The following is a 72,089-nucleotide window of genomic DNA, read 5'->3' as shown; positions in this document are numbered from 1 at the left end:
CCCCTATGTACAAGAATATAACTACTATAATACTGCCCCATGTACAAGAATATAACTAGTATAATACTGCCCCCTATGTACCAGAATATAACTACTATAATACTGCCCCCTATGTACAAGAGTGTAACTACTATAATACTGCCCCTATGTACAAGAATATAACTACTATAATACTGTCCCCTATGTACAAGAATATAACTACTTTAATACTGCTCCTTATGTACAAGAATATAACTACTATAATACTGCCCCCTATGTACAAGAATATAACTACTATAATACTGCTCCCTATGTACAGGAATATAACTACTATAATACTGCCCCCTATGTACAAGAATATAACTACTATAATACTGCCCCCTATGTACAAGAATATAACTACTATAATACTGCTCCCTATGTACAAGAGTGTAACTGCTATAATACTGCCCACTATGTACAAGAATATAACTACTATAATACTGCCCCCTATGTACAAGAATATAACTACTATAATACTGCCCCCTATGTACAGGAATATAACTACTATAATACTACCCCTATGTACAGGAATACAACTACTATAATACTGCCCCCTATGTACAAGAATATAAATACTATAATACTGCCCCATATGTACAAGAATATAAGTACTGTAATACTGCCCCCATATGTACAAGAATATAACTGCTTTAATACTGCCCCCTATGTACAGGAATATAGCTACTATAATACTGCCCCCTGTGTACAAGAATATAAATACTATAATACTGCCCCCTATGTACAGGAATATAACTACTATAATACTGCCCCCTATGTACAGGAATATAACTACTATAATACTGCCGCCTATGTACAAGAACATAACTACTATAATACTGCCTCCTAGAAGTCAGGTGATAGTTGTTCTCCTGAACTCTCTCAGGCCGTAATGACACATACCGCTAGGCGTCCATTCATAATGCGACGCTAGCGCACAGGGGTCGGTCCTCGGGCCGGACGCACATGCTATTGATAAGCCGATGCCATGCGTTTGAGCCGAGGACCGCCCCCTGTGCGCTAGCGTAGCGTAATGAACGGACGCCTAGCAGTACGTGTGACTGCGGCCTCAATATCTGGAGCTGGCCCAGGGCGGGGCCACCCTGGGTGGGGAAGCTCCCCAAGCAAGACCCAGGCTTCTAGGCCTAATCTGTTGAATAATACCCAGCCAGCACAAGCAAAGGATGTGAATCCCAAAGACTCTGTGAAAGGAACAAATGTCAGCAGTTCGAGTTTTACAAAGAAAGTTGATGTAGAAAAACCAGCAGTTTCAGGTCAAAAACTTGGTGAAACAACCTGCAAGTATGACTGTAGTACCTGTGAGTAAAGCTAAAGAGCTGGAAAGTCCAAAAGTAAGGAACATGCAGAGTGTGCAGCAATATCCATCCCAGGCCTCATGTGGATAATCTACCTCCACCCCGGGCAGGCAGAGGAGGACATCACTGGAGAGGCAGACCATCCAGGAGAACCTGCAACAAAGTGTGGTGTTACCATACGAGCGCACCAGGTCTGGGGGCTGCAGGCTGTGAAAGAGACCAGAGGCAGCCAGGAGGTAAGACCCAAAGGTGCTACCAGTGTTGTGTCTGCAAGACCTCTGGGACCCAGTCACCCATCAAGAGATTGTGCCCCACAAACAGTAACAGCAGCTGCCAAACACCAGAAGTCACAGGGTCTGTGGCCAGGAAAGAGCGGTGGTATCGTGGCTACAGGATCCAGGCCTGCAAGCAAGTCAGAACAAGTCCAAAGCAGCAGAGCCATCCCCTGAGCTCCAGCTGGCCGGTCAGATCCCTGAACTGGTCAAGAAGATGGAAGCATTACAAAAACAAAAGCTGTACCTGCAAAGACTGTAGGGATTAACAAACCCAAACCTTAAATTTGGTACTTGCCCCTGTACCTTGATAAACCATCCAACCGTTTGGTACTTGACCTTGTACCTTGATCAACCATCCAACCGTTTGGTACTTGACCTTGTGCCTTGATCAACCATCCAACCGTTTGGTACTTGACCTTGTACCTTGATAAACCATCCAACCATCCGGTACTTGACCTTGTACTTTGATAAATCATCCATCCGTCTGGTACTTGACCGTGTACCTAGACTAACCACCCAACCGTCTGGTACTTGACCGTGTACCTAGACTAACCACCCAACCGTCTGGTACTTGACCGTGTACCTAGACTAACCACCCAACCGTCTGGTACTTGACCGTGTACCTAGACTAACCACCCAACCGTCTGGTACCTGACCGTGTACCTAGACTAACCACCCAACCGTCTGGTACTTGACCGTGTACCTGGACTAACCACCCAACCGTCTGGTACCTGACCGTGTACCTAGATTAACCACCCATCAACAGACCGGGAAACTAAATGTTTGGGTAATGTGGGAAGGCCACAGCGTTTATTAACAACTAAGATAAATTATTAAATAATGTTATAAATTAAAACATTTCCCAACTTGCTAGGCCCGCTTGGCATCTTCAAAATCTTGAGAACCGACTTCGCCCGAAATGGCGGCTGCGTCCCTGCAGCCGGCATGTGGGCATCTTCCAGCGCCTTAGGGCCTGTGTAACTTCCGCCTTCGCTGTGACGTCTGTAGGAAAACAGAAGGAAACAGCCAGAACCAAGGAAAGAAAAGCTGAAAAGAAATAATTCTGAGGGCAGGGTGGGAGGGTGACTTCTCGCCTCTTCGGTCCAGGGGGCAGAAGGAAAGAGGCTCCCCCCACGTGCTCTCGGACTTTTTAAAACCACCGGGCGGGTCCTTACCCGCCCCCAAACACCGCCTCCTGTGACCTCACACAGGAGGAGTAAAGGGGCAAGCCCCACCAGCCTACCAGAAGGCTAGAAACCACCCCCTACAGTCCTCAGCCCCTTCGCTATTTGCTTTGGGGCTTGTTAGACTGTAGGGATTAACAAACCCAAACCTTAAATTTGGTACTTGCCCCTGTACCTTGATAAACCATCCAACCGTTTGGTACTTGACCTTGTACCTTGATCAACCATCCAACCGTTTGGTACTTGACCTTGTGCCTTGATCAACCATCCAACCGTTTGGTACTTGACCTTGTACCTTGATAAACCATCCAACCATCCGGTACTTGACCTTGTACTTTGATAAATCATCCATCCGTCTGGTACTTGACCGTGTACCTAGACTAACCACCCAACCGTCTGGTACTTGACCGTGTACCTAGACTAACCACCCAACCGTCTGGTACTTGACCGTGTACCTAGACTAACCACCCAACCGTCTGGTACTTGACCGTGTACCTAGACTAACCACCCAACCGTCTGGTACTTGACCGTGTACCTAGACTAACCACCCAACCGTCTGGTACCTGACCGTGTACCTAGACTAACCACCCAACCGTCTGGTACTTGACCGTGTACCTAGACTAACCACCCAACCGTCTGGTACCTGACCGTGTACCTAGATTAACCACCCATCAACAGACCGGGAAACTAAATGTTTGGGTAATGTGGGAAGGCCACAGCGTTTATTAACAACTAAGATAAATTATTAAATAATGTTATAAATTAAAACATTTCCCAACTTGCTAGGCCCGCTTGGCATCTTCAAAATCTTGAGAACCGACTTCGCCCGAAATGGCGGCTGCGTCCCTGCAGCCGGCATGTGGGCATCTTCCAGTGCCTTAGGGCCTGTGTAACTTCCGCCACGGAGCAGCCTCCTCCCTCCTACCACCGGCTGCGACCCCCCACACGGACCAAGGCCATGGACATCTCAGCCTGCTCCCGCAGGCCGAGAAGGAAAATATTCTAAAATATTAACCTCAATGGAATTGGGATGGACCCCGTCGCATTATAAGAGATGGTGGTTATCCTATACGCCAATCCTCCCAGGGACACCATGTATTGTGATAATCAGGACTTTCCTTGCTCTCTTTATAGCAGCTGTGAATAGGATGCCTGACCCATTAACTGCTCGAAGACATGCCTGCAAAACCCACAAGACTTCCTGCAAGGGTCTAGTTATCCGGGGTGAGATGTGCCTTTTGTGCTACCCAGGATTATCCTTTACCGACTTTAAGTTACTGCATTTACCCAAAACCAGGGACCGAAACCGCAAAAGCTCACAGCTAGTTATGGAGAGTTTTGGACAGTTCCATCTTTCTCTGCACTAAGTCGACCGCCCTGTTAAAGGAGACGTACGAAACCGCCACAACCACCTCCTATATAGCGTCATTAACCGATGGACCCTTGGGAAAAGACAGGTGAGCAATTAATCTGAACTTTCCGGGCTCCTTTTGGTAACTAAGCCTGGCGGTTCTATAAGGGGACCGGCCATCCTACCCGGGGAAACCTAAGCCTGGCGGTTCTATAAGGGACTGGCCATCCTACCCGGGGAAACCTAAGCCTGGCGGTTATATAAGGGACCGGCCATCCTACCGGGGAAACCTCTTCCCGACCTTCTCTAGTGCTAATACTGGATTGAAAGAAATTAAACTGCCGCATTTAACCAACATTATGGTGGGCTGGTGGCTAACCTGATGCAGTGGATGGGGGGAGAAGTGCCTTTTGTGCTGCCCAGGATTATCCTTCACTGACATTAACCCCTTAACGCCGAAGCCACTTTTCACCTTCCTGACACGGGGCAGTTTTTGAAATCTGCCCTGTGTCACTATAAGTGGTTATAACTTCGGAACGCTTAACCTATCCAAGTGATTTTAAAATTGTTTTCTCGTGACACTTTGAAATAACTAACATTCACCGAATGACTAATTTATGTGGACGTGATGCTTTATGCATATTAAATTTTTACAGGATGTTATGGGGCTTTGAACGTTACGTGCGATTTTCCATATTTTCATAAAAAACGCAAAAACCTGCTATTGAGGGACCTGCTCAGTTTCAGGTCACTTTGAGAGGTCTAAATAAAAGAAAACCCCATAAATTACCCCAATATAGAAAGGACCCCTTGAATGTATGTGAAACAACTTTTGTGAAGTTAATTGACCCTTTAACTGTTTCACAGGGGTTAAAACAAAAACGGATGCAATTGAAATTTTTTTTTTTTTTTTTTTTTTTTTTTTGACTAAATTAATGTGTTTTTCAAAATGTACAAATTCACAGTGGATAAAATGCCAAAACGCTCCACAAATTTTAATCCCCAATCCCTTCCGCGTATAACAATTCCCCATATGTGGTGGTATTCCGCTGTATGGGCACACGCCAGGGCATGGGGGGGGGGGGAGCTGCGCCATTCACCGCAGATTATGCATTGTCACTTTTTTTTTTTTTTTTTTGGACAATTAAGGGCTTATTCTTTGCGTCATGAGATGCACTTTACAAATACTTCATTTTAGTGGGTCATTAGCTTATTGATGACATTTGATTAACACTTGAATGTATGGGTGAAAGAAAAATTGTCAATTTTGGTTCCCTTTCTTTTCCTATTTATTGGAGGTCGTACACCGTACACTAAAAATACTATATTATCTTTATTCTATATGTCACTACGATTACGTTAATACCTCATGTATATAGTTTTTTTTTTTTTGTTTTTTTTTTTAAATATGTTTTTATTAAATGTATTAACTCTTATCACTTTTACAGGTACGCCTGATCAAGCGATCCACTGATCGCTTATTAAAGCTATTGTTCACCACACACAGTGTAATACAAATGTATTACTCTGCGCATGCACGGACCCGGCTCCTGGAAGGAGGATCGCACAGCCCCGGGCACTGGCATTCCCGGGGCTGCGATCCCTAAATGTGTTACCCTGTCCTGCGTTAGCTAAATTCCCTAAGCCCACAGGTGTATCCTGACTGGCTTGTAATTGTGTGATCAGTGATCTAATGGACGTGATGACCTCTGTTCTTGTGTGATGACCTCTGTGTTCTTGTGTGATGACCTCTGTGTTCTTGTGTGATGACCTCTGTGTTCTTGTGTGATGACCTCTGTGTTCTTGTGTGATGACCTCTGTGTTCTTGTGTGATGAGGTAATGGACGTGATGACCTCTGTGCTCTTGTGTGAGGAGGTAATGGCCGACCACGAGGGGAGGCCACTGAACTCACCGGATGAAGTCTTCGCTGGTGGAGCTGACGTGTCCTGATGAGAAGACTGTGCTTTGTCCTGTTCAGATGGTTGGTGATGTTCAGAAGCTGAAGTGATGCGTTGAGGTGGCTTGATGATGTCATAACTGCGAGGTGGAGCTTGAGAGCCTTGGCTGCCATGACGGGATGACCTCTGGGACTGCGGTGGCTGTAGATGAGCTGAGGATCTGTTTTCGGATTCCTGGCGAGTTGTTGGATGCTTTGATGTCCGCCTGGAGCGCTTGGTCAGGCGGTGAGGGAAGTCTCGGTGACGGGTGCGGGTGTGTGAGTGCGCCGCCTCGCGGCCACTGGAACCCGGTGACGATGGGCTGCTGTAGTGTCTGCGACGTCCTCCGTGATGATGATGGCGGCTGTGGCCTGGTGAGAGGAGCTCAGAGCCAGTATCGGCAGCCCGCCTGCGGTATGGCCTCTGGGAGTCCATTCTGCTGGGATGTTGCTGCTCCTAGGACGAGGATCTGTTGCTCCGGTCTCTGTGGTGCACCGTGGACATAGAGGTCTCTACCGCATCAAGAGTATGCAGAGAGGACTCGGGGGAGTAGGGAAGGGGAGCTGCTCAGGGGTCCAGAGCTGTGGTGTTGGCTGTGCCGGGGGAGAGGGGGGGAGAGCCTGGGGCTGGCTGGGGAGTAGGCCCGAGGTCTGAGATGGGGCCTGGGGCTGTCAGGGGAGTAGGCCCGAGGCCTGTGATGGGGCCTGGGGCTGTCAGGGGAGTAGGCCCGAGGCCTGGGATGGGGCCTGGGGCTGACAGGGGAGTAGGCCCGAGGCCTGGGATGGGGCCTGGGGCTGTCTGAGGAGTAGGCCCGAGGCCTGGGATGGGGCCTGGGGCTGTCTGAGGAGTAGGCCCGAGGCCTAGGGCTGTCTGGGGAGTAGGCCCGAGGCCTAGGGCTGTCTGGGGAGTAGGGCCGAGGCCTTCAGTCGGCTGTAGGGAAGGCCCGAGGCCTGGTGGGCAGCCCGGGGCTGGCTGGAGCACAGGCCCGAAGCCTGCCGGGAGGCCCTGGCTTGTGAGCCGAGTAGGCCTGAAGCCTGCCGCGTGGTGAAAGGGGGGCCTGCGCGCTGCCGGAATGGCAGGGGGGGAGCCGGACCCGCGACAGAGAGGAGCAGGAGGAGGATCGGTGTCGGGGAGGGCGCCTGGGCTCGCAGTAGGCCCGGACCATAGCGTGGCCGGGCATGGAGGCCGCAGGCATCGGATGATGCCGGGGTGAGCTGAACGGCAGGGGGAGCGGGATCGCGTGCGCCGCGGAGGTGGGGGGGGGGCGGCCGTTGCCGGCCGGGTGCTCAGGAAGCCGCGCCACGCGGCTGGAAGAAACTTCAGGCTGGGGCCTGGTCTGAAGGTAAGGGGACCGGAGCTGTGTGCAGGGGGTGGGGGAGCGCTGGCTGAGCGGGTCGCAGAGCTGGGGTGCGGGGCAGGTGAGCGGGCAGCGGAGATGGGGCGCGGGGCAGGTGAGCGGGCAGCAGCGCTGGGGTGCGGGGCAGGTGAGCGGGCAGCGGAGATGGGGTGCGGGGCAGGTGAGCGGGCAGCAGCGCTGGGGTGCGGGGCAGGTGAGCGGGCAGCAGCGCTGGGGTGCGGGGCAGGTGAGCGGGCAGCAGCGCTGGGGTGCGGGGCAGGTGAGCGGGCAGCAGCGCTGGGGTGCGGGGCAGGTGAGCGGGCAGCAGCGCTGGGGTGCAGGGCAGGGGATGCAAGGCGCTTACCCTTTGCATACTTCTCAGCAGGGCTCCCACGACGATCCTCCGGGGCAGTCGGTGTCCCACGTGGTCTGGGCGACGCCATCTTCTTCTGGCCCGGGCCGCGCTTCCTGGCTGGTGCAGGTGATGATCTTCCTCAGGGGACATCCTCCATCTTCTGCCAGCTGCTCCCGTGGAGGAGGTAAGGAGCACTGGGTGGGTGGTGGTGACAGGGTGGCGGGCCGCCGGGCGGGGGTGGTGGCTGTACCCTCCAGGGTGGAAGCCACTGCAGCGGGTTTCAATCCAGGGAGATGGGTGTCCTCTTCAGGGACGTCCGCTTCTTGAACCGACCCCGCAGCAGGGCGCTGCAGGAGGGTATCCAGCATGGCTGAACCCTGCATGGCCGCTTGCTGGATTACTTGTTCTTCCAGGGAAGCCATGCTGGGTATTTGCAGAGGGGTCTCTGACTTCTCGCCTCTTCGGTCCAGGGGGCAGAAGGAAAGAGGCCCCCCCCCCACGTGCTCTCGGACTTTTTAAAACCACCGGGCGGGTCCTTACCCGCCCCCAAACACCGCCTCCTGTGACCTCACACAGGAGGAGTAAAGGGGCAAGCCCCACCAGCCTACCAGAAGGCTAGAAACCACCCCCTACAGTCCTCAGCCCCTTCGCTATTTGCTTTGGGGCTTGTTAAGACCTACAGGAACCAGCAAAGATTTGAAAAAGACAAAATATCTGCGTCAACACCCAGGTCTGAGACCCAGAAGTCCTATGTAAGACCAGTACTACAACCGGCAACATCTCTTTTTGAAGAGGGAGAAGTCTACAAAAAAGGCAACAGCAACAAGGTCCAGCAACAGGTCCTGATGAGGCACTACAAGTCCCAGAAGCCTGTGGCGAGGCAGCACAAGTCCTATCAGTAAGTGGATCTGATGACAGCAGTGAAGTTGTTGTGCAAGTCCCAAGTGGAAGCCCACAGCGGGAGAACTACTCTGGACTCATACCTAAAGGTAACACCATAGCACCTCAGGGTGTCTATTCTCAGGACTTTGCTGTGCAGGAAGTTTCTGGGAAGGACATGCAAGACTGTGATCTGCAAGGGGTTAATGCTGATGCTAATGATACTGCTGATGTGCCTAATATTATAGTTGCTGTTTCTGATATGTCTGACGTCTCTGTGCATGATATTGTCCCAACTGAGGAGTCATCCCATGGCAGCTGGTGACACAGAGAGCCCTGATGTTGTTGTTGTGGAGAGTGAGGGACAATCTGCAGCTGAGGAGTTCCCCCCTCTAGTCAAACCACAGGCAGAAGAGGCCCTTGGTCTGGGTGGTCAGCAGCCCCATGGTCAGGGTGGTCAGCAGCCCCCTAGTACACATGGTCCACATTCCCCTCAGCAGGAAAGGGGTCAAACATCAGGCAATGCTTGGAGTCGTGGTTCCCCATTTTTTCTCCTCCAGCACCCATTACATTGGCCAGGCATTCAAGAGAAGAAATTTTGTCAGGTTTAGGCATAGAGGGGCTAAGGAAGATCTACCTGACAGGAGGCACGTGGTGAGGGACATGTTGTGTACCCAGATGGGTTTCCAACCAGGCAACATCCTGGCCGTAATAAACCTTCAAGCTAATGTCTAATCTGGACCAGTTCTGGGCTCTCTACCCCCGGGTCAGAGTTACTAAGGGGTGGAACAAGTTCAGCTTCATTATCATATCCAAGCCAGATACAGCAAATGTGACCATAATGTTATGGAATGAGCCTGCCCCCCCTCAGGACATCATTATCTGGCTGAGGAGACATTGAACGCTCTTGTCAGAGCTGACCAAGGCCAGGGATTAGGATGGAATCTGGACCGAGGGGTGGAGGGTCCTGGTTATGCTTAAAGTGTGGGAGATCGGGTCATGTGGCGAGTAACTGCACCTTAGTGAAGTGTAACCTGTGTGGGGACCTCGGCCATGTGAGCACAAACTGTCAGACCGTAAGATGTAACCTGTGTGGTCAGATCAGTCACCCCCATAGGGACTGTCCTGAAGCCTGGCACAACATCTGTAGAGATCTGATGGAAGGGGTAGATGTCCCAGAGGAGGCGTTATTATCTGGGTCATTTCAAACTGTGCCTTTAAATTAGTGGTTGTACCCCGGACCACTCAGAGACAGGTAACACTGAGGGGGACATGGAGGTAGTGGAGCAGTCTGTAGAGCAGCCAGCGCTCATCCCTTCCCCTGCCCCAGCACCTGCCACTGGGGAAAATAACAGTGTAAAAAAGAGGAAGAAGGATAAAAGAACCTGCAAACCTGAAAGTGCATGGACCACCATCCAAAACCCCTCTAAAATGAGAGTGGAGAGTCAGGTTCACTGTGACTACTAACAGGTACAGGACCATCCTTTTGGTCGCTGACTGTGGAGCCTTATGCCGGGGTCTCGATCTTGTTTAACACCCAACATGTCATAGTCCTTAGACTCACAGAGGTATCAATGGGACGTTGCCTGCTGCTAGAGGTCACCATCAGAGGTAGAAGACTCATTAACATCTATGGCCCACAGAGAGTGACTGAAAGTACTCAGCTTTTTAATGAAGTAAAGCCATATCTATTCACGTCTATTCCAGTCATCATGGCTGGGGACTTAAATGCCACCACTACCACCAGGGACAGGAACAGTAGGCCCCTTTCCAGGGACTGTAAGGTCCTCAATAGTATTATTCAGCAGGCTGGCCTGTCTGATGTTTTTGTACAGGGTGGTAGGAGTCCTAAGTTTACCTACACATGTGCAGAACGCAGCAGTAGGATAGATCTGGCTCTGGCTAGTCCTAATGAAGCCAGAACGGAAAAAATGTCCCATATTCAGATTATTTGGCTTTATACTTTTGTTTGAGTGCCACTAAGTATCCTGAGGCTGGTAGAGGACTGTGGGAACGAAATTGTAGTCTACTAGATGATATTTCTGTACAGGAATACATTTACTCTTTTTTCTAAAATCAACTTGATATTGACATAACTTGGATTTTTATAATAGCATGGCCGACTAGTGGGAGGACGTCAAGGAGGAGATCTGGTCCCTCTTACAGAGACTGTCAATTAAAAAAGGGAGAAGTAGGTACAGCCATGTCTGAGACTGCGTAAAGAATTGGAGTCACTCTATTCGGCGGGTGGGGATGACCAACAAAGGATTGACCGGCTGAAATCTGAGATAAGACAGTATCAGCACAGTAGATACACCTCCCTGGTAGTGGAAAGGGACTATGGCACCCGAGGTGCACCGGATCCATTTGAGAATTGCCGGGAGCATGTGGAGAAAAAACTAATCGCAGGTCTCACTGACTCCCAGGGTGTCTTACAAGAGTCTCGGCAGGAAATCCTGGGGGTGGTGAGATCTTACTATACTGACTGGTTTCAGAAGAAAGCTTTGGATAAGAAAATGTGGCTCGATTCTTGGAGGCAACTCCAGGTCCTGATACTAGAGAATTGGACTTTTCTCCTTTGACAGCAGAAATAACGGTGGAGGAGGTAAAAGAGGCAATTAATAAGTTAAATCTGAAGATGGAACCAGGTCCAGATGGTATAACAGCAGAATTTTATAACAAGTTTAGAGACCTCTTGTCTCCAATCCTCATGGATGTTTATAGAAATTGTCTAGAGAAACTCCTGATGCCTCCATCCATGAGGGTCTCATTGCTAATTCTGCTGTCTAAAGGGAAAGAGCCTAGCGACGTCAAGAACTGACTGGAGGCCGATCGCCCTCTTGATTGTTGACAGGAAGATTTTGGTAAATATTCTGTTTTCTAGGTTAGTCTGTTTGTCCCCGGCACTGTTGGCAGGCTCTCAGTACGGCACAGTAAGAGGGCGGAACATCTCTGGAGCAGTCCTCTCGATAAGGGAGATGTTTGAGAGATGTAAAGCTCTGAGGTGTGGGAGATATGTTGTAGGTCTGGACCAGGCTAAAGCCTTTGACAGGGTTGACCATGATAATCTATGGGGCACTTATTCTATGGGGTACGGTATTCCGGGAGAATTTGTGGATTGGCTCAGGACTTTGTATAGAGAGGCGAAGAGCTTTCCTCTGATCAATGGTTGGCAGGGGGACACTTTCAGAGTAGAGACAGGGGTGTGACAGGGCTGCTCCCTGAGTCCGCTGCTGTATGTGTTTGCTATCGACCCTTTCCGGAGATCACTGCAGCGGTGTAAATTTTAGGGGATGCCAATCCCTCATTGCTTGCCCCTGGATGTTGTTGCCTACACAGATGATGTGACTGTGGTGATATCTGAGCCTCATGAGGTGGAGATGTTATCTGCAGCCATCAGAAGTTACTCAGAGGCCTCCGGGTCTTTGGTCAACCTTGAGAAGAGTCAAGTTTTCTGGACATTGGATGCTACTCCTGGCTTTGATCTGCCAATGTTTGCAAAGGCCTCCACCCATATTAAAATTCTTGGGGTTAAATTCGGGAGGGAAGATGATTCCACACTAAATTGGGGAGATAAGTTGGAAACCGGAAATGTAAAGGTTCAGCGATGGAAAAACTGGGGGCTGACCAATAGAGAAAGGGTTACTCTGATGAAGACTTACCTGGTCCCTGTCTTCCTCTACGTCTCTGTCGTCTTTCCATTGCCAGAATCTTTCTCCGCTAGGCTCTTTAGCCTGTTCTTCCAGCTTTTATGGGGGAACCAATTGAAACCAGTAAAAAGAGGGATCACTTACCTGCAGAGGAGAGAGGGTGGGCTGGATATGTTAAATTCAAGGGTTTTCTTTGACTCCATGTTTCTGAAAGTAAATGTTGGTTGCCTGGACTCAAACAACAGTGCCCTGTGGGTAAATGGTTTCAGGGACTGGATATTGCCTTTTGCAGAGTCTTGGATGCGAGGCGGCAGTCTCAAGAGGGGCCGATGGACTCCTGGCTTCCTCCCTCAGTATCTGGTGTATGGGATACAATGTCTGAACAATTGGGGTATAGAAAAGTCTTTCATAAAGAGTAAGACCAAGAAAGACCTATCATCCAGAATATGTAGGACCTTCTACTGTTTACAGCTGGCACTCCCAGACTGTCCAAACACCACCATAAAGGACAGTCTGAGGTTTCTAAATGGTCGGAGGCTTCCCTTTAACCCTTTCAGGACCTGGCCCTTTTTTGTTTTTTCATTTTCATTTTTTACTCCCCATGATCAAAAATCCATAACTTTTTTATTTTTCCATGTACAGAGCTGTGTGACGGCTTATTTTCTGCGTAACAAATTGCACTTCATAGAGATGGTATTGAATATTCCATGCCGTGTACTAGGAAGCAGGAAAAAAATTCCAAATGCAGTGAAATTGGTAAAAAAACGCATTTGTGCCGCCTTCTTGTGGGCTTGGATGTTACGGATTTCACTGTGCGCCCCAAATGACATGTCTACTTTATTCTTTGGGTCGGTACGATTACGGGGATACCAAATTTGTATAGGTTTTATAATGTTTTCATACATTTAAAAAAATTAAAACCTCCTGTACAAAAATTTTTTTTGGGATTTTGCCATCTTCTGGCGCTAATAACTTTTTTATACTTTGGTGTACTGAGCTGTGAGTGGTGTCGTTTTTTGCGGATTTTGATGACGTTTACAATGTTATCAATTTTAGGACTGTACGACCTTGTGATCACTTTTTATAGAATTTTTTAATTTTTTTAAATGACAAAAAAAGTGCCATTTTCGAATTTGGGCGCGATTTTCCGTTACGGGATTAAACACAGTGAAAAACCGTTATCATATTTTGATAGATCGGGCATTTTCGGACGCGGCGATACCTAATGTGTTTATGATTTTTACTGTTTATTTATATTTATATCAGTTCTAGGGAAAGGGGGGTGATTTGAGTTTTTAGGGTTTTTTATTATAATTTTTTTTCTTTTAACTTTTTTTTATTTTTATTTTTAGTACTTTTCAGACTCCCTAGGGTACTTTAACCCTAGGGGGTCTGCACGATCCTATCATATACTGCCATACTACAGTATGGCAGTATATGGGGATTTTACTCCTCATACATTACAATGTGCTGATAGCACATTGTAATGCATGGGTTAACCAGAAGTAGCCTCGGGTCTTCGCGAGACCCGAGGTTACCATGGCGACGGATCGCCGCTCCCCGATGACGTCACGGGGAGCGGCGATCCTCGAAAAGATGGCGGCGCCCACGCGCCGCCATGCTTTTGAAGCCGCCGGCAGCATTGCCGACGGCGATCGAGGTGAAAACACCCGCGATCGGTGCTAGCACCGATCGCGGGTGTTACCGGTAAGCCTTTGCTGCAATATGCAGCAAAGACTTACCGGCTATGGAGAGGGCTCAGCGCGTGAGCCCTCTCCATGCACCCGCGGCCGACCCGTGACGTGCTATTACGTCACGGGTCGTGAAAGGGTTAAGTTCTGTGACATTGCCTGGCTCTCATTACAGGGGGGACCTTAAGTTCCTGAGTGTGACTGATCGCATGTGTCCCCTCGGGTGTCAGACAGAGGAAACTATGGTCCACTTTATATCAGAGTGCTGGGGTGGACGGAATATCTGTCGTGAAATATCCACCAAGTTAAGAATCCCATCACTGCAGTCCCTTAGGTACCCAGAGATCCTCTTTGGTGTGACACCTATGGTAAGTAACATCAACCAGGAGACCATGTATATAGTGATCCAGGTCATCAAGTACTATCACTGCCACTTGAGAACCAGAGTGTCCATCCATAGTGAGGACTTCCACCATCATAATAAAGCCATAAGCCTCATCATGTCCAAGCTCAGGTGGATCCAGTCACTAGAGGTCAGGAAAAAGGGGGAGAATATAAGACTCTGGAGGAACATTCATCTAGAATGAAATATGTCCGATTATATAATATGGATGCATTTGTTTTCTTATGGTTTTCTTTGTTTCTCTTTCAAACAAAATGGACTCCTAAGTTACATTTAACCCCTTAACGCTCTGCACCGTAGCTCTACGGCGCAGAGGTATAAGGGATGTATGAAGAGGGCTCACGGGCTGAGTCCTCTTCATACAAATTGGGGGTTTTTGCATTTTGCACAAAACCCCCACCGGCTATTAACCCTCTCAACGCCGGCGGCAAAGTCGCCGGCGGCGTTTAAAAGACGGCAGTACGCGGGCGCCGCCATCTTTTTTCCGATCGCCGCGCCCCCGAACGTCATCGGGGGGCGGCGATCGGTTGCCATGGTAGCCTCGGGGCTTCTTTTGACACGAGGCTACATGGCTTATGCAGGTTCGTTACAATGAGCCAGTGGCTCATTGTAATGTATGACCTGCAAAAATGCCATATATTGCAATACTGTAGTATTGCAGTATATGGTAGGAGCGATCTGACCATCTAGGGTTAATGTACCCTAGATGGTCTAAAAAATAGTGGGAAAAAAAAGAAAAAAAAAAGTTTAAAATATAAAAAAAAATTATAAAATATTAAAAGTTCAAATCACCCCCCTTTCCCTAGAACGGATATAAAACATAATAAACAGTAAAAATCACAAACATATTAGGTATCGCCGCGTCCCAAAATGCCCGATCTATCAAAATATAAAAACGGTTACGGGCGGCGGTGACCTCCGAGGCGGGAAATGGCGCCCAAATGTTTAAAATGCGACTTTTACACCTTTTTACATAACATAAAAAATGAAATAAAAAATGATCAAAATGTCGCACAGACCTCAAAATGGTAGAAATGAAAACGCCGCCTCATTTCGCAAAAAATGACCCCTCACACATCTCCGTGCGCCAAAGTATGAAAAAGTTATTAGCGTCAGAAGATGGCAAAAAAAAATTTTTCTTTTTTGTTTAATTTTTGAAAATGTATTAAAACACAATAAAACCTATAAAAATTTTGTATCACCGCGATCGCACCGAACCAAAGAATAAAGTAGGTGTGTTATTTGGAGCGAAGAGTGAAAGTCGTAAAAACTGAGCCCACAAGAACGTAACGCACGTGCATTTTTTTTTCAATTTTTCCACATTTGGAATTTTTTTTCAGCTTCGCAGTACACGGCATGTTAAAATAAATAACATTACGGGAAAGTAAAATTTGTTACGCACAAAATAAGCCCTCACACAGGTCTGTACACGTAAAAATGAAAAAGTTATGGATTTTTGAAGTTGGAGAGCGAGAGATGAGCCGAAAAACCCTGCGTCCTTAAGGGGTTAATATAAATTTTTTTATGAACATGTATGATTTATACTGAATGATCTATGATTTATTTTGATGGAAAAGCATTTCTGTATTTATGTTTGTTTAAAACTAATAATAATTGTCCCCTATGTACAAGAATATAACTACTATAATACTGCCCCCTATGTACAGGAATATAACTACTATAATACTGCCCCCTATGTACAAGAATATAACTACTATAATACTGCCCCCTATGTACAAGAATATAACTACTGTAATACTGCCCCCTATGTACCAGAATATAACTACTATAATACTGCCCCCTATGTACAAGAATATAACTACTATAATACTGCCCCCTATGTACAAGAATATAACTGCTATAATACTGCCCCCTATGTACAAGAATATAACTACTATAATACTGCCCCCTATGTACAAGAATATAACTACTATAATACTGCCCCCTATGTTCAAGAATATAACTAGTATAATACTGCCCCCATGTACAAGAATATAACTACTATAATACTGCCCCTATGTACAAGAATATAAATACTATAATACTGCCCCCTATGTACAAGAATATAACTACTATAATAATGCCTCCTATGTACAAGAATATAACTACTATAATACTGCCCCCTATGTACAAGAATATAACTACTATAATACTGGCCCCTATGCTTAAGAATATAACTACTGTAATACTGCCCCCTATGTACAAGAATATAACTACTATAATACTGCCCCCTATGTACAGGAATATAACTACTATAATACTGTCCCCTATGTACAAGAATATAACTACTATAATACTGTCCCCTATGTACAGGAATATAACTACTATAATACTGCCCCCTGTGTACAGTGATATAACTACTATAATACTACCCCCCTATGTACAAGAATATAACTACTATAATACTGCCCCCTATGTACAAGAATATAACTATTATAATACTGCCCCCTATGTACAATAATATAACTATTATAATACTGACCCCTGTGTACAAGAATATAACTACTATAATACTGCCCCCTATGTACAAGAATATAGCTACTATAATACTGCCTCCTATGTACAGGAATATAACTACTGTAATACTGCCCCCTATGTACAAGAATATAACTACTATAATACTGCCCCCTATGTACAAGAATATAACTACTATAATACTGCCCCCTATGTACAAGAATATAACTACTATAATACTGCCCCCTATGTACAAGAATATAACTACTATAATACTGCCCCCTATGCACAAGAATATAACTACTATAATACTGCCCCCTATGTACAAGAATATAACTACTATAATACTGCCCCCTATGTACAAGAATATAACTACTATAATACTGCCCCCTATGTACAAGAATATAACTACTATAATACTGCCCCCTATGTACAAGAATATAACTACTATAATACTGCCCCCTATGTACAAGAATATAACTACTATAATACTGCCCCCTATGCACAAGAATATAACTACTATAATACTGCCCCCTATGCACAAGAATATAACTACTATATGACTGCCCCTATGTACAAGAATATAACTACTATAATACTGCCCCCTATGTACAGGAATATAACTACTATAATACTGCTCCTATATACAAGAATATAACTACTATAATACTGTCCCCTATGTACAAGAATATAACTACTATAATACTGTCCCCTATGTACAGGAATATAACTACTATAATACTGCCCCCTATGTACAGGGATATAACTACTATAATACTACCCCCCTATGTACAAGAATATAACTACTATAATACTGCCCCCTATGTACAAGAATATAACTATTATAATACTGCCCCCTATGTACAAGAATATAACTACTATAATACTGCCCCCTATGTACAAGAATATAGCTACTATAATACTGCCTCCTATGTACAGGAATATAACTACTGTAATACTGCCCCCTATGTACAAGAATATAACTACTATAATACTGCCCCCTATGTACAAGAATATAACTACTATAATACTGCCCCCTATGTACAAGAATATAACTACTTTAATACTGCCCCCTATGTACAAGAATATAACTACTATAATACTGCCCCCTATGTACAAGAATATAACTACTATAATACTGCCCCCCTATGTACAAGAATATAACTACTATAATACTGCCCCCTATGTACAAGAATATAACTACTATAATACTGCCTCTATGTACAAGAATATAACTACTATAATACTGCCCCCTATGCACAGGAATATAACTACTATAATACTGCCCCCTATGCACAAGAATATAACTACTATAATACTGCCCCCTATGTACAAGAATATAACTACTATAATACTGCCCCCTATGTACAAGAATATAACTACTTTAATACTGCCCCCTATGTACAAGAATATAACTACTATAATACTGCCCCCTATGTACAAGAATATAACTACTATAATACTGCCCCCCTATGTACAAGAATATAACTACTATAATACTGCCCCCTATGTACAAGAATATAACTACTATAATACTGCCCCTATGTACAAGAATATAACTACTATAATACTGCCCCCTATGCACAGGAATATAACTACTATAATACTGCCCCCTATGCACAAGAATATAACTACTATAATACTGCCCCTATGTACAAGAATATTACTACTATAATACTGCCCCCTATGTACAGGAATATAACTACTATAATACTGCCCCTATGTACAAGAATATAACTACTATAATACTGCCCCCTATGTACAGGAATATAACTACTATAATACTGCTCCCGATGTACAAGAATATAACTACTATAATACTGCCCCCTATGTACAAGAATATAACTACTATAATACTGCCCCCTATGTACAGGAATATAACTACTATAATACTGCCCCTATGTACAAGAATATAACTACTATAATACTGCCCCCTATGTACAGGGATATAGCTCCTATAATACTGCCCCCTATGTACAAGAACATATCTACTATAATACTGCCCCTATGTACAGGAATATAACTACTATAATACTGCCCCCTATGTACAAGAATATAACTACTATAATACTGCCCCCTATGTACAAGAAATATATATATATACATACACACACAGCAGTCCCTAACATATTTATGATTATATATATAATATATAAAGCCGAGTGTATGTGTGTGTTTATGCTAAATGAATCTGCACAGTTGCGTTTACAATTTTGCACAGTTGTTGCCTATGACTCAGAAAATGTCATAGACTCGGTTTTGAGTCAAAATTTTATAAACAGCTGTGCAAAAATGAAACTTGAGCTCTAATTGGTTGAAATGGGCAACTAGAGCAGTTCTTCTCTCAGACACTTCTGATAAATCTCCCCACATACAAAGTGACAGAGACAGTCACAGTCAGAGACAGTCCATGACAAATACAGAGACGGTCAGAGACAGGCGGTCAGAGACAGTCACTGAAAGAGTCGGTCAAAGACAGAGATGGTCAGTGACAGTCACTGAAAGAAAAGGTCAGTGACAGTTACTGTAAAAGATGGTCAGAGATAGTCACTCTAAGAGACGGTCAAATACAGAGAAGGTCAGAAACAGTCACTGAAAGAGACAGTCAGAGACAGAGAAGGTCAGTGAAAGTCACTGAAAGAGTCAGTCAGAGACAGAGAATGTCAGAAACAGAGAAGGCCAAAGACAGAGACGGTCAGTGACAGTCACTGAAAGAGATGGGGAGATTTATCAGAAGTGTCTGAAAGCAGAACTGGCAACGTATCAAAGCTCAAGTTTCATTTCTGCACAGCTGTTTATAAAATTACAGCTGATCTCTGATTGGTTTTCATGGGCAACTGCAACAGTTTTACCTCAGACATTTCGGATAAATCTCCCCCTATCTCTGTATCTCTATCCATCACACCTTAAGGGGTATTATGCTCATTGCCTATAGTAACCAATGAAAGCTTAGAGCTCATATTAATGACCTGTGGCAAAACGGCAACCAATCACAGCTCAGCTTCCAATAGAAATGGCTCCTCTATATGGTGGTTAATAAGTGGATTTTGGAAAGCGCAGGGTGAAAAGTTTGGCTCAAAACCGAGTCTATGATGTTCCCTGAGTCTGGGTGTGCTTAGGATAGGCACAATCTGCCTCCAGGTAGAAATCTCCTGTGTAACGTCGCCACACTATACAGGATACATGGGTAATGTTTGTGGGGTTGGTCTATTTGAATGGCACACTCAAAGGTGAAAGAAATTTTTTTTTTAATTATTATAGAATAATGGGTATTCAAATCACAACGCGTTTTGGGGAAAAGACTGAATACAATAAAAGGAGTAAAAAGAGTAAAATGTTTGTCCCAGGGACAAGAGAGAAATAAAAGACCGCATTCACACAACCGCAAGGGGAACGTATATAAGGCCGATATACGTCCCCCATAGACGGCAATGGGCGCGCGGTGCTCTACGGGAGTGGTACGGTGCAGCACACGTGCGGCACCGTACCCCGTGCGCCATGTATCCCTATGGAGAGGGGCGGGGGTGAGCAGCGCTCTCCCCCTCCTCCTCTCCCCGCGCGCTGCCGTGTGCCCGCCGTGCTACGGTACGGCGGGCACCGGTCGTGTGAATCAAGCCTAACATAGGGAGAAAATGTACAAATCAATACATACGAAAAATATACCAAAAATGTACATTTTTTCCCTATGTTAATATGGACTCCTGTATTTTCATGTTTCTCTCTTGTCCATGGGACAAACTTTTTACTCCTTTTATTGTATTCAGTCTTTTCCCCGAAACGCGTTGTGATTTGTAGACCCATTATTCTATAATACTAAAAAATTTTTAGCTTTCACCTCTGAGTGTGCAATTCAAATAGACCACCCCCACATACATACGGTATAGAACCCCTGTGGTCATGTCCACCCCATGTCAAGGCACCTGCGTAGATCCAGCTCTTAAATTGCCGTCTTATTCGCCTTTGTCATTTTCTTTTATTACTGAAATGCATCGAATTAATTTGCTTGTTTGATGTTACACGAGCGAATATTACAAAACAATAAAAATGTATAAATATTAAACAAAATATGTTACACCTTGACGGTATCAGGTGGACCCAGCATGGTGTTGGAGCCATTCCCAATGTGGGCACAGCACCCGTATATATAACTATACAGGGTGCCTCACACATATGTACGAAGGAAGCCTGGAGATGAGTATTCAGCCGCCGGTGATAAGTATTCAGCCCCCGGTGATAAGTATTCAGCCCCCGGTGATAATAGTATTCAGCTCCTGGTGATAAGTATTCAGCCCCCGGTGATAAGTATTCAGCTCCCGGTGATGAGTATTCAGCTCCTGGTGATAAGTATTCAGCTCCTGGTGATGAGTATTCAGCCCCCGGTGATAAGTATTCAGCCCCCGGTGATAAGTATTCAGCCCCCGGTGATAAGTATTCAGCCCCCGGTGATAAGTATTCAGCCCCCGGTGATAAGTATTCAGCCCCCGGTGATAATAGTATTCAGCTCCTGGTGATAATAGTATTCAGCTCCTGGTGATAAGTATTCAGCCCCCGGTGATAAGTATTCAGCCCCCGGTGATAAGTATTCAGCCCCCGGTGATAAGTATTCAGCTCCTGGTGATAAGTATTCAGCTCCCGGTGATAAGTATTCAGCTCCCGGTGATAAGTATTCATCCACCGGTGATAAGTATTCAGCCCCCGGTGATAAGTATTCATCCCCTGGTGATAAGTATTCAGCCCCTGGTGATAAGTATTCAGCCCCCGGTGATAAGTATTCAGCCCCCGGTGATAAGTATTCAGCCCCCGGTGATAAGTATTCAGCCCCCGGTGATAAGTGTTCAGCCCCCGGTGATAAGTATTCATCCCCCGGCCATAAGTATTCAGCCCCCGGCCATAAGTATTCAGCCCCCGGCGATAAGTATTCAGCCCCCGGTGATGAGTATTCAGCCCCCGGTGATAAGTATTCAGCCCCCAGTGATAAGTATTCAGCCCCCGGTGATAAGTATTCAGCCCCTGGTGATAAGTATTCAGCCTCCAGTGATAAGTATCAGCCCCCGGTGATAAGTATTCAGCCCCCAGTGATAAGTATTCAGCCCCCGGTGATAAGTATCAGCCCCCGGTGATAAGTATTCAGTCCCCGGTGATAAGTATTCAGTCCCCGGTGATAAGTATTCAGCCCCCGGTGATAAGTATTCAGCCCCCGGTGATGAGTATTCAGCCCCCGGTGATAAGTATTCAGCCCCGGTGATAAGTATTCAGCCCCTGGTGATAAGTATTCAACCCCTAGTGATAAGTATTCAGCCCCCGGTGATAAGTATTCAGCCCCCGGTGATAAGTATTCAGTCCCCGGTGATAAGTATTCAGTCCCCGGTGATAAGTATTCAGCCCCCGGTGATAAGTATTCAGCCCCCGGTGATGAGTATTCAGCCCCCGGTGATAAGTATTCAGCCCCGGTGATAAGTATTCAGCCCCTGGTGATAAGTATTCAACCCCTAGTGATAAGTATTCAGCCCCCGGTGATAAGTATTCAGCCCCCGGTGATAAGTATTCAGCCCCCGGTGATAAGTATCCAGCCCCCGGTGATAAGTATTCAGCCCCTGGTGATAAGTATTCAGCCCCTGGTGATAAGTATTCAGCCCCCGGTGATAAGTATTCAGCCCCTGGTGATAAGTATTCAGCCCCCGGTGATAAGTATTCAGCCCCTGGTGATAAGTATTCAGCCCCTGGTGATAAGTATTCAGCCCCTGGTGATAAGTATTCAGCCCCTGGTGATAAGTAGTCAGCCCCCGGTGATGAGTATTCAGCCCCCGGTGATGAGTATTCAGCCCCCGGTGATAAGTATTCAGCTCCTGGTGATAAGTATTCAGCTCCCGGTGATAAGTATTCAGCTCCCGGTGATAAGTATTCATCCACCGGTGATAAGTATTCAGCCCCCGGTGATAAGTATTCATCCCCTGGTGATAAGTATTCAGCCCCTGGTGATAAGTATTCAGCCCCCGGTGATAAGTATTCAGCCCCCGGTGATAAGTATTCAGCCCCCGGTGATAAGTATTCAGCCCCCGGTGATAAGTGTTCAGCCCCCGGTGATAAGTATTCATCCCCCGGCCATAAGTATTCAGCCCCCGGCCATAAGTATTCAGCCCCCGGCGATAAGTATTCAGCCCCCGGTGATGAGTATTCAGCCCCCGGTGATAAGTATTCAGCCCCCAGTGATAAGTATTCAGCCCCCGGTGATAAGTATTCAGCCCCTGGTGATAAGTATTCAGCCTCCAGTGATAAGTATCAGCCCCCGGTGATAAGTATTCAGCCCCCAGTGATAAGTATTCAGCCCCCGGTGATAAGTATCAGCCCCCGGTGATAAGTATTCAGTCCCCGGTGATAAGTATTCAGTCCCCGGTGATAAGTATTCAGCCCCCGGTGATAAGTATTCAGCCCCCGGTGATGAGTATTCAGCCCCCGGTGATAAGTATTCAGCCCCGGTGATAAGTATTCAGCCCCTGGTGATAAGTATTCAACCCCTAGTGATAAGTATTCAGCCCCCGGTGATAAGTATTCAGCCCCCGGTGATAAGTATTCAGTCCCCGGTGATAAGTATTCAGTCCCCGGTGATAAGTATTCAGCCCCCGGTGATAAGTATTCAGCCCCCGGTGATGAGTATTCAGCCCCCGGTGATAAGTATTCAGCCCCGGTGATAAGTATTCAGCCCCTGGTGATAAGTATTCAACCCCTAGTGATAAGTATTCAGCCCCCGGTGATAAGTATTCAGCCCCCGGTGATAAGTATTCAGCCCCCGGTGATAAGTATCCAGCCCCCGGTGATAAGTATTCAGCCCCTGGTGATAAGTATTCAGCCCCTGGTGATAAGTATTCAGCCCCCGGTGATAAGTATTCAGCCCCTGGTGATAAGTATTCAGCCCCCGGTGATAAGTATTCAGCCCCCAGTGATAAGTATTCAGCCCCCAGTGATAAGTATTCAGCCCCCAGTGATAAGTATCAGCCCCCGGTGATAAGTATTCAGCCCCCGGTGATAAGTATTCAGTCCCCGGTGATAAGTATTCAGCCCCTGGTGATGAGTATTCAGCCCCCGGTGATAAGTATTCAGCCCCCGGTGATAAGTATTCAGCTCCTGGTGATAAGTATTCAGCTCCCGGTGATAAGTATTCAGCTCCCGGTGATAAGTATTCATCCACCGGTGATAAGTATTCAGCCCCCGGTGATTAGTATTCAGCCCCCGGTGATAAGTATTCAGCCCCCGGTGATAAGTATTCAGTCCCTTTGCTCAGTGTTGAGTAGAAGCTTTGGAGCTGGTGCGGCCAGGAGTCTTCTTGGGAAGATGCTACAAGTTCCTCACCCCTGGATTTGGGGATCCTCTGCCTCTTCCTTGCAGATCCTCTCCAGTTCTCTCCGGTTGGATGGTGAACATTGGTGGAGGCCATTTCCCAGTCTCTCCAGAGATGCTCCATTGGGTTTAGGTCCGGGCTCTGGCTGGACCGGTCAGGAATGGTCACAGAGATGTTCTGAAGCCTCTGCTGTGTTATTTTAGCTGTGAGCTTAGGGTCATTGTCTTGTTGGAACGTTCAGCCCAGTTTGAGGTCCAGAGCATTTGAAAGAAGTTTTCAGGATATCCCTGTACTTTCATTCCATTACAACCAGTGGTCCTGCCCCCCAGTATGATGCTGCCCCCCACCATGTGTCACTGCTGGGATTGTATTTGGCAGGGGATGAGCTGTTACTGGTTTTCTTCACCTCTTAGAATCTTATTCCTCATAGTCTGGGATCCTTCATGTGTCTTGCACACTGTATGCGGTTTTCATATGTCTTGCACTGAAGAGAGGCTTCTGTTGGCAGACTCTGCCATAAAGCCCCGACTGCTGGAGTCCGCAGTGATAGGTGACTCCCATCTCCCTCCTGCATCTCTGAAGCTCAGCCACAGTGATCTTAGGGTTCTTCTTTACCTCTCTTACCAGGGCTCTTCTCCCACGATTGCTTTGTTTGGTTGGATGGCCAGGCCAAAGAAGAATTTTGGTGACCCCAAACCTCTTCCATTTAAGGATTATGGAGGCCACTGTGCTCTTAGGAGACTACAGTGATGCAGAAATTCTTTTGTAACATTGTCCAAACCTGTGCCTTACCTCAAGTCTGACTCTGAGCTCCTTGGGCAGTTCCTTAGACCTCATGATTCTAATGTGCTCTGTGAGCTGCGAGGTCTTATATAGAGAGGTGTGTGCCTTTCCTAATCAAGTCTAATCAGTTTAATTAATCACAGCTGGACTCCAATGAAGAGTAGAACCATCTCAAGGAGGATCAGAAAAAAAAGGAAAGCATGCGAGTTAAATTTAAGTGTCACTGCAAGGTGTCTGGATACTTATTACCAGGTGATATTTCAGTTTTTCTTGTTTAATAAATTTGAAAAAATCTACATTTCTGTCAAGACGGGGGCAAAGTGCACATTAATGAGGAAAAAAAAGAACTTTCTAGCTTTCACTTAAAAAAGTTAGAAACTAAAATGGATCTGTCATAAATCCCATTGAAGTAAAAAAAAACTGATGATGCCAAACTTACCATAATGGATGTCAATGTGGACGGATTATAATTGTCAGTTTTTTACAGTTTTTTTAGATGAAGAAATAGAAAGATATCAATAGACAGAAATAATTAATCTATATATTTATAGACAGAAAAATAGATTATGGATAGATTATAGATAACTGTGAGGTATAGAGAGAAAGATAGAGAAAAGTGGCATCAACAGGTAGGTAGAAATGAGACTTCTGTAGATAGATAGATAGATAGATAGATAGATAGATAGATAGATAGATAGGAGATAGATAGATAGATAGGAGATAGATAGATAGATAGATAGGAGATAGATAGATAGATAGATAGATAGATAGATAGATAGATACCTTATATACTCGAGTATAAGCCTAGTTTTTCAGCACAAAATTTGTGCTCAAAAACCCTAACTCGGCTTATACTCGAGTCAACTAAAAACATAAAGACAAAACTCACCTTTCTGACGTCACCCATAGGTCCTCTTCTGTCTGAGACAGTCTGAGACAACCTATGGGACCTATGGGGGACGTCGGAAAGATGAGTACAGTGTTATTTTTTTTCCTTCTACAGGGGCTGGGTAGGCTGTATGCTACAGGAGTTGGGTAGGCTGTATGCTACAGGAGTTGGGTAGGCTGTATGCTACAGGGGCTGGCAGACTATATACTGGGAGGCTGTAACCAATGCATTTCCCACCCTCGGCTTATACTCAAGTCAATAGGTTTTCCCAGTTTTTTGTGTTGAAATTAGGGGTCTCGGCTTATACTCGGGTCGGCTTATACTCGAGTATATACGGTAGATATAATAGGGGGAGATATATCATAACTTTTTTATTACTCAAAAGTCGCACAGGACAGGAGTCATGACTTGCACTTTTTTTAAAAAGTCGCAAAAAAGTCCCAAAGTCTTTCCAGCCTCATGCTGGTGTATGTGCTGCGACTTTTGGTGCAGTTTGCACCTTTTTTGTAAGAAAAATCCCAGACACATATATAGCATTTATTAAAAGTTCTAAGACACTTTAATTAAGCTGGTCTAATGATAAATCTGGGATTTTTCTTTCAAAAAAGCGCAAAATGCACCAAAAGTCGCAGCACATACACCAGCAGGGGCCTGGAGTGACTTTTTTTTATAAGAAGGCGCAAGTCATGACTCTGCACGGGGCTGCACTAGCAGTAGTTCTATCATTACGCCAGTGCAGTGATGTGGGGGGAATTGTCCTATGCAACTTTAGATAAACCCTCTATGCAACTATTTTAAGCCAAATTGGTTTTTCCATCAATATGGGGAGCAAAGTGCATATAAATGAGCAAAAAATTACTTTTATGATCTTACCAATTGGCTGCAATGAAAGAGTGTAAGAGTAAAAAAATATAGAGGGGTCTGAATACCCACCTTATATACATTGGGTCACAAATGGATATACAGTATACAGGTGTCCTGTCAATATTTATACATGGGGGCCCAGTCATATATATACAGGGGGGGCTTTAAATAAATATGTACGTATATACATGTACAGTACAGACCAAAAGTCTGGACCCAGCTTCTCATTCAAAGAATTTACACATGTGGAATTATATACTTAACTAAAAAGTGTGAAACAACTGAAAATGTGTCTTATATTCCAGGTTTTGCTGTGATCACTGCTCTGCACAGTCTTGGCTTCTCTTGATGAGATACAAGAGGTAGTCACCTGAAAAGGTTTTCACATCACAGGTGCCCTGTCAGGGGTAATAAGTGGGATAAATGGGGTTGGGACCATCAGTTGTGTTGTCCAGAAGTCAGGTGGATACACGGCTGATCGTCCTACTGAACAGACTGTAAGAATTTGTATTATGGCAAGAAAAAGCAGCTCAGTAACGAAAAACGAGCGGCCATCATTACTATAAGAAATGTAGGTCAGTCAGTCTTTAAAATTGGGGAATCTTTAAAAGTGTCCACCAAGTGCAGGTGCAAAAACCATCAAGCGCTACAAAGACTCTGGATGATATAAGGAGCATCCCAGGAAAGGAAAACCAAGAGTCACCTCTGCTGCGGAGGAGAAGAGTCACCTCTGCTGCAGAGGAGAAGAGTCACCTCTGCTGCAGAGGAGAAGAGTCACCTCTGCTGCAGAGGAGAAGAGTCACCTCTGCTGCGGAGGAGAAGAGTCACCTCTGCTGCAGAGGAGAAGAGTCACCTCTGCTGCAGAGGAGAAGAGTCACCTCAGGTGCAGAGGAGAAGAGTCACCTCAGGTGCAGAGGAGAAGAGTCACCTCAGGTGCAGAGGAGAAGAGTCACCTCAGGTGCAGAGGAAAAGAGTCACCTCAGGTGCAGAGGAGAAGAGTCACCTCAGGTGCAGAGGAGAAGAGTCACCTCAGGTGCAGAGGAGAAGAGTCACCTCAGGTGCAGAGGAGTAGAGTCACCTCAGGTGCAGAGGAGTAGAGTCACCTCAGGTGCAGAGGAGTAGAGTCACCTCAGGTGCAGAGGAGAAGAGTCACCTCAGGTGCAGAGGAGTAGAGTCACCTCAGGTGCAGAGGAGTAGAGTCACCTCAGGTGCAGAGGAGAAGAGTCACCTCAGGTGCAGAGGAGAAGAGTCACCTCAGGTGCAGAGGAGAAGAGTCACCTCAGGTGCAGAGGAGAAGAGTCACCTCAGGTGCAGAGGAGAAGAGTCACCTCAGGTGCAGAGGAGAAGAGTCACCTCAGGTGCAGAGGAGAAGAGTCACCTCAGGTGCAGAGGAGAAGAGTCACCTCAGGTGAAGAGGAGAAGAGTCACCTCAGGTGAAGAGGAGAAGAGTCACCTCAGGTGAAGAGGAGAAGAGTCACCTCAGGTGAAGAGGAGAAGAGTCACCTCAGGTGCGGAGGAGAAGAGTCACCTCAGGTGCGGAGGAGAAGAGTCACCTCAGGTGCGGAGGAGAAGAGTCACCTCAGGTGCGGAGGAGAAGAGTCACCTCAGGTGCGGAGGAGAAGAGTCACCTCAGGTGCGGAGGAGAAGAGTCACCTCAGGTGCGGAGGAGAAGAGTCACCTCAGGTGCGGAGGAGAAGAGTCACCTCAGGTGCGGAGGAGAAGAGTCACCTCAGGTGCGGAGGAGAAGAGTCACCTCAGGTGCGGAGGAGAAGAGTCACCTCTGCTGCGGAGGAGAAGAGTCACCTCTGCTGCGGAGGAGAAGAGTCACCTCTGCTGCAGAGGAGGAGTCACCTCTAAGCACAGTCAACAAGCACAAGAGACACAAGGAATGGTCATTACACCAGTGGAAATCTGGGCTTTGGTCTGATGAGTCCAAATTTTAGATCTTTGGTTCCTACAACCGTGTCTTTGTGCGAGGCAGAGAATGTGAAGAAATTGACTCTACATGTGAGGTGTGATTATGGGATGGGGGAGGGGCTCTGCTCGTGACACTTGGGGATTTATAGTGATCCAGCACGGTTACCACAGAATCTTGCAGTGGCTGCTATTCCATCTGGTTTGTGTTTAGTTGGACCATCATTTCTTTTTCAACAGAACAATGGCCCCAAACACCTTCAGTGCTATTTGACCAAGAAGGAGAGTGATGGGGGGCTACACCAGATGACCTGGCCTCCACATTCACCAGACCTGAACCCAATCCAGACTGTTTGGGGTGAGCTGAACCGCAGAGTGAAAGCAAAAGGGCCCACAAGTGCCAAGTATCTCTGGAAACTCCTTCAAGACTGTTGGAGACCATTTCAGGTAACTACCTCTTGTATCTCATCAAGAGAAGCCAAGAGCGTGCAAAGCAGTAATCAAAACAATAGGTAGCTACTTTAAAGAACCTAGAATATAAGACTTTTTTCAGTTGTTTCACACTTTTTTGTTAAGTATATAATTCCACTTGTGTTCATTCATAGTTCTGAATGTGAATCTACAATTTTTAGAGTCCTGAAAATACAGAAAACTCTTTGAATGAGAGGGTGGGTCCAAACTTTGGGTCTGTACTGTACATACAGTGGGAAACATATATACAATACATTAACACTGTATGAGGAAGGTATAATATAATGATATTATATAAGGGAGTTATAACATAAAATATAATGACACTGTATGGGGGAGGTATAATATATAATATAATTATATTATATGAGGGAGTTATAATATATAGTGTAATGACACTGTATGGGGGAGGTATAATCTATAAGATAATGACACTGTATAGGGGAGGTATAATATATATATAGTATATTTACACTATAGGGGGAGGTACAATATATTATATAATGACACTGTATAGAGGGAGGTATATATTATATAATTACACTGTATAGGGGGAGGTATAATATATAATATTATTATATTATATTATATAAGGGGAGTTATAATATATAGTGTAATGACACTGTATGGGGGAGGTATAATCTATAAGATAATGACACTGTATAGGGGGAGGTATAATATATATATAGTATATTTACACTGTTTAGGGGGAGGTACAATATATTATATAATTACACTGTATAGAGGGAGGTATATATTATATAAGGACACTGTATAGGGGAGGTACAATATATAATATTATATTATATAAGGGGAGTTATAATATATAGTGTAATGACACTGTATGGGGGAGGTATAATCTATAAGATAATGACACTGTATAGGGGGAGGTATAATATATTATATAATGACACTTTATAGTGGGAGGTATAATATATAATATCATGATACTGTATAGGGGGAGGTATAATATATAATATGATATTATTTGAGGGAGTTATAATATATAGTGTAATTACACTGTATAGGGGGGTATAATGTATTATATAATGACACTGTATAGGGGGAGGTATAATATATTATATAATGACACTATAGGGGGAGGTATAATATATAGTATAATGACACTAAATGGTGGAGGTATAATATATAATATGATGATAATATATGAGGGAGTTATAATATATAGTGTAATTACACTGTATAGGGGGGTATAATGTATTATATAATGACACTGTATAGGGGGAGGTATAATATATTATATAATGACACTATAGGGGGAGGTATAATATATAATGACACTGTATAGGGGGAGGTATAATATATAATATAATGACACTAAATGGTGGAGGTATAATATATAATATGATGATAATATATGAGGGAGATATAATATAATGAGACTGTATAGGGGGAGGTATAATATATAATATAATGAGACTGTATAGGGGGAGGTATAATATATAATATAATGAGACTGTATAGGGGGAGGTATAATATATAATATAATGACACTAAATGGTGGAGGTATAATATATAATATAATGATAATATATGAGGGAGATATAATATAATGAGACTGTATAGGGGGTTATAATATATTATATAATGACACTGTATAAACTATAGATATAATTATATATCATAGATGTTTTTCAGATCGGTAGAATTATAATATAATGAGACTGTATAGGGGAAGGTATAACCTATAATATCATGACGCTGTATAGGGGGAGGTATAATATATAATATAATGACACTGTGTAAGCCATAGATACAATTATATATTATAGATGTTTTTCAGATCGGTAGAATGTGAATATTGTTGGGACTTGTAAGTTTTTCTTCAGTGAAGCTTTTTTTTCCAGGTTTACAGGAGGAGAAATGTTCCTTAGATTCTTTGATCTTGTACTATATATATATCGCTGTATTTCCTCCTTAGTTATATTATATGATTACAGATATAGAATCGTCTTGTACATGGCCCTATGTGTCTGTATACACTGGATTATGGCTCTGTAGTTTGTGATCTATGGTTAATCTATCTATGTCCTTCTGTACATAATCATGTTATGTTAATTTGTATAGAATCGCGCTATAAATGATATAATGACTCTGTACACACATATACAGGAGCACGAAGCACATTATATATTTTTATATACATTATAGATTTCGTTCTTTAGAGAATCTCCCTGTACATAAGATTATATAGATCGACAGTATATATTGGGCTTGTTTTATATCGCCCTATCATGATATATCGTCATATCACGATATATCATTATCCTTCTCTGTCCTGATGAGGGGTCCTGCTGGAAATGCCGGGGGTGCAGCAGAACATTAGATATTTTATGGAAATCCTCAAGTACTTTACATTTTTAATCGTTCCTTAACATTATCCGATTCTCCTTCTCAGTAACAGAACCTTCTATACATTATGTGTCGTACTATATAGATTTGGCCTCAACTTATATGTTTATCTACAACGAATCCTCCTCTGTATAAGATCCTCCTGTACATATAAGAATCGCCCTGTACATGTTATAATTATATTCACTCCTCTAGGGAAATAATTATTCTCTTTATTAATAATAAAAATAATATATTTTTTTTTTTTTATTCCTGGACCAGTATTATTATTTTCAAGGCGCTAAAACATTGAGGAAGAGATTCACCTAAAAACAATAATGGATTATCTCATCTCTTATTATATATTATTGTATGTGATGTGTGATGAATTGTTCTTCAGTTTATAAACAATCCTGTACCTTGTCATTGATCTGATCTCTGATCACCATTTGTTACATCTCGTCTCATAAAATAGTATTATTACTTGTTAGTATTATTACTTTATTAGTATTCACGGTATTATTGACTTGTATTTCATGGGGAAAGAATAGTCATAATATTTACAAAATTATTGTTACTTTTCCTTGTAGCAGAATTGTTTCCAAGACACTAAACTTTGAGGGAAAGATTCACATGATAACAATAACTGATGAGTCTCTGAAGGTAGGTTATTATTCTGATGGTCTCTTATTATTTTATATTATATTATTGTATATGATGTGTAATGAATTTCTATGCAAATAATAAAACTATCTTGTATCTTGTCATTGATCTGAACCCTATCTATTACATTTCGTCCGATGGAATGTTATTATTTAATAGAATAATAATCGTCATATATTTGCTGTTCGGATTGGAGAATAAATGATAGTTCTATTATAATGTGGGTAAATATGTAATTTCCTTGTGATTATAAAAATATTGGATATAATCCCGGCGTACATTATATTAGTCTATAATAAAGAAATCAGATGTTACAGTTTGTCAGACTATTTTAGAAATATCATAGAGAAGCGGCTTCAGTCATAAAATAAACCAGACAAGAATCTCAGTCGGCAGCGCTAAATTATCGGCCGATTATGATCGATGATGATATAGTCAGAGGACCGCAGTCTTTGCTGTATGTATGTACATATCACCCAAATATATATATATTTACACATACATCTATATATATATATAATCAGTATTTTTAGGAAGTAAACCACGGACCCCACAACCTGCGATAAAAGCAGCTCCGACTACAAGCAGATGGGAGTATACAGGACAACTCTATAGATCGGTGTATAATAATATAACAAGGAAATATTAGATATTAGCTTATTATAATACACCAATCGCATTTTATAGATGACAATATAATTATTATACAACGAGGAAGTATTAAATATCCGTCTCTAATGCTACAGGAGATCTAATATACCGGCATTATATAATCTTCAGTATGAGACAATATGACCGTATACCACAGGAGGTCTCAAGTATAATGTATGCATACACATCATTTTAAGCTACCAGAACATTATAGGGGTCTCCATATGTAATAAAATGTTGTTGTAAATATAAAATGTTGAAGCCGATAAAAAAAAGACCAGAGAAATCAATTGGAAATATATCTGTGTGCTATAGCATCCTATTATAGAGGAGACCTCATTATAATATGATAGTCTATAATACAGGAGCTATCATTTTAATAAGCCTGTGTACTACTCCAGTCTATAATAGAGAAAATAATAGTATAGTATAATATACCATGTACAACACCAGTCTCTAACAGAGGAGACATTATTATAATATACCTGTGTACTACACCAGTCTATAATAGAGGAGGCATCATTATAATATACCATGTACTACACCAGTCTATAATAGAGGAGGCATCATTATAATATACCATGTACTACACTAGTCTATAATAGAGGAAGCACCATTATAATATACCATGTACTACTCCAATCTATAATAGAGGAGATACCATTATAATATACCATGTACTACACCAGTTTATAATAAGGGAAATATCATTATAATATACCATGTACTACACCAGTCTATAATAGAGGAAGCACCATTATAATATACCATGTACTACACCAGTCTATAATAGAGGAAGCACCATTATAATATACCATGTACTACACCAGTCTATAATAGAGGAGATATCATTATAATATTCCTGTGTACTACACCAGTCTATAATAGAGGAGATATCATTATAAAATACCATGTACTACACCAGTGTCTAATAGAGGAGATATCATAATAAAATACCATGTACTACACCAGTCTATAATAGAGGAAGCACCATTATAATATACCATGTACTACACCAGTCTATAATAGAGGAAGCACCATTATAATATACCATGTACTACACCAGTCTATAATAGAGGAAGCACCATTATAATATACCATGTACTACTCCAATCTATAATACAGGAAATATCATTATTATATTCCTGTGTACTACACCAGTCTATAATAGAGGAGATACCATTATAATATTCCTGTGTACTACACCAGTCTATGATAGAGGAGATATCATTATAATATGCCATGTACTACACCAGTGTCTAATAGAGGAGCTATTATTATAGTATACAGTGAACTACTCCACTCTATAATACTGGAGACATCATTATAAAATAACATATACTACTTCAGTCTATAATAGAGGAGACCTCACTATAATTTAGGCTCAGTTCACACTAGCATCAGGATTTCCGTTTATTTACCTCAGTTACAACAAGGTAATGGACGGTATCACTCATGTCTATCTGCCGATCTTTCTCTCCATACCTCACATTTATCTATAATCTATTCATCATCTATTTTTCTATCTAGATATTAACCATTTCTGTCTATATCTGTCTATTTCTTCATCTAAAAAACGGAAAAATATAGACACTTGCAATCTGTCCCCATTGACATCAATGTGAATTTAATGCCATCCGTTATGTTCCGTTTAGGCAGGGATCCCTTATCCATGTGTTTTTTTTTTGGACAGAAAAAAATTAATGAATGAGTCTGCAGGGAAAAAAAAAGCATGGATAACGGATCCATGACAAAACTGACCAAAACGGATGACATAAAATTTACATTGATTTCAATGGGATTTATAACTCATACGTTCAATTTCGATTTTTTTTTCCTTTTTTAAGCAGAAACTAGAAACGGAAATGTGAATAGTAGTGTGAAGGGAGCCATTTATTAGATATTGCCTGCGTCCTGAGCTATCACATGGGTAACCCAAGCAATATGTGCAGTGATAGATAGATAGATAGATAGATAGATAGATAGTAGATAGATAGATAGATAGATAGTTATGAGATAGATAGATAGATAGATAGAAAGATATGAGATAGATAGAAAGATATGAGATAGATAGATAGATAGATAGATAGATAGATAGATAGATAGATATGAGATAGATAGATAGATAGATAGATATGAGATAGATAGATAGATAGATAGATAGATAGATATGAGATAGATAGATAGATAGATAGATAGATAGATAGATAGATAGATAGATTATTATAGATAATAAGTTATTGTGGGTTGAATGTGGCAGGGACATCTGGGGGTTGTGCATACATTCTCTTGTCAGATAGATAGATAGATAGATAGATAGATAGATAGATAGATAGATAGTAGATAGATAGATAGATAGTTATGAGATAGATAGATAGATAGATAGAAAGATATGAGATAGATAGATAGAAAGATATGAGATAGATAGATAGATAGATAGATATGAGATAGATAGATAGATAGATAGATAGATATGAGATAGATAGATAGATAGATAGATAGGAGATAGATAGATAGATAGATATGAGATAGATAGATAGATAGATAGATAGATAGATAGATAGATAGATTATTATAGATAATAAGTTATTGTGGGTTGAATGTGGCAGGGACATCTGGGGGTTGTGCATACATTCTCTTGTCAGATAGATAGATAGATAGATAGATAGATAGATAGATAGGGAGTGATTGATTGATAAGAGAGTGATAGATATATCCATGATTTGCCTATCCTTAGTTATGTTCAATTTTCCAGGGGGTAAAAATGTACACCGTGTGACGTCATCTGTAGGGGAAGGATACAGGGCTATAGGTGATGACATGGGCTATAAATCATAACTTGGGCCCCTGGTACCTGACCAATATCTATCTATCTATCTATCTATCTATACATAAACACATCTGCTATATATATACACACACACACACACACACACATTAGTCTGTGTAGTTGCCCCTTGGCATATAAATAACCCCCGGCCTATATAGAGACCCTCATGGATGCCCCAGGCCTGTAGAGGAGACCCTCATAGAGCCCCTGGCCTGTGCAGGAGACACTCATAGAGACCCCGGCCTGTATAGGAGACCCTCATAGAGCCCCCGGCCTGTACAGGAGACCCTCATAGAACCCCCGGCATGTACAGAAGACCCTCATAGAACCACCGGCCTGTATAGGAGACCCTTATAGATCCCCCGGCCTGTACAGAAGACCCTCATAGAGCCCCTGACCTGTACAGTAGACCCTCATACGGTAGATATCCCCGGGGCCTGTATAGAAGACCCTCATAGAGCCCCCGGCCTGTAGAGGAGACCCTCATAGAGCCCCTGGCCTCTATAGAGCTATTGGCCTGTACAGGAGACCCTCATAGATGCCCCCGGCGTGTATAGGAGACCCTCATAGATGCCCCGGGCCTGTATAGGAGACCCTCATAGAGCCCTTGGCCTGTACAGGAGACCCTCAGAGATGCCCCCGGCCTGTACAGGAGACCCTCATAGATGCCCCCGGCCTGTATAGGAGACCCTCAGAGATGCCCCCGGCCTGTATAGGAGACCCTCAGAGAGTAGTATAGTTCTCTTTCCTCCCAGTCTGATGATGAATAGGTTGGGGTCTCGCAGCCAGCGCCCGATCAGTTTGGATGTGACTGTGATCGGTGTCCAGCACAGACGTTTTGCTGTGACTTGTGCTGGATATTTGCTACAATGTATCAGTGCAGGACATCATCTCCTCGTGTCCGGGGGTCCCCAGCTGCCGCCCCCACTTTATCTGCTCTGGGACATGAAAGCCGCAGCGGTGCCGCCTGCAGTTATTATCAGCACCGAGCAGAGAGGGGAAGGGGCTGCAGGGGCCCCAGATAATCACCTCATTAGCATCAGCCCCCGGAGCCCCCCGGAGCCCCTCTAATCCCCCCACACAAAGATCCAGACTGAAAGACGCTAATCCATCAGATAGAGGCCCCCTCCCCCTGCTGCCCCCCAAACCCCGGAGGAGACCCCCAAACACTGGGGTCACGGGCCGACACGGGTGAGGTTGGTCTCAAGGAAGACCTGATGCGCGGTCCAACAAAACGGGTTCGGTACCGCACCGCTCCCTCACTGACACACGGCTGATTGCGGTACCGCACCGCTCCCTCACTGACACACGGCTGATTGCGGTACCGCACCGCTCCCTCACTGACACACGGCTGATTGCCTTACCGCACAGCTCCCTCACTGACACACGGCTGATTGCGGTACCGCACAGCTACCTCGCTGACACACGGCTGATTGCGGTACCGCACAGCTACCTCACTGACACACGGCTGATTGCGGTACCGCACAGCTCCTTCACTGACACCCAGGTGATTGCGGTACCGCAAAATCTTAACTGACACATGGGTGACTGCGGTACCGCACAGCTCCTTCAATGACACCCAAGTCATAGCAGTACCGCACAGCTCCTTCACTGACACATGGGTGACTGCGGTACCGCACAGCTCCTTCACTGACACCCAAGTGATTGCAGTACCGCACAGCTCCTTCACTTACAACCCAGTGTCTGCGGTACCGCACAGCTCCTTCACTGATACCCCAGTGACTGCGGTACCGCACAGCTCCTTGACTGATGCACGGTTCCGCATGTGGATATAATAATAACGCTTTATTGACAGATCCGGACAGATCATCCTCCTCATCATCATCATCCTCATCCTCATCATTGTACTTCTCGGAAGTATCGAGAATCCTACAAGTCACCACAACACACAGACGTCTGTACAAGCCGCAAGCAAATCGCGGCCTCTTCGCCAGTCCCTGCGTCCTCTCCACGTGCTCCGGGGCCCCTGCTCCTGTGTGGCCCCCAGGGGCCGAGTCCTGTACATCAGCTCCATACAAAAGGCTCCACCAAAAAGTGCTAAAAGTCGCTGCAGTTAATCGTCCGATGTGACGTCGATCTCCTCGGGGCTGGCCTGCTTGGTGGCGATCCTCCAGCGGTTTATATGGTGGGTTCCCTTCTTCTTCTGGGACGAGTCCGAACCTTCCTCCTCCAACTTCTGCCGCTTGAACTTCGTCCTGCGGTTCTGGAACCAGACTTTTACCTGCAACATAAAAACCGCAAGATTATCGCAGAGGTCGATACCATCTTCAAGAGGCGTTTATACAGAAACTCTATATAATCTCTACATACACTCCTCATATCCTCCCCCATATCTATCTGTATGCACCCTATATATAATCCCAAATGCAATCTCCACATACAGTACTCAAATATACACCTGCCCTCACATATACCTGTCTGCCTATATACATCCTATATAAAATCCCCCATAGATAATGCTCATATATTACCCCTATATACCTGCCCTCACATATACCTGTCTGCCTATATACATCCTATATAAAATCCCCCATAGATAATGCTCATATATTACCCCTATATACCTGCCCTCACATATACCTGACTGCCTATATACACCCTATATAAAATCCCCCATAGATAATGCTCATATATTACCCCTATATACCTGCCCTCACATATACCTGTCTGCCTATATACACCCTATATAAAAATCCCCCATAGATAATGCTCATATATTACCCCTATATACCTGCCCTCACATATACCTGTCTACCTATATACACCCTATATAAAATCCCCCATAGATAATGCTCATATATTACCCCTATATACCCGTCCTCACATATACCTGTCTTCCTATATACACCCTATATAAAATCCCCATAGATAATGCTCATATACATCTACCATCTATACATTATACACACACATATATCTATATCACAGTCCTCTCTGCAAAGGCCACATCTAATAGACCAGCAGCCGGCAATGGTGATCATGGGGGTATTGATTTGGATCATAGGGGTCTTGTTCCCCCCATCCCTCACCCTGAAATCTGCACATGGTGGTTTCACTTTCTTTTCTGCGATCGCTGGATTTTCATAAGCAAATTTTTTTAAAAAACTTCAGCTGCAAATTCACCAGAAAAGAAAAAAAAAACACCATGCTAAAACAAATCTAAAGAGTAAAAGTGAAAGCTGAATCTAAAAAGAAGGAAGAGAGGAGGAGGGCAGGTACCCCCTGCATGTAGAGAATTGCCGTGCATGCTGGGAAACATTGATCCAAAGATCGGGAACACAATGAAAAGATTCGGGGTCTGCAGCGGATCAGATCTCAACCAATCTCCATATACAATATGGATAACAATGTGAATCAAAGAGGATCTGACGACATTACGACTACACTGAGAAGGGGGAAGGGGGCGGGACGGGCATTGAGTTTCACCAAATGCACACAGATGAGCGGGGGGCAAATCGTCAGCCTCAGACAGGCAATGCCCCCTCCCCCCAACCTGTAACACTGCATCTGACACATTCTGATACATTCTTACAAACTCCTTCACCTTCTGCTATTATTCATCTAGTATTATGCTGATTAAAATCATGTTATTATGTATTATTGTAATTATATTATTTATGGATTTTATTGTAATAAGGGGAATGTTACGTTATTATTGTACTATTATATTATATACATTATATAATGTAATTCTAGTGTGTTTTTATTTTATGTTGTTTTTACTTATTTATTGTATTTTGTACACTATTATTATAACTGATATGACAAACACATTTCCCTTTCGGAATAACCAACAATAAATATTATTTTATCTCCTATTTTAATAATAATAATAATTATTATTAATTATAATAATACATTAGCAGTTTATTCTTCTGTATTGTTTCTCATGTTCTGATGATTACTGTTGTTTTCCTCCTCTTTATGTTACTCCTGACTCGTCACTGTAATCATTGTTCTGCCTGTTATTACGGATTTGTCTATTATATTATCACTAGTCCCACTGATAATAATACAGGAGCCTGCTGTAGGCTTTGATGATAATTAGGGGATGTCGTGTCGGTTTTGTGTGTCTGTTCGACTCCCGATGGACTGGGGCAGAACTGAGTTGACCCCACACAGACATTAGGGACAAAGTCATCAGCAATGAAAGACGACCTGTCAGGGCGATTTGGGACGCTAAACTATGTCCGTATGGGTCGGTGGTTTTGTGTCCCAAATCGCCCTTTACCAAGTCCCTCCATGACCACTATATAAAAAAAAAACAAAAAAAACTTGTAATCACCTAATCACCTATGAAGTGCATCAGACCCATCTCTTGTGCCCCCCCGTGTCCGCATACACCCAGGCTTCACTGCGCAAATATCGTAACTACAGCGCATGCACAGTGATGCCGGGTGTTGTGCAGGGAGCACTGGATCAAAGAAAGCATAAGCGTTTCTTTTTAAATTTTAGTAGCGGGCACATAGGGACGTGGTAAAGGGCGATTTGGGACACTGGGGGCCCATAGCCTGGGGTGGGCAAAGGGCTGCGGGCCCATAGCCTGGGGTGGGCAAAGGGCTGTGGGCCCATAGCCTGGGGTGGGCAAAGGGCTGTGGGCCCATAGCCTGGGGTGGGCAAAGGGCTGCGGGCCCATAGCCTGGGGTGGGCAACGGGCTGCGGGCCCATAGCCTGGGGTGGGCAACGGGCTGCGGGCCCATAGCCTGGGGTGGGCAAAGGGCTGCGGGCCCATAGCCTGGGGTGGGCAACTGGCTGCGGGCCCAAAGCCTGGGGTGGGCAACTGGCTGCGCACCCATACCCATGGGTCATCAGCATGCTGCGGGCCCACGCCCTGGGGTCAGCTGTGGGCCCATAGTCTGGTGTCGGCAGCGGGCCCATACCTTGGGGGTCAGTACCTGTGTTTCTGTGAGGCTTAGACTGTGTGCCAGCTGCTTCCTCTCTGCGCCCACCACATAGTGGTTCTTTTCAAAGGCGTGCTCTAACCGCAGCAACTGAGAAGGGGAGAAGGCAGTCCTGATCCGTTTGGGTTTGCGGGCCAGAGCGTTGTGTAATAAGAAGCTTTCTGCACTTGTGTCATTACCTGTAAGGAGAGAAAAGGGCAGAGGTTCATCCAGATACTGTACAAATTATATGTTATACCAGATATAATATACACTATATACATACCTTATCTATAATACACCACATATACTCTATATAAAGGGGCAGTTATATACAGTAAATATAGGAGCAATGAAAAACACCGGCTATATTATGCCCCAGCAATAATAGATACCATATACACCAGCTATAATATAACCCATGCACACCAGCTATAATAGACACTATATACAACAGCAGAAATATACAATACATACTGTATCTATAATACACCACATATCATATACCCTATATAGAGGATTAATTATATACAGTATATATAGCAGCTATTATATACCCTAAAAAATACTCCAGATACACTATATACCCCCAATATAATATAACCCAGCTATAATATACCCTATATATCCAAGCTATAATAAACCCAATCTACACTAGCTGTAATACACACTATATACACCAACTAAAAAAGAAACTATATACACCAGCTATAATAGAGAACAAAAAAAGCAGTGTATATACACCAGCTATAATACACACTATAAACACTAACTATAATAGATGCCAGCTATAATATACCCTATATATCTCAGCTATAATATACACTTTAAACATCAGCTATAGTATACACTATAAAAGATATAATATGCTCTATATACAACCAGCTAATACAGACGCCAACTGTAATAGACACAATAGACACCTGGTATAATAGACACAATATATACTTGCTATAATATACACTATCTACCCCAGTTATAATAGACACAATATACACCAGCTACAATATAAACTAAACAGCTATAATAAACAGAAGCTACGATAAAAGGAAGCAGCTTTAATATACACTATATACCAGCTATGATATATACTGGGTATATTATATGCACTATATACATCAGCAATAATATACCCTATAAATTCCAGAAATAATATACCCCAAATACAAAAGCTTTAATGTACACAATATACATCAGCTACAATACAAACCATAGACCGTATACACCCCAGCTATAATATACCCCAGCTATAATATGCCCTATATACACCAGCTATAATATACACTATATACCCCAGCTCTAACATACACCAGCTGTAATATGCTCTATAAACACCAGCTATAATATACACCATATACCCCAGCTCTAATATACCCTAGCCATAATATGCCCTATATACACCAGCTATAATTTACCCTATATACAGCAGCTTTAATATGCACTATATACCCCAGCTCTAAAATAGCCTACATACACCGGCTCCAATATACACTATATACCCCAGTTATAATAGACACCAGCTATTATATAAACTAGCTATAATATACACAATTTACCCCAACTAAAATAAACCCCAGCTATAATATGCCCTATATACACCGGCTATAGTATACGCCATATACACAAGCTATAATATACATTGTATACACCAACTCTATTATGCACTATACACACCAGCTAAATTATACCCTATATGCACCAGATATACAATACTCTGTATACACCAGCTAAAATAAACACTAAATACACCAGCTAAAATATACACTATATGCAATATACCCCCAGCTATAATGATCCCCAGCTACACTTCAGTAATAGACTGTAATATACAGAGATATAACACTGTACTATATACACTCCAGGTATAGGCTGTAATATACAGAGATATAACACTGTACTATATACACTGTAGGTATAGGCTGTAATATACAGAGATATAACACTGTACTATATACACTTCAGTAATAGACTGTAATATACAGAGATATAACACTGTACTATATACACTCCAGGTATAGGCTGTAATATACAGAGATATAACACTGTACTATATACACTGCAGGTATAGGCTGTAATATACAGAGATATAACACTGTACTATATACACTTCAGTAATAGACTGTAATATACAGAGATATAACACTGTACTATATACACTCCAGGTATAGGCTGTAATATACAGAGATATAACACTGTACTATATACACTGCAGGTATAGGTTGTAATATACAGAGATATAACACTGTACTATATACACTCCAGGTATAGGCTGTAACATACAGAATTATAACACTGTATTTTTACACTGCAGTGTATATAGTACAGTGTTATATATATCTGTATATTACAGTCTACCCTCTGTAATATACAGAGATATAACACTGTACTATATACACTTCAGTAAAAAACTGTAATACACAGAGATATTACAATGTACTATATACACTGCAGGTATAGACTGTAATATATAAAGATATTGCACTACACTATATACACTCCAGGTATAGACTGCAATATACAGAGAGGTTACACTGTACTATATACACTGCAGGTATAGGGTGTAATATACAGAGAGATTACACTGCACTATATACACTCCAGGTATAGGCTGTAATATACAGAGATATAACACTGTACTATATACACTGCAGGTATAGGCTGTAATATACAGAGAGATTACAATGCACTACATACACTCCAGGTATAGGCTGTAATACACAGAGATATAACACTGCACTATATACACTGCAGGTATAGGCTGTAATATACAGAGAGATTACACTGCACTATATACACTCCAGGTATAGGCTCTAATATACAGAGATATAACACTGTACTATATACACTGCAGGTATAGGCTGTAATATACAGAGAGATTACAATGCACTATATACACTGCAGGCATAGGCTAAAATACACAGATATATAACACTGTACTTTTTACGCTGCAGGTATAGGCTGCAATATACAGAGAGATTACACTGCACTATATACACTCCAGGTATAGGCTGTAATATACAGAGATATAACACTGTACTATATACACTCCAGGTATAGGCTGTAATATACAGAGATATAACACTGTACTATATACACTCCAGGTATAGGCTGCAATATACAGAGAGATTACACTGTACTATATACACTCCAGGTATACAATGTAATATACAGAGATATAACACTGTACTATATACACTGCAGGTATAGGCTGTAATATACAGAGAGATTACACTGTACTATATACACTGCATGTATAGGCTGTAATACACAGAGAGATTACACTGCACTATATACACTGCAGGTATAGGCTTTAATACACAGAGAGATTACACTACTCTATGTACACTTCGGGTAGACTGTAATATACAGATATATAACACTGTACTATATACACTGCAGGTGTAGGGTGTAATACGCAGAGAGGTTACACTGTACTATATACACTGCAGGTATAGACTGTAATATACAGTGAGGTTACACTGTACTATATACACTGCAGGTATAGGCTGTAATACACAGAGAGATTACACTACTCTATATACACTTCGGATAGACTGTAATATACAGATATATAACACTGTACTATATACACTCCAGGTATAGGCTGTAATATACAGATATATAACACTGTAATATACAGATATATAACACTGTACTATATACACTGCAGGTATAGGGTGTAATACGCAGAGAGGTTACACTGTACTATATACACTGCAGGTATGGGCTGTAACACACAGAGATATAACACTGTACTATATACACTGCAGGTATAGACTGTAATATACAAAGATTCCACTGCACTACATACACTCCAGGTATAGACTGTAAATACAGAGATACAACACTGTACTATATACACTGCAGGTATAGGGTGTTATATACAGAGGGATTACACTGAACCATATACACTTCGGGTAGACTGTAATATACAGATAGATTACAATGTACGATATACACTCCAGGTCTAGACTGTAATATACAGAGATATAATACTGCACTATATACACTGCAGGTATAGGCTGTAATATACAGAGAGATTACACTACTCAATATACACTTCGGGTAGACTGTAATATACAGATATATAACACTGTACTATATACACTCCAGGTATAGGCTGTAATATACAGAGATATAACACTGTACTATATACACTGCAGGTATAAGGTGTAATATGCAGAGAGGTTACACTGTACTATATACACTCCAGGTATAGACTGTAAATACAGAGATATAACACTGTACTATATACACTGCAGGTATAGGGTGTTATATACAGGGGGATTACACTAAACCATATACACTTCGGGTAGACTGTAATATACAGATAGATTGCAATGTACGATATACACTCCAGGTCTAGACTGTAATATACAGAGATATAACACTATACTATATACACTGCATGTATAGGCTGAAATATAAAGAAAGATTAAACTCCACTATATAAACTTCAGATATGGACTGTAATATACTGATTCTATAGTTGAATATTATATTTTCCTCCGATGTATACTTTAGCTGGATTTGATCTACCGAAAACCCAACCAATCTGATCATAATAGTCGGCCGATTTGTATTGCGCTGCACGTATTATACTGGATCCTGCAATGTGTACACACCGCACCATATAGACAGGTACTATGAATATAGATCTATATACAGCTCATACACTATTATTAGTATAATGTATGAAAAGTGAAGAGACACAATGCACTGATAATAATATGAAGGTTCAAATTTTATAACATAAATCATAGACTCCGGCTTGTACATAATAACTTCTATTATTATACATTCCTAATATTATACACAGCGATACAATAACCTGCAATAATATATTTATTGTGATGATATAACTTCAATATTCACATGGTGATATAATCCATCAGAGTATTATACAGTCCCTGTATGTAAATATTACTTCCATCAACAAGTACAAAACAACTTCTCCGGATAATAATCTAATATATACACAGATATTATAAATGTACACATCATGAGATAACATCTCAGTGATATACAGTCCCTGTAGGTTCATAATACACACTTCCATCAACACGTACAGAACAACTCCTCCGATTATTACACCCTCCTAATAATACTAATATTTACAGCATATATTATACACAAATATATATTAACCTGTTATATTATAAATGTGCACAGTTAAAAACACGTAACTACATTATAACCCTCCAGGATATTATTATAATATGCCCAGAATATAATCTACATAATCATCTGCAAATATATCTCACAGTATTTGTGATATTGTACCCTACACATGTGATATTATTACATACTACACATGTGATATAATTACACACTACACAAGAGATATTATTACACACTACACATGGGATATTATTACACCCTACACATGTGATATTATTACATACTACACATGTGATATTATTACACACTACACATGGGATATTATTACACCCTACACATGTGATATTATTACATACTACACATGTGATATTATTACACACTACACATGTGATTTTATTACACCCTACACATGGGATATAATTACACACTACACAAGGGGTATTATTACGCACTACACATGGGATATTATTACACACTACACTTGGGATATTATAACACACTATTCATGTGATATTATAACATATGACACATGGGATATTATAACATATGACTCATGGGATATTATTACACACTATTCATGTGATATCATTACACATGGGATATTATTACACCCTACACATGGGATATTATTACACACTACACAAGGGATATTATTACGCACTACACATGGGATATTATTACACACTACACTTGGGATATTATAACACACTATTCATGTGATATTATAACATATGATACATGGGATATTATATCATATGACACATGGGATATTATAACATACTACACATGGGATATTATTACTAACTACACGTCTGATATTACACCCCACACAGGGGTGACATTATTACACATAACAAGTCTGCTGATTTCTGACCATGGATATCGCTCTCTGCATTCCCTATACACGGTCCATACTTTACATGTTGCGTTTGTAACAGCCGGTAATAATAGAGACTAACAGCTTCAACAAGTGCAGAATAACTTTTCCAGATATTTTTATACCCTCCTACTATGAATGTGCGATACATATACCCAAAACAACCTAGAATTTAATATGATATAATCCCCTCTCAGTATAATACAGTCACTGCAGCTTCTAAAAGCCGGTAATAATGGAGACTAAAGTACAGAATAACTTCTCCAGATATTATTATACCCTCCTAATGTGCCCGGAATATAATAACCTGCATTATTATTTAACCTGTCGGATTATTATACAGTCACTGTACTTTCTAATGCCTGGTTAGAAACCATGAGGGCATTATAACCCTCCAGGATATTATACACAGCTTGTAATACTATGCCCGAAATATTATCTACACATACACAATATTATAATAACCTGCATTCATATCTATATATACTCATACACCCCTCTCCACACAGTATATACCATCTACTAACCACACTACAATATATATACACACATCGATGTATTAACCTCTCAGAGTATTATACATTCAGAATTGTAGATTAGAATAGCCGGTAAATAATATATACTAACATTTTGCATTAGCAAGTACAGAATAATAGCTTCTCTGGATATTATTATACTATCCTCCTAATAATATAGACAGAAATATAATTTCTAAGACTTTTAAACAGTCCCTGTAGATCAAGACACTTTGCCATAAGAACAAGTACATAATCACCCTCCAGGATATAATAGACTCCTAGTAATAATATTCACAGCACTAGACTGTCCTGCAATAATATACATGATATCTCAGAGTATTATACAGTCTGTAGTTTATAATAATACCTGTGCTATAACACACTCAGCCATAAGAACAACAAGAACTTGTCGGGATATTATTATACCTTCATATTATTATGTTCCGGAAAATCCTCCACATATTAATAACCTGCAATAACCACAATAATATATACTTCTAAGTTATAATACAACCTACTATAGATATATATAAAACAGATAATCTAGTAATCTGGATGAATCATATACATAAACGCAGTAATATTCAGTATATACAAAATACAATAACCTGGATTATACATCTATATACACACAGTAACAGAAATACCCGCGACATATAATAATCTTCATAATTTTTACATTGAGAATATAATGTACAAAGGTATAGAGATCCCTGTCTTGTAAATCCCGGGTAAAGTATATAATAAGTATATTGTAAGTCTCCTGGTAGATGCAGCAGCTGCGATCAGATCGGAGATCGCAACCTCCAAGAGGATGATCGGTGTCCATAATTACCCGGAGACCCCCAACGTGCGGGACATCTGCCCTATACACACATACATTACATTATCTAATAATATACAGACATATATTGTATTCTAAAATAATATACACACACAAACATTATATTATATAATAATACACACACATACATTATATCATATCATATACACTATACAAACAATATACATAAAATACCCAGCACCGAACACACAGACAAATATGATCACATACATTATACACACTATACACATGGCACAGTCACACAGACCGCTCCTCCATACTTTCTATAAAGTCACCTACAGGAGTGTAGTCACTTATATACTACAGATCATCACACACACGATAGAATTGTAACCAGTCCTGTGTATATTAGTACATTGTAGCCATAAACGATAAATCTATATATTATATATTGTCCTTTATATATCTATAGATTACACTGTATCCAGTCCTGTCTATACATTGTATACGATACGATATCCATACTTAATATCCAGTCTTATATATACACACACACATAGTCAGTGTGTGCGTGTATAGTCATATATATATATATATATATACATATACATATATACATATACACACACAAAGACACATTGTAACCAGTCCTGTTTATATCTATACTTTATATACAGTTCTTTATATATTTAAACATTGCATCAAGTCCTGTATATACATAAAGTTTGCATCCAGTCCTGTATATATTTATACAATGCAACCAGTCAGTCCTGCATACATTTAAACTTTGTATGCTCTTCTCTCTATATATCTATACTTTGTATCCAGTCCTGTATATACCTATACATTGTATCCAGTCCTGTGTATACCTATACATTGTATCCAGTCCTGTGTATACCTATACATTGTATCCAGTTCTGTGTATACCTATACATTGTATCCAGTCCTGTATATATCGATACGTTGTATCCAGTCCTGTATATATCGATACATTGTAGCCAGTCCTGTATATTTCGATACATTGTAGCCAGTCCTGTATATTCCTATACATTGTATCCAGTCCTGTATATCGATACATTGTATCCAGTACAGTATATACCTATACTTTGTATCCAGTCCTGTATATATCTATGAAATACATCCAATCCTGTATATACCTATACATCGTATCCTGTATATATCGATACATTGCATCCAGTCCTGTAGATATCGATACATTGTATCCACTGCAGTATATAACCTTACAATGCACCCAATCTTGTATATATCTATACTTTGTATACAGTCCTGTATATATCTCAACTTTGTATCCGGTCCTGTATATATCGATATAGTGTACCCAGTCCCCTACATATCGATATATTGTATGCAGTCCTGTACATATCGATATATTGTATGCAGTCCTGTATATATATATATATATATATATATATATATATATATATATATATACCTTGTATCATATTCTGTGTTTATATATACTTTGTATCCAGTCCTGTATATATCGATATATTGTATCCAGTCCTGTATATATCTATAATTTGTATAATATTCTGTGTTTATATATATATATAGTATCCAGTCCTGTATTAAGCAATACTTTGTTTTCAGCCGGAATATATAATATAATAATATATACTTTGTATTCAGCCCTGTATAAATGTATACATTGTATCCAGTCCTGCATATATCTGTACATTGTGTCCAATACTGTAATACTGTATGTGTGTGTATATATAAATATATATATATATATATATATATATATGTGTGTGTGTGTACACACACACACACACATTGTATCCTCTTCTGTATATAACTATACATTGTATCGTCTTCTGTATATATCTATACATTGTATCCAGTCCTGTGAATATATCTATACCTTCCGTATCATCTTTCATATACATCTATACATTGCATCCAATCTTGTACATATATATATTGTATCCGGTTCGGTATAGATCTAGATGTTACATTATATCCAAAAGTTGCAGCCGTTAATCCACAAACAGTAGAAGTAAAACCGCACGATCCTGGTCAGAAACAAAAGCCGCAGGTAGCAGTGCCGCAGGTGCAGGAGCCGGTGCCCGGTGTAGCTTGTGGCCCCTGTGCGTCCTCTGGGGGCCCCAGCCGGTGTCTGTGGGGCCCAGTCCCGGAGATTTCGTTTGCTTGAGTTGTGGAGACTCCGGGAAGTTGGTGAGAAGTTGCAGTAAGTTGGTTGCCGGGCACTTACCTTGGAATCGGTGTCCCAGGTAGCGGTAGCGGTGCAGGAGCCAGGGGTAGAAGCTGGAGGGCTCCCTCTGTTGGGCGGGTGAGAAGAGCCCGGGCAGCGGGTGTGCAGGCGGGTGTACGGGGGGCGGCGGGTGACTCTCCGGGTACACGAGCTCTGGGGGGGAGTAGACGCCTCTGCCCGGCGGGGGGAAGCCGCTCATGAACGGGCTGATCGGGCCGTAGCTGAGGGCGGCCGGGCGGAGCGGCTCCTGGGCGGCGGGGGGCACCGGGCTCTCCTTGGCCACCAGAGACTCGATGGTGAAGCAGCGTTTAGGGGCCGACGGGAACATGGTGCCCGGGGGCCACAGGGGGACGGGGGCCACACCGGCAGCGGATCACAGTCCTCCCGCCCTATCCATCCACTACAACAAGCAGCCGCTCCGGAGCCGCGATCACAACTTGTGCGAACAAGACCCAAGCTCAGCGCTGACACCGGCAACTCCCGCACAGGTCGCACGATCTGATTGGACGCTGTGCCACAGGGGAGGCTCCTCCGTGCGTCAGAATGGGCAGGAGCGCCCGACCGACCCTCAACCAACCCAAAGCCTGCCCACTCCGCCCGACAGACCGACCCCCAGCAATCCCGACCAACAACTCAGGGCGACCGACCCCTAACTAACTCAGAACCGACCCACCCCTCCCGACAGACCGACCCCCAGCAATCCCGATCAGCAACTCAGGACGACCGACCCCTAACTAACCCCGAGCCGACCCACCCCGCCCTACAGACCGACCTAAAATAACCTCCACCGATTACAAAGACCACAAACAACCCCTGACCAACAAACACAGGTGACAATATCTGTCTGTCCATCTATCTATCTATCTATCTATCTATCTATCTATCTATCTATCTATCTATCTATCTATTATCTTTCTATCTATCTATCTATTATCTATCTATTATCTTTCTATCTATCTATCTATCTATCTATCTATCTATCTATCTATCTATCTATCTATCGATCTATTTGTCTATTACATTTATCCATCATCTACCTCTTAACTATCCATCTCTGTACATGTAGATAGTGGTTGGTGATAGATCATGTACCATGGACTCTGTGCCTATAGATGGCGGCTGGTGACGGATCATGTACTATGGACTCTGTACATATAGATGGTGGTTGGTGATAGATCATGTATCATGGACTCTGTACATATAGATTGCGGCTCGTGATGGATCATGTACCATGGACTCTGTACATATAGATGGCGGCTGGTGATGGATCATGTACTATGGACTCTGTACATATAGATGGTGGTTGGTGATAGATCGTGTATCATGGACACTGTCCTTATAGATGGTGGTTGGTGATAGATCATGTATCATGGACTCAGCACATATAGATGGCGGCTGGTGGTTGATCATGCACCATGGACTCAGCACATATAGATGGCGGCTGGTGACGGATCATGTTCCATGGACTCTGTACATATAAATAGCGGCTATTGATAGCTTATGTACCATGGACTCTGTACATATAGATGGCGGCTGGTGATAGATCATGTACCATGAACTCTGTACATATAGATGGCGGCTGGTGATAGATCATGTACCATGGACTCTGTACATATAGATTGCGGCTGGTGATGGATCATGTATCATGGACTCTGTAAATATGGATGGCGGCTGGTGATGGATCATGTACCATGGACTCTGTACGTATAGATGGTGGTTGGTGATAGATCATGTATCATGGACACTGTCCTTATAGATGGCAGCTGGTGGTTGATCATGCACCATGGACTCAGCACATATAGATGGCGGCTGGTGACGGATCATGTTCCATGGACTCTGTACATATAAATAGCGGCTATTGATAGCTTATGTACCATGGACTCTGTACATATAGATTGCGGCTATTGATAGCTTATGTACCATGGACTCTGTACATATAAATAGCGGCTATTGATAGCTTATGTACCATGGACTCTGTACATATAAATAGCGGCTATTGATAGCTTATGTACCATGGACTCTGTACATATAGATTGCGGCTGGTGATAGATCGTGTACCATGGACTCTGTACATATAGATTGCGGCTGGTGATGGATCATGTATCATGGACTCTGTAAATATGGATGGCGGCTGGTGATGGATCATGTACCATGGACTCTGTACGTATAGATAGTGGCTGGTGATGGATCATGTGCCATGGACTCTGTACATATAGATGGCGGCTGGTGATATATCATGTACCATGGACACTGTCCTTATAGATGGCAGCTGGTGGTTGATCATGCACCATGGACTCAGCACATGTAGATGGCGGCTGGTGACGGATCATGTTCCATGGACTCTGTACATATAAATAGCGGCTATTGATAGCTTATGTACCATGGACTCTGTACATATAGATTGCGGCTGGTGATAGATCGTGTACCATAGACTCTGTACATATAGATGGCGGCTGGTGATGGATCATGTATCATGGACTCTGTAAATATGGATGGCGGCTGGTGATAGATCATGTACCATGTACTCTGTACATATAGATGGCGGCTGGTGATAAATCATGTACCATGGACTCTGTACATATAGATGGCGGCTGGAGATAGATCATGTACCATGGACTCTGTACATATAGATGGTGGCTGGTGATGGATCATGTACCATGGACTCTGTACATATAGATGGCGGCTGGTGATAGATCATGTATCAAGGACTCTGTACATATAGATGGCGGCTGGTGATGGATCTTGTACCATGGACCCTGTACATATAGATGGGGGCTGGTGATAGATCATGTACCATGTACTCTGTACATATAGATGGTGGCTGGTGATGGATCTTGTACCATGGACCCTGTACATATAGATGGCGGCTGATGATGGATCATGTACCATGAACTCTGTACATATAGACAGTGGCTGGTGATAGATCATGCACCATGGACTCTGTACATATAGATGGCGGCTGGTGATAGATCATGTATCATGGACACTGTTCTTATAGATGGCGGCTGGTTATAGATCATGTATTATGGTCTCTGTAAATATAGATGGCGACTGGTGATGGATCATGTACCATGGACTCTGTACATATAGATGGCAGCTGGTGATAGATCATGTAGCACGAACTCTGTACATAAAGATGGTGGTTGGTGATGGATCATGTACCATGGACTCTGTACATATAGATGGCAGCTGGAGGTTGATCATGCACCATGGACTCTGTACATATAGATAGTGATTGGTGATAGATCATGTACCATGGACTCTGTACCTATAGATGGCGGCTGGTGATGGATCATGTACCAAGTACTCTGTACATATAGATGGTGGCTGGTGATGGATCATGTACAATGGACTCTGAACATATAGATGGTGGTTGGTGATAGATCATGTACCATGGACTCTGTACATATAGATGGTGGCTGGTGACGGATCATGTTCCATGGACTCTGTACATATAAATAGCGGCTATTGATAGCTTATTTACCATGGATTCTGTACATATAGATGGCGGCTGGTGACGGATCATGTTCCATGGACTCTGTACATATAAATAGCGGCTATTGATAGCTTATGTACCATGGACTCTGTACATATAGATGGCGGCTGGTGATGGATCATGCACCACGGACTCTGTACATATAGATTGCGGCTGGTGATAGATCGTGTACCATTTACTCTGTACATATAGATGGCGGCTGGTGATAGATCATGTACCCTGAACTCTGTACATATAGACGGTGGCTGGCGATAGATCATGCACCATGGACTCTGTACATATAGATGGCAGCTGGTGATAGATCATGTACCATGGACACTGTAGATATAGATGGCGGCTGGTTATAGATCATGTATTATGGTCTCTGTAAATATAGATGGCGACTGGTGATGGATCATGTACCATGGACTCTGTTCTTATAGATGGCAGCTGGTGGTTGATCATGCACCATGGACTGTGTACATATAGATGGTGGCTGGTGATGGATCTTGTACCATGGACCCTGTACATATAGATGGCGGCTGATGATGGATCATGTACCATGAACTCTGTACATATAGACAGTGGCTGGTGATAGATCATGCACCATGGACTCTGTACATATAGATGGCGGCTGGTGATAGATCATGTATCATGGACACTGTTCTTATAGATGGCGGCTGGTTATAGATCATGTATTATGGTCTCTGTAAATATAGATGGCGACTGGTGATGGATCATGTACCATGGACTCTGTACATATAGATGGCAGCTGGTGATAGATCATGTAGCACGAACTCTGTACATAAAGATGGTGGTTGGTGATGGATCATGTACCATGGACTCTGTACATATAGATGGCAGCTGGAGGTTGATCATGCACCATGGACTCTGTACATATAGATAGTGATTGGTGATAGATCATGTACCATGGACTCTGTACCTATAGATGGCGGCTGGTGATGGATCATGTACCAAGTACTCTGTACATATAGATGGTGGCTGGTGATGGATCATGTACAATGGACTCTGAACATATAGATGGTGGTTGGTGATAGATCATGTACCATGGACTCTGTACATATAGATGGTGGCTGGTGACGGATCATGTTCCATGGACTCTGTACATATAAATAGCGGCTATTGATAGCTTATTTACCATGGATTCTGTACATATAGATGGCGGCTGGTGACGGATCATGTTCCATGGACTCTGTACATATAAATAGCGGCTATTGATAGCTTATGTACCATGGACTCTGTACATATAGATGGCGGCTGGTGATGGATCATGCACCACGGACTCTGTACATATAGATTGCGGCTGGTGATAGATCGTGTACCATTTACTCTGTACATATAGATGGCGGCTGGTGATAGATCATGTACCCTGAACTCTGTACATATAGACGGTGGCTGGCGATAGATCATGCACCATGGACTCTGTACATATAGATGGCGGCTGGTGATAGATCATGTACCATGGACACTGTAGATATAGATGGCGGCTGGTTATAGATCATGTATTATGGTCTCTGTAAATATAGATGGCGACTGGTGATGGATCATGTACCATGGACTCTGTACATATAGATGGCGGCTGGTGATAGATCATGTACCATGGACTCTGTACATATAGATGGTGCTGGTGATGGAATATGTATCAGGGACTCTGTCCATATAGATGGCGTCCGGTGATGGGTCTTGTACCATGGACTCTGTACATAAAGATGGTGGCTGGTAATGGATCATGCACCACAGACTCTGTACATATAGATTGCGGCTGGTGATAGATCATGTATAATGGACTCTGTACATATAGATGGTGGCTGGTGATGGAATATGTATCAGGGACTCTGTACATATAGATGGCGTCTGGTGATGGATCATGCACCATGGACTCTGTACATATAGATGGCGACTGGTGATAGATCATATACCATGGACTCTGTACATATAGATGGTGGCTGGTGATGGAATATGTATCAGGGACTCTGTACATATAGATGGCGTCTGGTGATGGATCATGCACCATGGACTCTGTACATATAGATGGTGGCTGGTGATGGATCTTGTACATTTGACCCTGTACATATGGATGGCAGCTGGTAGTTGATCATGCACCATGGACTCAGTACATATAGATGGCGGCTGGTGACGGATCACGTACCATGGACTCTGTACAAATAAATGGCGGCTGGTGATAGATCTTGTACCATAGACTCTGTACATATAGATGGTGGCTGGTGATAAATCATGTATCATGGACTCTGTACACATAGATGGTGGCTGGTGATGGATCATGTATCATGGACTCTGTAAATATGGATGGCAACTGGTGATGGATCATGTACCATGGACTCTGTACGTATAGATAGTGGCTGGTAATTGATCATGTGCCATGTACTCTGAACCTATAGATAGCGGCTGGTGATAGATCATGTACCATGGACACTGTCCATATAGATGTTGATTTGTGATAGATAATGTACCATGGACTCTGTACCTATAGATGGCGGCTGGGGATAGATCATGTACCATGGACTCTTTAAATATAGATGGCGACTGGTGATGGATCATGTACCATGGACACTGTTCTTATAGATGGCAGCTGGTGGTTGATCATGCACCATGGACTCTGTACATATAGATAGTGGTTGGTGATAGATCATGTACCACGGACTCTGTACCTATAGATGGCGGCTGGTGATGGATCATGTACCATGGACTCTGTACATATAGATGGTGGTTGGTGATAGATCATGCCCCATGGACTCTGTACATATAGATGGTGGCTGATGACGGATCATGTTCCATGGACTCTGTACATATAAATAGCAGCTATTGATAGCTTATTTACCATGGATTCTGTACATATATATGGCGGCTGGTGATAGGTCTTGTACCATGGACTCTGTACATAAAGATTGTGGCTGGTAATGGATCATGAACCACGGACTCTGTACATATAGATTGCGGGTGGTGATTGGTCATGTACCATGGACTCTGTAAATATAGATGGTGGCTGGTGATGGAATATGTATCAGGGACTCTGTACATATAGATGGCGTCTGGTGATGGATCATGCACCATGGACTCTGTACATATAGATGGCGACTGGTGATAGATCATATACCATGGACTCTGTACATATAGATGGTGGCTGGTGATGGAATACGTATCAGGGACTCTGTACATATAGATGGTGACTGGTGATGGATCATGTACCATGTACTCTGTACATATAGATGGCGGCTGATGATGGATCATGTACCATGGACTCTGTTCATATAGATGGCGGCTGGTGATGGATCATGTACCATAGGCTCTGTACATATAGATGGTGGCTGGTGATAGATCTTGTACCATGGACTCTGTACATATAGATGGCGGCTGGTGATGGATCATGTACCATAGGCTCTGTACATATAGATGGTGGTTGGTGATAGATCATGTACCATGGACACTGTTCTTATAGATGGCAGCTGGTGACGGATCATGTACCATGGACTCTGTACATATATGTGGCGGCTGGTGATAGATCTTGTACCATGGACTCTGTACATATAGATGGTGGCTGGTGATAAATCATGTACCATGGACTCTGTACATATAGATGGCGGCTGGTGATGGATCATGAATCATGGACTCTGTAAATATGGATGGCGACTGGTGATGGATCATGTACCATGGACTCTGTACGTATAGATAGAGGATGGTAATTGATCATGTGCCACGTACTCTGAACCTATAGATAGCGGCTGGTGATAGATCATGTACCATGGACACTGTCCATATAGATGTCGATTTGTGATAGATAATGTACCATGGACTCTGTACATATAGATGGCGGCTGGTGATGGATCATGTACCATGAATTCTGTACATATAGATGGTGGTTGGTGATAGATCATGCACCATGGACTCTGTACATATAGATGGCGGCTGGTGATAGATCTTGTACCATGGACTCTGTACATATAGATGGTGGCTGGTGATAAATCATGTACCATGGACTCTGTACATATATATGGCGGCTGGTGATAGATCTTGTACCATGGACTCTGTACATATAGATGGTGGCTGGTGATAAATCATGTACCATGGACTCTGTACATATAGATGGCGGCTGGTGATAGATCATGTATCATGGACACTGTAGATATAGATGGTGGCTGGTTATAGATCATGTATTATGGACTCTCTAAATATAGATGGCGGCTGATGATGGATCATGTAGCACGAACTCTGTACATATAGATGGTGGTTGGTGATAGATCATGTACCATGGACACTGTTCTTATAGATGGCAGCTGGTGGTTGATCATGCACCATGGTCTCAGTACATATAGATGGCGGCTGGTAACGGATCATGTTCCATGGACTCTGTACATATAAATGGCGGCTATTGATAGCTTATGTACCATGGACTCTGTACATATAGATTGCGGCTGGTGATGGATCATGTACCATGGACTCTGTACATACAGATGGCGGCTGGTAATAGATCATGTACCATGAACTCTGTACATATAGATGGTGGCTGGTGATGGATCATGTACCATGAACTCTGTACATATAGATAGCGGCTAGTGATGGATCATGTACCATGAACTCTGTACATATAGATGGTGGCTGGTGATAGAACATGTGCCATGGACTCTGTACATATAGATGGCGACTGGTGAAGGATCATGCACCATGGACTCTGTACATATAGATGGCGGCTGGTGATGGATCATGTACCATGTACTCTGTACATATAGATGGCGACTGGTGATGGATCATGCACCATGGACTCTGTACATATAGATGGCGGCTGGTGATGGATCATGTACCATGGACCCTGTCCATATAGATGTCGACTTGTGGTAGATCATGTACCCTGGACTCTGTACACATAGATGGCGGCTGGTGATGGATCATGTACCATGGACTCTGTACATATAGATAGCGGCTAGTGATGGATCATGTACCATGAACTCTGTACATATAGATGGTGGCTGGTGATAGAACATGTGCCATGGACTCTGTACATATAGATAGCGGCTGGTGATGGATCATGTACCATGGACTCTGTACATAAATATAGTGGCTGGTGATGGATCATGTACCATGGACTCTGTACATATAGATAGGTGCTGGTGACGGATCATGTTCCATGGTGTCTGTACATATAGATGGCGGCTGGTGATGGATCATGTACCATGTACTCTGTACATATAGATGGTGGCTGTTAAAAGATCATGTATCATGTTCTCTGTACATATAGATGGTGGCTGGTGATAGATTCTATACCATGGACTCTCTACAAATTGATGGTGGCTGGTGATAGATCATGTACCATGGACTCTGTACATATAGATTTTGGCTGGTGATGGATCATACACTATGGACGTTGTACATATAGATGGCGGCTGGTGATGGATCATGTACAATGGACTTTGTACACATAGATGGCGACTGGTGATGGATCATGTACCGTGGACTCTGTACATATAGATAGTGGCTGATGATAGATCATGTACCATGGACTCTGTACATATAGATAGCGGCTGGTTATAGATCATGTATCAAGGACTCTGTACATATAGATGGGGGCTGGTGATAGAACATGTACCATGGACTCTGTACGTACAGATGGTGGCTGGTTATAGATCATGTATTGTGGACTCTGTACATATATATGGCGGCTGGTGATGGATCATGCACCATGGACTCTGTACATATAGATGGCGGCTGGTGATAGAACATGTACCATGGACTCTGTACGTACAGATGGTGGCTGGTTATAGATCATGTATTGTGGACTCTGTACATATATATGGCGGCTGGTGATGGATCATGCACCATGGACTCTGTACATATAGATGTCGGCTGGTGATAGAACATGTACCATGGACTTTGTACATACAGATGGCGGCTGGTTATAGATCATGCATTGTGGACTCTGTACATATAGGTGGTGGCTGGTGATGGAATATGTATCAGGGACTCTGTACATATAGATGGCGGCTGGTGATAGATCATGTACCATGGACTCTGTATATATAGATGGCGGCTGGTCATGTATCAAGTACTATAAATTATGTACATATTGGGGGATATTTATCATTTTTTTTAAATGTTTTTTTTTTTTTTTAAATGGTGTATTGCTATAGATTTTGGGGTAGATTTATCTCAATTTTCTCTATTTTGCGTTTTTTTTCTATTTTGTGCCATACTTCTCCCATGTCAAAATTTGCTTAGATAGATGTGATCATTTTCTGAGGTTTGTTTTTGAGACTTTTCATATTTTTGCAACTTTTTGTAAATAGTCGCATTGAGAAAAAAATCCCATAAATCAGCTTCAACTGACTGGCAGCATACAATCATTAAACACTTAGGAACATTCTTCAGACTAATTGTATGTTTGGGGTGTTGGATTTTATTCTTATTCTAAAAATCAAAAATTGGATAGAATGTTATGTTTAAATTGTGATAATAATGTTTCCAGTACATGGTGCGATTGTAGTCACCTCTCCTCATAAGGAGAACTCATGGGGCTCAGCAACGTGTCCTTACAATGCATGTCATTGACGTATCACTGTCTGCTAATAGAGGGCGATACGCTGCCTGATCCTCTAGCCCTGAATGCTGGGGGAGGAGTCAACATCAGCAGAAGACAGTGATTCGCTGTTGCGAATTGGGGCTCATTTACTAAGGGTCATGCACTGTCGCTGGACTGTGTGCCTTTTTCGGGGATTACAAGGCTTGCACAGGTATTTAACAAGTGTCTGCGCTGGGAATTTTGCGCGCGTGATCGCTTTTTGGCGCAGCTGCGGTGACTTCAATGTGACACAAATCGGGTGCGTGCCATCAGATTATCCAACTGATTTGGACTGAGTGCGGGATTTAAGATTCAAATTTTGTCGCAAGACAATGCACTTATATGCACCAAGAAGAAGAAGGTGAACTCCGGGGACCTGAGCGGGGAAGCGACACATGCAGGAAATCAGACGCACGATCTTAGTGAATCGCGGCACAATGCATTATCATTGGACAATGAACTCTGTGTACTCCAGTGACCGGGTAAGTAAATGTGCCCCAATATTTTTTATTTCTAAATAAAGGTTTATGAAATTTTGACAATTAATTAGAAACTATGGGGCTTAATTACTAAGGGTCCGTGGATCGCACTTTCTTCGATTTTCGAAGTTTTCGGGATTCGCGCCGCTGTGACAGGTATTTAACTGGGGACTGAGTCGTATGTGATGGGATTGTGGCACAGCTGCGCTGCTTTCATGTGACAGAAATCAGGCAGGCCGTTGGACAATCCGACTGATTCAGACTGAGTGTGGGATTGTGTCGCAAGACAATGCACTTACATACACCAGGAGGAAGAAGGTGAACTCCGGGGACCTGAGCGGGGAAGCAACAAATGCAGGATATCGGGCGCACAATCTTAGTGAGTCGCAGCACAGTGCATTATGGTCCGAAAAAGTCCCATAGAAGATTCTATGTTAATGGCGGGGGGGGGGGGGGGGGTGTCATTGTTCGGTGCGGAAAATAATAACTTGATCATGTTACTTTTCCTGTGCTTCCTTGCAGATTTTTTTACATTGAAGTCTATGGAAGAGGGAAAATCTGCATCAATGTGCAGTTTTCATGCAGAATTCCCTGAGCCAAAAGGAATGGGAAAAAAGAGAGGAAAAAAACGGGGCTTTTTTACTAAGGATCCCGTGGCCGAATTTCTGTCGGGTTTTCCGACTTTTTGAGGATCGTGCAGCCGGGACAGTTATTTAGAAGGGAATTGTGTGGCACGCGATCGGATTTTGGCACATCAACGCTGGCTTTCATGCAACAAAAATTGGGGGCGGGTCGTCAGACGATCCGACGGATTTGGACAGAGCGCGGGATTTTAAAATTATGTCGCAACCAATGCATTTACATGCACCGGGAGGAAGATGGTGAACTCTGGCGGACCTGAGCAAGGAAGCGACACATGCAGGATATCGGGCGCACGATGTAAGTGAATCGCAGCCGAGTTCCTTCTCTTCGGACACTCCGGATCAGGGAACGCTCAGGACCGGGTAAGTAAATGTGCCCCATTGGATGCGGATTTTGCGCATCAGGTAGTTTCATTAACAATTTTTTAAAACCAAAAAAAGAAGAAAGTTGCTTTATCACAAGTGTCTGTTTTTTTTGTTATCTGTGCTCTGTACAGGAGGCACTTTTGAGACATTTTTGAGACATTTTAAAAAAGTCGCATATCATAAACTAGGGAAAACATCTGGATTACTAAGTTAAAAGGCAAACATGGCTAAACTAAAGTCTCAAAAATGTCCCAAAAAGTAGCAGAAAAAGATGATAAATCTGCCCCCTTGTTCTATGTATTTGCCCAATTTAACATCGTCTCTTGGGATAAATGTTCTAGGTTCTTTTGTTTGCGTTTTTAAAAATGTCTTCAAATTTGTCTTTAATCATAAATATGTGCAACTTATTTTATTTATCGCAGGTAGCGATTTTTAACATCGTGTTGGTTATTTTCGTTGAAAATATCTGCATGTTAAATGTAGCGTATGGTCCGACTTTGCACCGGAAGACACCCCTTTCAGTGAAGAATTGTGTTGGTTTTGGTTTAGGCGAATTTTGATTTTTTTTACATTTTTTTTCTTTTTTATAGAGATTTTTATTTATTTTCCACATAATATACAAATTCTTACAGTACAAAACAAGACATTACAATCCATATGACATTCAAATTTGGACATAAAAATGTCCTTTCGGCTCAAAGGTTCATGATATTAGTGTAGACAAAGTACAGGCGGTCCCCTACTTAAGAACACCCGACTTACATACGACCCCTAGTTACAAACGGACCTCTGGATGTTGGTAATTTACTGTACTTTAGTCCTAGGCTACAATAATCATCTATAACAGTTATCACAGGTGTCTGTAATGAAGCTTTATTGTTAATCCTGGTTCTTATGACAACCCAACATTTTTAGAAACCAATTGTCACAGAGACCAAAAAAGTTCTGGCTGGGATTACAATGATAAAATATACAGTTCCGACTTACATACAAATTCAACTTCAGAACAAACCTATAGAACCTATCTTGTACGTAACACTGGGACTGCCTGTACTAGAAGGTAAAGGAAACGTAAAGCAAGCAGAGTTACTAACCTTATAGTTTATGTAATTTTGTAATTTTAGAAGACAGAGGATTTGGTCCATCACTAGTCTGATTCCACTTTATTTTTGATTTAACAAATCCAGGAGAAGACTCCAGTTTTCACTTAGGTTCGGGGCATTAATCAGCCCATTGTCCAAATATTCCTTCTTCATAAATATGATGCTCTTTTATTCTCTTAACACCCCAGCCCTTTTTTGTTTTTTAATTTACATTTGTCACTCCCCACCTTCAAAAATCTATACCTATTTTATTTTCACACGTAAAGACCTGCAAAAAATTGCACTTCATAGTGATGGTATTGAATATGCCATGCCCTGTACTGGGAAGCGGGTAAAAAAATTCCAAAGCAGTAAAAATGGTGAAAAAAACGCATTTGCGCCGCTTTCTTCTGTTCTTGGATTTTATGGCTTTCACTGTGCGTCCCAAATGACAGGTCTACTTTATTCTTTGGGTCGGTACAATCACAGGGATAACAGATTTGTATAGGTTTTATAATATTTTCATACATTTACAAAAATTAAAACCTCCTGTACAAAAAGATTTTTCAGATTTTGCCATATGCTGGTACTAATAACTTTTTTAATATTTTTCAACATGGTGCCATTTTCAACTTCGGTTACTATTTTCTGTTACAGGGTTAAACGCAATGAAAATACGTTATTATATTTTGATAGATCGGGCATTTTCGGACGCGTCGATACCTAATGTGTTTATGATTTTTACTGTTTATTTATATTTATATCAGTTCTAGGGAAAGGGGGTGATTTGAATTTTTACGTTGTTTTATTATAATTTTTTTAAACTTTTTTTAACTTTTACTTTCACAGTTTTTCAGACTCCCTAGGGTACTTTAACTCTGGGTTTTCTGACCGATCCTACCATATAATGCCATACTACAGTATGGCTGTATATGGGGATGTTCTATCTTATGTGCAAATTGCGCTGCTTTCATGCGACAAATGGGGAGGAGGGGGCGTGTCGTTGAACGATCCGACTGATTCGGACTGAGCACGGGATTTAACTTTCAAATTGTGTCGCAAGACCATGCACTTACATGCACCGGGAAGAAGAAAGTGAACTCCGGAGACCTGAGCAGGGAAGTGACACATGCAGGATATCGGACGCACGATCTTAGTGAATCGCGGCACAGGGCATTATACCCGGACAATGCACTTTCTGTGATTTCCAGCGGCCGGGTAAGTAAATGAGCCCCATAATGTAATTTGTATTTACTCTTTTCAAGCAAGACGTCTCGATAGATAATGGATATTTAAGTCTATTTACGATACCGGAGGCTTTGATGTTGTCTCTGAGCTGGATATATAGGAATCCATAATGTGAAGGGATATCCTGCTTTTATTGTAAATCAGAAAACCTGATAACTCCTTCTTTAATCATGATGCTTGTATTCCCCTTTATGTATCTTATCCAGGATTTTAAGATAGTTTTAGTAACCTCACAATTGGGTTTCTTTATTCCCACATTGTTAAAGATTGAACCTATCAAAATGCTTTAGAAGGGACATCACTATTTATAGACTTTTCTAAGTCTGCCCAATTTCAGGGTTTTTTGCATTCCAAAGAGGTTTAACAGATTCTATCAATGTTGCCATATGATAGGGATTCCCATCCCTCCTAAGGAGAGTGGAATAATTAGGGGCTCATTTACTTACCCGTCCAGAGGAGTTCACCGAAAGTGCATTGTCCGTGTATAATGCACTGTGCCGCGATTCACTAAGATCGTGCGCCCGATATCCTGCATGTGTCACTTCCCCGCTCAGGTCCTCGGAGTTCACCTTCTTCTTCCTGGTGCATGTAAGTGCATTGTCATGCAACAGAATTTGAATGGTAAATCCTGCGCTCAGTACGAATCAGTCGGATCGTCCGATGGCACTCCTCCTGATTTCTGTCGAATAAAAGCCAAAATCCGATCACGTGCAACACAATCACCTGTCACAGCTGCGCAAAACCCAAAAACGTCGGAAGGCCCGGCGAAAGTGCGGCTGCGGGACCTGGGACTAGCCGACACCTGGGACCAGAATCTAAGTGGCAACTGGTCTTCACCAGAGCCCGCCGCAAATCGGGATGGTATTGCAGCGGCAGGGTGCCACCAGGTCGTTCCACAGGCGTGACTAGCCCGCGGTAGCAGCCAAGGTCGAGGTACCAATACAGGAGAAAGTCTCGTGGTAAAGTTCAGGCACACGGTCAGGGCAGGCGGCAGAGATCCAAGGTCAAGTCCAATCTGGGGTCAGCAACGGGAGGTCCAGGCAGAAGGGAACGGGAACACAGGAATGGACTGGAATACACAGGAGCACGGGAACGGGAACACACAGGAGCATGGGAACAGGAACGTAGGAACAGGGTGTGCAGGCAGATGGGTCTTTTTCTGGCCTTATATACTATGATACTATGATGGCACTGCAAAGGTGTTATGGCATGAATGGGACAGCTGATGGTGCTGCAGAGGTGTTATGGCATGAAGGGATAAACTGATGGTGCTGCAGAAGTGTTATGGCATGGATGGAACAGCAGATGGCGCTGCAGAGATATTATGGCATATAGAGATCAGCTGATGACACTGCAGTGGTGTTATGGCATGGAGGGGTCAGCTGATGGCGCTGCAGAGGTGTTATGGCATGGAGGGATCAACTGAAGGCGCTGCAGTGGTGTTATGGCACGGAGGAATTAGCTGATGGCACTGCAGAGGTGTTATGGCACGGAGGGATCAGCTGACGGCGCTGCAGAGGTATTATGGCATATAGAGATCAGCTGATGACACTGCAGAGGTGTTATGGCATGGAGGGATCAACTGAGGGCGCTGCAGTGGTGTTATGGCACGGAGGAATCAGCTGATGGCACTGCAGAGGTGTTATGGCACGGAGGGATCAGCTGATGGCGCTGCAGAGGTGTTATGGCACGGAGGGATCAGCTGATGGTGCTGCAGTAATGTTGTGGCATGGAGGGATCAGCTGATGGTGCTGCAGAGGTGTTATGGCATGAAGGGATAAACTGATGGTGCTGCAGAAGTGTTATGGCATGGATGGAACAGCAGATGGCGCTGCAGAGATATTATGGCATATAGAGATCAGCTGATGACACTGCAGTGGTGTTATGGCATGGAGGGGTCAGCTGATGGCGCTGCAGAGGTGTTATGGCATGGAGGGATCAACTGAAGGCGCTGCAGTGGTGTTATGGCACGGAGGAATTAGCTGATGGCACTGCAGAGGTGTTATGGCACGGAGGGATCAGCTGACGGCGCTGCAGAGGTATTATGGCATATAGAGATCAGCTGATGACACTGCAGAGGTGTTATGGCATGGAGGGATCAACTGAGGGCGCTGCAGTGGTGGTATGGCACGGAGGAATCAGCTGATGGCACTGCAGAGGTGTTATGGCACGGAGGGATCAGCTGATGGCGCTGCAGAGGTGTTATGGCACGGAGGGATCAGCTGATGGTGCTGCAGTAATGTTGTGGCATGGAGGGATCAGCTGATGGTGCTGCAGAGGTGTTATGGCATGAAGGGATAAACTGATGGTGCTGCAGAAGTGTTATGGCATGGATGGAACAGCAGATGGCGCTGCAGAGATATTATGGCATATAGAGATCAGCTGATGACACTGCAGTGGTGTTATGGCATGGAGGGGTCAGCTGATGGCGCTGCAGAGGTGTTATGGCATGGAGGGATCAACTGAAGGCGCTGCAGTGGTGTTATGGCACGGAGGAATTAGCTGATGGCACTGCAGAGGTGTTATGGCACGGAGGGATCAGCTGACGGCGCTGCAGAGGTATTATGGCATATAGAGATCAGCTGATGACACTGCAGAGGTGTTATGGCATGGAGGGATCAACTGAGGGCGCTGCAGTGGTGTTATGGCACAGAGGAATCAGCTGATGGCACTGCAGAGGTGTTATGGCACGGAGGGATCAGCTGATGGCGCTGCAGAGGTGTTATGGCACGGAGGGATCAGCTGATGGTGCTGCAGTAATGTTGTGGCATGGAGGGATCAGCTGATGGTGCTGCAGTAATGTTATGGCACGGAGGGGTCAGCTGATGGCGCTGCAGAGGTGTTATGGCATGGAGGGATCAGCTGAAGGCGCTGCCGAGGTGTTATGGCATGGAGGGATCAGCTGATGGCGCTGCAGAGGTGTTATGGCATGGAGGGATCAGCTGATGGTGCTGCAGAGGTGCTATGGCATGGAGGGGTCAGCTGATAGCGCTGCAGTGGTGTTATGGCATGGAGGGGACAGCTGATGGTGCTGCAGAGGTGTTATGGCACGGAGGGGTCAGCTGATGGCGCTGCAGAGGTGTTATGGCATGGAGGGATCAGCTGAAGGCACTGCAGAGGTGTTATGGCATGGAGGGATCAGCTGATGGCACTGCAGAGGTGTTATGGCATGGAGGGATCAGCTGATGGTGCTGCAGAGGTGCTATGGCATGGAGGGGTCAGCTGATGGAGCTGCAGTGGTGTTATGGCACGGAGGAATCAGCTGATGGCACTGCAGAGGTGTTATGGCATGGAGGGATCAGCTGATGGTGCTGCAGAGGTGCTATGGCATGGAGGGGTCAGCTGATGGAGCTGCAGAGGTGTTATGGCATGGAGGGGTCAGCTGATGGCGCTGCAGAGGTGTTATGGCATGGAGGGATCAGCTGATGGCGCTGCAGAGGTGTTATGGCACGGAGGGATCAGCTGATGGTGCTGCAGAGGTGTTACGGCATGGAGGGATCAGCTGATGGCGCTGCAGAGGTGTTATGGCATGGAGGGATCAGCTGATGGTGCTGCAGAGGTGCTATGGCATGGAGGGGTCAGCTGATGGAGCTGCAGAGGTGTTATGGCATGGAGGGATCAGCTGATGGCGCTGCAGAGGTGTTATGGCATGGAGGGATCAACTGAAGGCGCTGCAGAGGTGTTATGGCATGGAGGGATCAACTGAAGGCGCTGCAGCGGTGTTATGGCATGGAGGGATCAGCTGATGGTGCTGAAAAGGTGTGTTGGCATGGAGGGATCAGCTGATGGCGCCGAAGAGGTGTTATAGCATGGAGGGGTCAGCTGATGGCGCTGAAGAGGTGTTATGGCATGTAGGGGTCAGTTGATGGCGCTGCAGAGGTGTTATGGCATGGGATCAGCTATACGCTACATTGTACATACTATACATTATACACTACACAGTATACAACGCACACTGCACACTATATACTACACACTATACAACACACTATACACTGCCTAGTACACACTATTCACTGGGGCACATTTACTAACCAGTTGCGATCCCGCGGCGCGTTGTCCGACGCTGATTCGGGTCTGCCGGGATTCACTAAGGTCGTGCTCCCGATATCCAGCATGAGTCGCTCTTGCGCTGAGGTCCGCCGGAGTTCACCTTCTCCGTCCCGGTGCATGTGAGTGCTTGATCTTGCGACACAAATTCTCTTTTAAATTCTGCGGTTTTTCCGAATCCGTCGGGTTGCCTGACGGCCACGCCCCCGATTGCGCCACAATCCAATTGCGTGCTCCAAAATCCCGGGGCAATTCATCGCAAATCGGAAATATTGGGGAAACCTGACGAAAGTGCGACGTTTGGACCCTTAGTAAATGAGCCCCAATATGTTTTACATAGTACAACACACATTGAACACTACACACTACACACGACGTACTATACCGTATACACAACACACTAAACACTACACATTATACATTACAAACTATACACTTTACAACATACACTACACACTGAACACTATACATTATGCAACATGCAACACACTTTACACACTACACAACACATACTATAGACTACAAACTACACATTTTAATGTACATACTATACTACACACTATAGAATGCACACTATATACTACACACTTTACATTGCACATTATTCAATACACACAATATACAATACAGACTATACTTTATACATTATACAACCCACATTACACTCTACACACTATACAATTTACAGCACATACTACACACTAAACACTATACATTAATCCCTATACAACACACTAGACACAATACACTACCATACACACCATCCACTATACCAGTGATGGCTAACCTATGGCACTGGTGCCAGACGTGGCACTCAGAGCCCTTTCAGTGGGCACTCAGGCCTTCACCAGAGATGACTCCAAGTATCTTCCTGCAGTCCCAGACATCCCAGGACTTGCTTTGCACAAAGGTATTTTAAAGGGACAGCTCTACCTGGGACTATTTTCTTATGCTTATTTTTTTATGCTTTATTGGTGTCCTCAGGTGCTGGTATCAATGAAAACTGTGACAGAGAAGGGAGTATAAATAACAAATAAAATTTTTGTGTTGGCACTTTGCGATAAATAAGCGGGTCTTTGTTGTAGTTTGGGCACTCGGTCTCTAAAAGGTTTGCCATCACTGCACTATACAATACACTCTATATACTATACACTTAGCTGAGATCTGACAGAATGATGTATCAGGATCGCCACCTGCTGGAGACTTTTGGGAAATGCAGCAGATCCACCAAGCAATAAAATGTACCGTAACTACAAGAGCCACCAATGCGCTGATGCTCGGCCATAGCTCGGGTGAGTGTACAGCCGCGCGCCGGACGCCTTAACCCGCTATGAGGACGTATATCAGCCGGATATATGTCCCCACAACGGCAGCGTGAAAGGGGCCTTATAGTTATATCCTACTGTAAATGTTTGTCAGTCATCACTATCCTATTCTATACTGCGCCCATATATCCCTATTCTATACCGTGTCCATATATCACTATTCTATACTGCACCCATATATCACTAATCTATACCACGCCCATATATCACTATTTTATACTGCGCCCATATATCACTATTCTATACTGCACCCATATATCACTAATCTATACCACGCCCATATATCACTATTTTATACTGCGCCCATATATCACTATTTTATACTGCGCCCATATATCACTATTTTATACTGCGCCCATATATCACTATTCTATACTGCACCCATATATCACTAATCTATACCACGCCCATATATCACTATTTTATACTGCGCCCATATATCACTATTCTATACTGCACCCATATATCACTAATCTATACCACGCCCATATATCACTATTTTATACTGCGCCCATATATCACTATTCTATACTGCGCCCATATATCACTATTCTATACTGCGCCTATATATCCCTATTCTATACTGCGCCCATAAATCACTATTTTATCCTGCACCCATATATCCCTATTCTATACAGCACCCATATATCACTATTCTATAATGCGCCTATATATCCCTATTCTATACTGCGCCCATAAATCACTATTTTATCTTGCACCCATATATCCCTATTCTATACAGCACCCATATATCACTATTCTATACTGTGCCCATATATCACTACAGTATACTGCGCCCATATATCCCTATTCTATTCTGCGCCCATTTATAACTATTCTATACTGCGCCCATATATCACTATTCTATACCACACCCATATATCACTATTCTATACCACACCCATATATCAAAATTCTATACTGCACCCATATATCAAAATTCTATACTGCACCCATATATCACTATTCTATACCACACCCATATATCACTTTTCTATACTGCACCCATATATCACTAATCTATACCAGGCCCATATATCACTATTCTACACTGCACCCATATATCACTATTCTATACTGCGCCCATATATCAGTATTCTATTCCGCGCCCATATATTAGTATTCTATTACGCACCCATATATCACTATTCTATACTGCGCCCATATATCACTATTCTATAATGCGCCTATATATCCCTATTCTATACTGCGCCCATATATCACTATTTTATCCTGCACCCATATATCCCTATTCTATACAGCACCCATATATCACTATTCTATACTGTGCCCATATATCACTACAGTATACTGCGCCCATATATCCCTATTCTATTCTGCGCCCATTTATAACTATTCTATACTGCACCAATATATCACTATTCTATACTGCGCCCATATATCACTATTCTATACCACACCCATATATCACTATTCTATACCACACCCATATATCAAAATTCTATACTGCACCCATATATCAAAATTCTATACTGCACCCATATATCACTATTCTATACCACACCCATATATCACTTTTCTATACTGCACCCATATATCACTAATCTATACCACGCCCATATATCACTATTCTATACTGCGCCCATATATCACTATTCTATACTGCGCCCATACATCACTATTCTATTCCGCGCCCATATATTAGTATTCTATTCCGCACCCATATATCACTATTCTATACTGCGCCCATATATCACTATTCTATAATGCGCCTATATATCCCTATTCTATACTGCGCCCATATATCACTATTTTATCCTGCACCCATATATCCCTATTCTATACAGCATCCATATATCACTATTCTATACAGCACCCATATATCACTATTCTATACTGTGCCCATATATCACTACAGTATACTGCGCCCATATATCCCTATTCTATTCTGCGCCCATGTATAACTATTCTATACTGCGCCAATATATCGCTATTCTATACTGCGCCCATATATCACTATTCTATACCACACCCATATATCACTATTCTATACCACACCCATATATCAAAATTCTATACTGCACCCATATATCAAAATTCTATACTGCACCCATATATCACTATTCTATACCACACCCATATATCACTTTTCTATACTGCACCCATATATCACTAATCTATACCACGCCCATATATCACTATTCTATACTGCGCCCATATATCACTATTCTATACTGCGCCCATATATCACTATTCTATTCCGCGCCCATATATTAGTATTCTATTCCGCACCCATATATCACTATTCTATACTGCACCCATATATCACTAATCTATACCACGCCCATATATCACTATTCTATACTGCGCCCATATATCACTATTCTATACTGCACCCATATATCCCTATTCTATTCCGCACCCATATATCACTATTCTATACTGCGCCCATATATAACTATTCTATAATGCGCCTATATATCCCTATTCTATACTGCGCCCATATATCACTATTTTATCCTGCACCCATATATCCCTATTCTTTTTTTTTTGTGAATTTTTTTTTTTTTTTTTCTTTTTTTTTAATACTTTTATTTTTTCATATAATAATACAAGACATTTTTTCTTTTTTTTTTTTTTGCGAAACAAACTCCTTAGTACATTAAGACATTACATGTCATGATGTAGGTAACAGCCTATACATAAACTCCTTCTACAAACAGTTACCATCTTATCGCAGATAAGAAAAAAGAAATGTCCAGATATCAATACGGATAATCCTCCCCCTTCCCCCCTTCCCCCCCACCCTCTACCGATGCTGGTGACGCTGCCC

General features: G+C 42.8%; 1 protein-coding gene across 1 annotated transcript; it reads right to left on the bottom strand.

Annotated features, from left to right (window-relative positions):
- Positions 1-37,385: 37,385 nt before the first annotated feature.
- EMX2 (empty spiracles homeobox 2) lies at positions 37,386-50,615 on the bottom strand. Its single transcript, XM_072129476.1, has 3 exons — positions 50,041-50,615; positions 40,520-40,704; positions 37,386-37,845 (listed from the first exon to the last, which is right to left on the bottom strand). The coding sequence occupies exons 1-3, from the start codon at positions 50,366-50,368 to the stop codon at positions 37,678-37,680; spliced, it is 681 nt and encodes a 226-aa protein (XP_071985577.1). The 5' UTR covers positions 50,369-50,615; the 3' UTR covers positions 37,386-37,677.
- Between the last annotated feature and the right edge of the window lie 21,474 nt (positions 50,616-72,089).

This window comes from Engystomops pustulosus, chromosome 11 (assembly GCF_040894005.1).
Source record: "Engystomops pustulosus chromosome 11, aEngPut4.maternal, whole genome shotgun sequence".
NCBI classification, from domain to species: Eukaryota; Metazoa; Chordata; class Amphibia; order Anura; family Leptodactylidae; genus Engystomops; species Engystomops pustulosus.
This window is presented reverse-complemented; position numbering and strand designations above follow the sequence as displayed.

Coding starts and splice junctions, on each gene's coding strand:
- EMX2 (XM_072129476.1), bottom strand. CDS start 50,368: ATGTTCCCGTCGGCCCCTAAACGCTGCTTCACCATCGAGTCTCTGGTG. Junction 40,705..50,040: donor CCTGGGACACCGATTCCAAG/GTAAGTGCCCGG, acceptor CTCTCCTTACAG/GTAATGACACAAGTGCAGAA. Junction 37,846..40,519: donor TAAGCCTCACAGAAACACAG/GTACTGACCCCC, acceptor TTTATGTTGCAG/GTAAAAGTCTGGTTCCAGAA.